This window comes from Electrona antarctica (genome assembly GCF_951216825.1).
Source record: "Electrona antarctica genome assembly, chromosome: 2".
Taxonomy (NCBI): domain Eukaryota; kingdom Metazoa; phylum Chordata; class Actinopteri; order Myctophiformes; family Myctophidae; genus Electrona; species Electrona antarctica.
This window is the reverse complement of record NC_136807.1, coordinates 47,023,308-47,094,463: the sequence shown is the minus strand read 5'-3', so window position 1 is coordinate 47,094,463 and position 71,156 is coordinate 47,023,308. Positions and strand designations below refer to the sequence as shown.

The window sequence follows — 71,156 nt, the reverse complement described above, 5'->3', positions numbered from 1 at the left end:
ATATATAGTCAAAGATTTGCTACACATGTTCACGATTTTTCAAAAATAGCAGATCTACAAGCTCTGCGGCACTGCGCTATGAGCTTGTAGATCTGCTATTTTTCTGCTAAAGTATAACAATGCTAGCATTATGCTAAAAACTCCAAAAGGGGTTCCCGCCCAGAATGGGATGATAATAATAATAATGGATTTTATTTATAACACACTTTACATTTGTAAGAATCTCAAAGTGCTACAGTAGAAACATCACACCATTAAAAACATTAAAAAAAAACGGGAATACATTTAACTAAAACATAAGGGCAAGGCTATAAAAAAGCTTTGTTAAAAAGGAAAGTCTTTAGTCCTCTCGTGAAAGTGTCAACCGACACGGGTGGTGCTCTCAGGTGGGCGGGGAGGGCGTTCCACGGTTCGGGGGCGAGCGAGCAGAAGGCCCGGTCGGGTCACCCATGGTGCGGAAGGTTAGTCTCGACGGGTTTGAGGAGGTTGTACAATTTTCGTTTTATGTGCGAGCATGTACATCAGGGGTGCCCACACATTTATGACGTGAGATCTACTTTCAAAATGACCAGCTCAACAAGATCTACCCACTGAAAGAATAAGTGTACCATTGCTGAAAATAGTTTAAATATATAATGTACCTGGGGGGGCTTTGGAATAGAAAATATGACAGGCAGTTTGCTGTCATATTTCCTCCCCGTATTTAACTTAAACACCCAATGCATTCTCAATGGCAATAGCACAAACTTTGGCATGCTACTAGTCCTACATACTTACACCTAGAAACCCCATTCAAACCTATTTAGGTTCATCTAGTTACGGTGGACATGTTTGCCTGAAAATAAATCTTTGAAATGTTTCATAGTTTTAGAAATATAGTGCTTTCAAATTTGAGAAATTTATAATGGGGCTCAATGGCAGCTCTATGGCACGTAAAAAATCACTTTCACCTAGAAACTCCATTCACACATTTTATAATTCAGCTTACTGTGAAGACAAATGCTGGAAATTTTTACTTTGAAATGATTTGTAGTTTCTGAGTTATTTAACTTAAACGCCCAATGCATTCTCAATGGCAATAGCACAAACTTTGGCATGCTACTAGTCCTACATACTTACACCTATAGAAACTTGGAATGGGAAATAGAGAGGGAGAAATGTTTTTGTTTTTTTTATCGTTTTTTTTCTTCAATATATTTAAATGAAATACTCTTTAGGGGCATATGTCATGTGATCTACCTGCACAGCCTTTGTGATCTACTGGTAGATCGCGATCTACCTTTTGGGCACCCCTGATGTACATGAATGGGGAAAAAACCCATACCTCCGCATTGACCCTGAACCCATGCCATACCATATGATACAGAGACCGGATTCAAATAGTACTGAAGGGTATGTTTTATTTAACACATTTAGTCAGGTATGTGTACAGTCAAATGCCTGTACCCCAGGTAAAATACTCAAATGTAAGATGTGTTTAAAAGTAGCTGCCAAATGTGATGGGCTAATTTGACACACAAAGGCCAATGGGCAAGCTAGGTGTTAATTCATTTGCATGTCATTGTGTGAAATCCAATGCAATTGTACTTTCTTCCAGTTAGTGTATATTTAACTCTCTTCCACACCCTAAAATAATATAATAATGTTCTGAAAGTAGTTTCTAATGCATTTTATTGAAATGTTACTTTTATAGTAGACTAGTTCCTTTCTAACTCTCCAACTCCCCCTGGTCTGGGATATCCAGTAGATATCACAAAGACTGTTTAAGCGTGATATTTTGCTTTGCAGATAATCAAACTCTCCTTGAATGACACTACTTGGAGCCTGTTGTATAACAACCCTTTTTGTCAATCTTGTTTGCGTTTTCCAGTACTCGTTACAAATAAACTTCATTTCATGACATCTGCCCATTTTCTACATGAAGTGTGTGTATATGGGGGGGGGGGGGGGGATTCAGTGGGATTCAGTGGGATTCAGTGTAGAACTAAAGCAGAAAACACTGAATACAAAATAAACAATATAAATGAACAGCCCTTGGGTGAAAACTTATATATAACCTGAGCTTGTACAAGCACTTTAAAATGTTTTAAAAATACAAAAAAGCAACTTTATAAGTTGTACATAAATGGTAAAAAAAAAAAAAAGCTGATCTACAAGAATGTAATGTGAATGTAATGCACAATCTCTGCACTATATAAATGCACCATTTTGTGTGTGAGTATGTGTGTGTGTGTGTGTGTGTGGGGGGGGGGGGGGGTGGTCCAGGGTGGCCCCCAGACGGTCCAGACGATGGCTTCTTTTCAAAGACTCAGAAAGTCCTGCAAGCAGGCTAAAAGGAAAAAAGAAACAAAAAAAGGAAACACAATTAGGATTTATTTAGTTTATCTAAACAAACAAACACAATTCAATGTCTATTCAAAACCGCTCAATACTAAGTCTACGCTTATCACCGGAATGCCTTGATGAATTGAATACACAGCTAGAGCATTAATGGGGAAAAAACAAAAGTCTATATATATTTTCTTACCTGTTATAATGTTTATGTCAGCCGAAGCAATGCATGACGACCTGCTCCTATGCTGTTGAGCAGAAGATAGAAGCATATTCGTTTGATTTCAGGAAACGCATTTCCTGTGAAGGAATACACACAAACATTAGGATTTATTTAGTTGTTTAAACAAACACAATTCAAAAGTCTAATCTTATCACCGGAAATTCCCCTCCCCTCAATGCCTTTATGAATTAAATACACAGGACACTTATGGGGGGAAAAAAGAAACAAAAGTCTATATATTTTCTTACCTGTTATAATATGACACCATCTATGTCGGGGAGAGAGTTGATACTGTTGAGGAGAAGTTAGAAGAGGAGTTAGAAGTAGCATTTCCTGGCATTTGTCTCTTAACTCACAACACATGTGTGTGTGTGTGTGTGTGTGTGTGTGTGTGTGTGTGTGTGTGTGTGTGTTTGTTTTCCTTGTCTGCTAACTTACCTGTTAAAACATATATGTCAAACTCAAGGCCCGGGGGCCAAATCAGGCCCGTGAGTGAATTATCTTTGGCCTGCGGGATGATATTTAATTAGTATTAGAACTGGACCTCTGGTATATTGCACGGACCACCATAATACTACAAGTCCCACAATGCACTGCGAGTGCATTGGCACATATCACATACTATGAAAGCAGTGCTTGGTGAGGATCATAGAACAGGAAACTGAGCTTAATAATAATTCATTTTCAGTTTTAAATGCATTTACTTTTTTTGCTGTTTGCATGGGACGTCCTCATGACCGCGGTGCCCGTGTGTTGAAACACAGTCCGGCCCTCGACCAATTTCTTTATTTTGGCCCACTGTGTATTTGAGTTTGACATCCCTGTGTTAAAACCTCTGGAACCCGTCATAAATGCAAAATGACAAACTGTTGAAGAGAAGAAGCATAGCTGATTTCTAGAAGGGCTTAAATAAACTTAATACATGTACAGAGCTTTTTTTTTTCTTTCAAAAAAACGAATAATCAGACAACTCAGACATGTAATTGATAAATGCAAGTTATATAATCAGTTACTTTGGAAAAACAAACAAACAAAACAAGCACAATATTGTATCCTACTAACAATTTAGAAATACATGATCTAGGCTAGAAGCTTAGCTTACCGTGGCTTCATTCAAGTCAGTCTGAGTCAACTGATTTTCATCCGGCTGGCTGGCACTGCTGGCAGTTAAGATTTAAGTCAAAAGCATGATAACCTGATTGGCCAAACTGAGAAGGAAATTCATTGGCTGTGCATGGCTGTGCATTGCACTGCTTTGTTTACAATGTTTCTATATTTAAATAAACTACATTACATTTGACCGTAGGCTACATTTGACTCTTGTGTTATATTCTTGTGAAATATTCAGTAAAGTATTATTGTGCAATATTCAGTAAAGTATATAAAAGAGCTCAAAGGCTACATATTCAGTCAGACAACTCATCCCGAAAGTGAAGACAACTCACCCCGAAAGTGGCCGAAAGTGAAGTCATCTCACCCCCGAAAGTGAAGACATCTCACCCCTGGTGAGTTGTCCGGACGTTCGGGGTGAGACGTCCGGACAACTCACTTGGAGGGGCAAAAAGGGTGAGTTGTCTTGTTACCGTCGGAATAACGTGTTCCTTCCACATGCTACATCCGGCCAGGGAAATTCCCCCCTGTCAGGTGAAAAGAAGCAGCTTGGACTCCTCATGCATAGAAGGAGGCATGAGGTCAGTCCACTGCCCCCCCCCCCCCCCCCCCCCCCCAGGTTGGCAGAGGAAGTGTAGGAAGCCCAGGATTAAAAAACTGGGTTGTAGTTTGGGGTCACCTCTTATGAATTCAAGAGGTTGCCCAGTGATATCCCTTGAGTATATTTTGTTATTAACCCCTTGATGCCCGAAACACTGAAAATCCACCCAAAAATATAGTTCTATAGTTTTTAATGCAAAATACTTGGTCTAAATGCATCATCACTTTCTACAGTGTTTATGAATGTGGATATGCACAATGAATTAGATTTATGATTAATGCATTATTAATTAATGCATATTAACCCCTTCGGACATGCCAGTGTAGCCCCCGTGTAGCCCCCATCAGGCAAGCGGTAGACGGCAATCCGGACTTCATTTTAGTGGACGGGAGCAGGACAGCATGGCAGCCAGAACCGGCGACGGTAACGGCAGACGACGTCAATGTTAAAATATTTAATCTTTTTACCGTTCCGTGCCATCCAGCAGGTTTTGACGTTTTGCCGTCTACGGTAGACAGCAAACGGCAAAACCTGCTGGGCGGCACGGAACGGTAAAAAGATTACATTTTTAAGCGGTAGACGGTCTACCGCTTGCCTGATTCCATGTGAATGCAGCATATAGAGACAAATTGGTTCACTCATCATCATCTGGCCCTGACGTTCCACCTAGGCTGTCCCTCAGGGGCAACTAAAGATGTGGACGATGTGCACAATGCAACAATACCACCAATTGCAAATTCTTCTCACATCCTTTGACAGGTAAAATACACAAAAGAGACTCATCAAACTGTAATTTCACAAATGTGGTTTACATGCTAAGCTGTCCTTGTGGTAAAAAGCTTACATTGGCCAAACAAAAAGATGCCTAAACAACAAGATTATCTGAACACAAAACTGCTATACGTACAGGCAACATTGAATAATGCCCATGGCTGAACAATATCTTGAGGCTAGTCATGGTTCACCCTCATCTCTGCGCTTTCTAGGGGTTGAACAAGTTACCACCACCAGAGGGGGGTAAACTTCCCAAGTTGTTATCTCAGAGAGAAATGTTCTGGATTTATTAGCTCAGCACTATGCAACCACAGATGACTTTTCCTACAAACCCTTTTTGTAATATGTTTTATTGTTCTTGGAGTTCCTGATGTTTAATCTGCCTAATGTATTTAAGGTTTCTGTGTGTTCTTAGTCCCTGATGTGGTTTTCTGTGCCCCTAGACATTTATATTTGTATAGGCCTATATTGTATTTAATATGCAATGTATAAAAAAGAAAATGTCTGACTTTTACATGATCTGTGATGTTTGTACTGATTATATTGTGAACTTCTAACTGTGATGCTTTGTAATTGATTACAATTGATTGATTAAAATTGATCATTGATAATAAGTAAGGACCTCCCCTCTACACAGGTGGGGATGATCAAAATGTTGGTTTTAAAAGAGGAACCCACATCCCCAGTATCACTTTGTAGTCTGCTCTGAAGAAGGCTCTGCCGAAACGTATCAGTGTTCTTAAATAAACATGAGAAATTGCATCTGAGCCAGTCGTGCATCTTTTTTTTATTTTGGAGTGCCACTTAGTTGGTTTATGAGTTGTTAGACAGACAGACAGACAGAGACAGCTGAAGTCATCAGGCAGGCCAGGACTGTTCCAATGGCCAATCTCTGCCTGGCAGTTGCTGCTGTCATGACTACAATTTGAACATTGTCAGTTGATAATACAACACATGCAGCTTGCATGTTATTTTAAAACATTTTATGATGTTTCTCTCCTTATTCTCCATCCCAGATGATCCTGCCCAACCCAAACATATCTACAGAAGAAATAGACGCCTCAAACATCACCAGGGAATTCATACAGGGTTGAAGCCCTGTATACCACTGTGATCAGTGGTAAACGGTTCAGCCAGAGCAGTCATCCACATAAGTTCTTTCAAAAATCAATATAATCTTTGGTATATTGGACAACAATGGACCTTATCAGCAGACTTAATAATGATTTTATCATTTTTACTAAGTTCTTCTAGAGCTTTGTGCTCCAATGCTGTGATATTTTGGCGTTTAGTAAATGGGGGTTCATAGCCGAATATCAAACCGGAGGTCCTTGCAATGAAAAGGGTTGAGAGTCAACAGGGCTAAAAGAGCTTTTCATCTACGGTGCAAAGAGGACGTGCAGGGTCTTCAACAACCAGTCAGTGCCTAAAGGACGTCTACAGTTACATAATGACAGCCTGACACAAACAGTCTGCCATCAGGCCTTAGGTAGTGTACACACTACGGTCCTTTGAAGAAACAGGCACAACATTCTTTTTCTTTTTTTTAAAACATTTTTCTGGTCAAACTGAGTGCTTATAAAAGATGTATGATAGTATGATAAATTGACTTCTGATAGATGTGGCCTGTGGAATGTACACAAATATACAGAGCTACTCCTCTGAGCTGATGGTCTGGCTGTGCACTGCTATCAGTCACTGAGGGGCTGCCTTCACGAGGACGTCGCGGGCTGTTCCCCGCCTAAGTTTTGTGAACGATATAAAACTTTACTGCGTCTACATTGCGGTTATGTTAATTATGTACGACGTCCACTCGAGACCGGTAAACTGCTTCGTTTTCAAGATAAAGATGCAGTACACATGGCTGGCCTGCAGATGGCCACAAAAAAAAAGAAAAAGCTTATTCTAAAGGATATATGAAAGCGTTGGTATTTCACACAGGTGTTGCCAAATAACTAATTATCTTGATCAGATGCGCATATGCGTCATATCAATTTAATGAGCAGAGCAGTGCTGCTTCTCTCTCTGAGTCTGCACACACTGACTGACCAGCTAAAGTGTATGCCTACTAAACCATAATATATGACAAACCTTGGATTAATTCTTCTGAAAACAGCAGCAAGCACAAAGTAAGTGTGAGAGAGAGAGAGAGAGAGAGAGAGAGAGAGAGTGTGAGAGAGAGAGAGAGAGAGAGAGAGAGAGAGCGAGAGAGAGCGCGCCCCTTCTATTTTTTAACACGCAGCATCTCTCTCTCTCTCTCTCTCTCTCTGTGACTGTGACTGCGACGCGGTCAATAATATATAGCATAAATAATAGGCCAAATATAACACTTTCCCTCTATCTGTGATCAGCTCCTCACACACAACTCCTCTCTCGTGCATGCCTGCTCAATCTCAACAACGGTTTGCATGCGTGCGGGCTGCAGATCGGCTATTTTTGGAGAAGAGATTTATAGACATTATGTGCAAATATAAAATAGCTGTGATACTTATATGTAAGTGGTTATGGTGAAATAAACCATTAACACTGGTTAGTTTGGAGGGGCGAGGGGACTATGACATCACCGTTTCAGCAAATTAGGCGGCATTCGCTGTACACACGGAGACGTGAAAGTCGCGTCTCCAAACTTTCCCACTCTGGAAGGTAGTTTCAAAATTAGCCGTTAAAGTCCCCCAAAACGCCGTCTCCGTGTGACAAAAAGGGTAGATCGGCTAATTACTTGCCCCAGAAACACCGAATACGTCCTCGTCTGTACAGGCCCTGAGACTCCTTTTACACGGCGACCATCTCCAGATAAAACGGCAAACTCTAACTAATATCGCTAGGTGGCGGTAAATAGACCAGTCACCCACGTTATGCACAAGAAGAAGAGCCAGCTCCTCCTTCACGCAAACAGTTTCATTGTTCCCCGTGTCAATCACACTACAACACACACTACAAGTACACACTTCAACCACCACTTTTCAATGACTTACATAGCTTGCTGTGTTAGGTGTTAGACTATGAGACCATTTTCTGCATTGGCCGTGAGTTCAAGCCTCAGAGCAGACAGTTTTTCGCGATTTTTGCGGTCACTTTATTTTCTCACATATTAAAAACGCTACCAGCTTAAAGTTAGGAATAAATAATACTGAGGTAAATGTAATGTTAATTAATAGGTTAATAGTGGAGGGTGATTCCTTTTTGTTTAATCACCTGGGGAGGGGACTGGATTTTTATTTTCATTCACAGGGAGGGTGATGGTGGTGACAGACAGCCCAGAGCATGCAGGCAGAGTGCGCCACGGGAATTGGTTATATATTTTATAATACATTAGGCTACATAAACGCTGCTGCCGCGGCTGCCACCTATCACAATTAAGGCATTTTATTTACATCATGGTTTTACATTCACCATCGCTGATGAGCAGCGCTTTGTAGGCGAGGAGGGAGGCTTGTTCAGGAACTCCATTATATCATAATTATGCATCAATGTAATAATATATGCGCTGCGAGCCAACGTGAGCCATGCTGTCATAAGTTTTGCGGATTCACCGTTTTGCCTGTTTACACGGAGAAGGGATAAAACGGCGTTCTCAAAGATTTCCACTCTGGGAGGTGGTTTCACTTTGATGCGTTTTCACCTCCTGAGAACACCCTTCTCGTCTAAAAGGACCCCAGCAAACGATACTTTACTTTGCCGTTTCTTATGAACACCATCCTCGTCTAAAAGCCACCTGAGACACCTTCACAGCAGCAGCCGTGGCCGGTAGGCACTGCTAGTGCTAGGCAAAGCAGCTGACTGACAGGCTGGGGGGGGACAAACAATTAACACAGAGATCCGGTGCTCATTTCTGGCAGCTTGTCTATAAAAGATCACTACATTTGAGGTGATGAATATGCCATACAGCTGCTCAATGTTGATTACATTCACATGCTGCACCTACAGTTTAATACGATGATTTTTATATTTGGCGAATCGCATGATGGCCAAACAGAAAAAAAGAAATAAAATAAAAACAATAGATTTTTTTTGTTTTATTCATAAAAGATAGGTAGTGTGAACATACCCTTACTGTAGTGTAATTCATTCATTCATTCATTCATTCATTCACTCACTCACTCACTCACTCCTCTCCAGAAATGACAGTTGACTAAATATGATGGGGGTTGTGCATTTTGGTGGTAGATAAAAGTGTGTGTGTGTGTGTGTGTGTGTGTGTGTGTGTGTGTGTGTGTGTGTGTGTGTGTGTGTGTGTGTGTGTGTGTGTGTGTGTGTGTGTGTGTGTGTGTGTGTGTGTGGGAGGGGGGGTTCAGGTGGTGGTGGTGGTCACCACAGAGCAGGCTGTACATCGGTGTGACAACTTCAACCGGACCACAAGCCTGAATCTTGCAAAAAGCACCTGCCTCTCTGCAACGACCATCTCCGCAGATCTCTGCACAAACATTCGCTGAACACGCACAATGTTGTTTTCTATATGTCAAGAATATAATATGCGGAATTAGTGAATGCATATGTAGTGGAATGAGCTTATTTCCCCTCCCTGCGTATCCCTAGTTATGTGACGCGACGCCCCCCTAATCTAACCTGACTCCGCCAGATGGGGCAGCAGAGAGTACACTTGGTTCCCCCCTCCTGCTCCCATCTGGGAACTCTCAGGCAGACTTGATGCCCGGCCACAAAACGGCCTGGCCAATCAGCAGCAGCTAGAGGCGGGATAGCTGCTGCTGATTGGCTGGACACACGTGTGTGTGTGTGTGTGTGTGTGTGTGTGTGTGTGTGTACGACATGTGTACGACTTCAAATTTGACACACGCGTTCCACACCCCCACAGGGAGTGCAGTGCCCGGCCTTGAGTCGGTGGCATGCAGCGTTATCCAGAACCACCACAAAAGGCTCTGCCAGTGGACCTAATGAGCCCAACTCCCCTCACCTGTGCAATTTCCAGCCTCTGCCTCAGCCAATTGATTGCCATGGCAACCCCACACCTGCCAATTGATTACTTAACCAGTCCACCTTTCACAGTCAGTTTGCACTCTTCAGGCACAGGCAGACAGACAAATACAGAGATCTCCATGTGGGACACAGACAGACAGTTAAAATGGGTGCTATGACAATGGGTATTGCATACTACAGAGATCTCCATATACAGTATGGGCACAAAAGGGACACAGACAGATAGTTAAAACGTGTGCACACACACACACACACACACACACACACACACACACACACACACACACACACACACACACACACACACACACACACACACACACACACACACACACTTAATACTTATTGTCTCCACCAGGCCGAAGGCATGGGGAGAGAGTATGTTTTGCACTCCGTCCGTCCGTGTGTCCGTGTGTCCGTGTGTGTGTCCGTCCGTCCGTCCGTCTGTGAACAGCTAATCTCTGGCACCGTTGGCTTGATCGTAGCCATACTCTGCACACACACTCCCTGAATGCCAGAGCTGAACCTCTGCCCCAAAGTTTTCACATTGGCCTGTTATAGCGCCACCAGGAGGCCGCTTTGTGCAAAACAAATGTTTTGACAGTACACCTACAGATTTTGTCCAAACATCACGCAAATTGGTACACAGTCTCTCTAGAGCCATTCAACGAAACGGCTCTTTCACATTTTTCAGACTCCATCCACACACACACATCCATCTGTGGGTGTGTGTGTGTGCGTGTGTGTGCGTGCGACGTGCACGGTGCGTGCGTGTGTGTGCACTTGCTTGCAGACCGTCAGAGTTAACACTCACGAGGAACTTTAGCTTCTTGTCAACAAGAAAGGTGTGAATACATCCAAACCACATGATGATGAACTTAGAGATATGAAGAGCTGACATGTCACTAATCAACACATAGACGACAGCAGCACTAGAGCAGAGGATGTGGTCACAGACAGAGCAGGATGTACATCATGTTGACCAGAAATGACACACGTGAATTCGCGGAACAAGCCTGAGCCTTGCTAAGAACACCTGCTTCTCTGCCGATCTCTGTACAAACATAATGTTGTGTTTTCTACGTCAATTAACTGTAGATGCCGTATATTATGTCACCATGTTGCTACTTATAATCTGGTGAACAAATGCAAAACTTTTCAGATATCTGTTGGGCTTCTCTGCCTTTATTGATGATAGTTATTGTATATTAGTGGATTGAACTTATTTCCCCCCCTGTGTATCCCTAGTTATGTGACACGACGCCCCCCTAATCACCCTCATTCAGTACAGCCGTGCAGACACCTGACTGCTGGCGGATTAATATGGTGCTGTGCAAGTCCATCAGTAGCTGGCTGGCTTGTGTCTGCCTTCTGGTGTGTTTGGTTAGGTTAGGTTTTGGTGCAGGAGAATTGGCATTATTGTAATTGTGTTAACAATTCCCAAATTTTTCACAGATTTTGCCTATATAATGAGGCATATCTTATGGTATTGCTTTTTATATCCCCCCCCCCCCCCCCCCTGATGTTTAAAATGTTTTGTGTTGTGTTTTGTTTATTTTAATTTCTTATGATTGATGTTTTAACATTAAAGAAGAGTACCTCCATTTGCCATGTATTGTTTTAATATTGCTTTAATATATTTTGATGAGAATTCTTTGTATGGACTATTAGGTCAAATATAGGTGTAGTGCCCAAGTCCAATACTTTGGCACTACGTGGTTGCCGACGGCCAGGGAGGATGTTCAGACGTGTGTAGAAGAACTGAAGTCCAAAACGTTCCCATTCAGTTGGTATTAAATCATATTTATTCAAAGTCCAAAGTCCTATACTTCAGTCTAGAAACTAAATACAATAAAATAAACATAAATGGCCAATTAACGCATACAGAGACCACCAGCCTAACAAACACAGTTTAAAACAGTGTGCCTCTGCCTGTCAGCAACACCTGTGCCTAATCAGGGACAGGGCTAAATACCCCCTGTAACCATGGCAACCATGGTCCTGACCACGCCCCATTGTGACATCATCAATTAACATAGTCAAAGTCATAATGGCTCTTACAATAGGTATATATGTTGGTGATGGTGTACAGGCCTGTATGTTTGTTTTAAATATTATCTTTGTTTTATTACAAAGATATCAGTGCCCCTGCAGTTTTTGTCCTATATTTCTTTCTTTGATGAGGTTGTTTTGGGTGTCTGTTTTGTTATTGTGCAAACTAAGTAGTTGAAAATCATTGTGTGTGTGTGTGTGTGTGTGTGTGTGTGTGTGTGTGTGTGTGTGTGTGTGTGTGTGTGTGTGTGTGTGTGTGTGTGTGTGTGTGTGTGTGTGTGTGTGTGTGTGTGTGTGTGTGTGTGTGTGTGTGTGTGCGCGTGTGTACGGTTGTAGTGCACGTAACTCGAGATCCGTTTGCCCCACTGACTTAAAATTTGACACACGCGTTCCACACCCCCACAGGGAGTGCAGTGCCCGGCCTTGAGTCGGTGGCATGCAGCGTTATCCAGAACCACCACAAAAGGATCTGCCAGTGGACCTAATGAGCCCAACTCCCCTCACCTGTGCAATTGCCAGCCAATTAACCCCACACCTGCCAATTGATTACTTAACCAGTCCACTTTTCACAGTCAGTTTGCACTCTTCAGGCACAGGCAGACAGACAAATACAGTGATCTCCATGTGGGACACAGACAGACAGTTAAAACGGGTGCTATGACAACATTCCCAGTAGTAGGCCGATGGGCAGGTACAGCAGTAGCTTTTAATACTGATTGTATGGCTGGTGAACAAATTAAGTGCTCACGCATGCTAAATGGCCCCTCGGCAGAAAGGTTCTCCATTGCTTTTGATAGCAGTTTATTGGTGCAGGTGCTGCCTCTATAGTCACAAATGCCGACATTGATATAGTTCACTTCACTCTTTTAATCTGCATTGTTCAGCCATTTTAGATGTAATTGGACAATTAGACACACACGCACGCACACACACGCACGCACGTACGTACGTACGTACGCACACACACACACACACACACACACACACACACACACACACACATTATCATATCATATTATGTGAAAATAAATACAAAATGAGTATTAAATTGTGTGTGTGTGTGTGTGTGTGTGTGTGTGTGTGTGTGTGTGTGTGTGTGTGTGTGTGTGTGTGTGTGTGTGTGTGTGTGTGTGTGTGTGTGTGTGTGTGTGTGTGTGTGTGTGTGTGTGTGTGTGTGTGTGTGTGTGTGTGCGAGGAACTAACACTCACGAGGAACTTTAGCTTCTTGTCAACAAGAAAGGTGTGAATACATCCAAACCACATGATGATGAACTTAGAGATATGAAGAGCTGACATGTCACTAATCAACACATAGACGACAGCAGCACTAGAGCAGAGGATGTGGTCACAGACAGAGAAACCTTCAAGCCGACCACAAGCCTGAGCCTTGCTAAGAACACCTGCTTCTCTGCCGATCTCTGTACAAACATAATGTTGTGTTTTCTATACGTCAATTAACTGTAGATGCCGTATATTATGTCACCATGTTGCTACTTATAATCTGGTGAACAAATGCAAAACTTTTCAGATATCTGTTGGGCTTCTCTGCCTTTATTGATGATAGTTATTGTATATTAGTGGATTGAGCTTATTTTCCCCCCTGTGTATCCATAGTTATGTGACACGACGCCCCCCTAATCACCCTCATTCAGTACAGCCGTGCAGACACCTGGCTGCTGGTGGATTAATATGGTGCTGTGCAAGGCCATCAGTAGCTGGCTGGCTTGTGTCTGCCTTCTGGTGTGTTACGTCTTTGGTGCAGGAGAATTGGCATTATTGGAATTGTGTTAACAATTCCCAAATTCTTCACAGATTTTGCCTATATAATGAGGCATATCTTATGGTATTGCTTTTTGGGCTAAATTTGGCCATAGCAACTTGCCCAAATGTGATGATGTCAGCACATTTGGGCAAGTTGCTATGGCCACATTTAGCCCAATGAGTGTTTTTGTGCAAAACTAATGCTTGGAATGGATTCAGCATCATGAAAACCCCCTAGTTTGACATGTCACATGCTACTTAAAGCAAAAGGAAATTTAGAAAATATTGCCTTATAATTGGATGTCAATGGTGGCCATACTGTACAGGCCATTTTCAACCCAACAAAAGGGACACAGACAGATAGTTAAAATGGGTGCTATGACAATGGGTATTGCATACTACAGAGATCTCCATATACAGTATGGGCACAAAAGGGACACAGACAGATAGTTAAAACGGGTGCCATTTAGCATGAAGCTCATGCTAAATGGCCCCTCGGCAGAAAGATTCCCCCCTACTTTTGATAGCAGTTCATTGGTGCAGGTGCAGCCTCTGCTCACAAATGCCAACAATCCGACATTGATATAGTTCACTTCACTCTTTTAATCTCCTGTTCAGCCATTTTAGATGTAATTGCTCCTCTATCATCCCGCACTGTTCGCACTTTAAATACTTCTCCATGGCTAAATGAGGACATTCGTCACTTCAGATGCAGAGTGTGGAGCGCATGTGGAAGTCCACAACAGCTTTTAATTGATTTTAACGCTATAGGTTGAAGTGGCGAGAGCGACTTATTTTTCCAACCTCATCCTTTTTGACCAGATTGTCAGTCCACAAACTCTGTGTTAAAGAGTTCCTCCTGTTTTTGAGTGGTGGCTCCGCTCCAATACGGATGTCCGTCCGTATGTATGTCCGTATGTCTGTCTCTGTGTCTGTATGTCCGAGCACGGAAAGCTGCAACAACCAAAGTGGCCAGTACAGTACAGCACAGAATAAAGTGGCACAGAGTACTACAGTACGAGCCCTGGGCCGTTCCTGGGGCTCTGAATGTTCCGGGGACCCCCGGGGACCTCCTTCACAGACCCCCCGGGGACCCCCACATGGTAACTCATTTCTCGACCGTTTCGGACACGGGGCGGCCCGCCGGAACCGGCCCGGCACCCTGGCCGCGTTCCTGGGGGTCTGGATGTTCCGGGGACCCCGCACAGTACACTACATTACAGGGGTTCTCAACCCGTGGGTCGCGACCCCTCGGGGGGTGGACACATTATTTTGGGGGGTCTCCAAATTATTAAAAATAAATATATATATTTTCTTTTTTTCCGCAACTGAATGGCTGGACAATGGAAATTAAGAGTTTACATAGTAGGCCTACACATAGTACATGCATACACCTTCCCTAATGATTATATCTGGTTTCAGTATTTATTTATGGTGTATTGTCTCTATTATAAAGGTTATTGTAGCAGTTGATTTATATTGGGGGTCGGGAGGGGGCGGGGCGGGGGTCCCGAGACATTGCCAAAGCATTTCCGGGGGTCACCGGCCAAAAACGTTGAGAACCCCTGCACTACAATACAGTAGAGTACAGTAACTATAACAATAAATGCACCGCTCAGTTCACACAGGTATGATTTTTTGTAAACAAAGTTGCTAGTGTTATAGGGCCGGCATAATAGCCTCCACCCCACCTGTCCGCCCCAACCACCGCCGGGATTCACACCCATCTCCCTTCATGACCTATAGCAGAGCAGCACCAGAACATCACCCAGTCCATTAGACAGCCCAACCTCTCTTCATGACCTATAGCAGAGCAGCACCAGAACATCACCCAGTCCATTAGACAGCCCAACCTCTCTTCATGACCTATAGCAGAGCAGCACCGGAACATCACCCAGTCCATTAGACAGCCCAACCTCTCTTCATGACCTATAGCAGAGCAGCACCAGAACATCACCCAGTCCATTAGACAGCCCAACCTCTCTTCATGACCTATAGCAGAGCAGCACCAGAACATCACCCAGTCCATTAGACAGCCCAAACTCTCTTCTGAAAGATATTTTTTGCATGTCTCTGGTCAAGTCTCTCTCCAAGTTGCCTTTCATTTCTGTCTGGTTTTCACCAGCAACACTCCATAGAGACAGCTCTTTTAAAGGACCACTTCACCACGTTTCAACTATCTTCGCATAATTGGTCCTCACTAATAATCATGAAAAAATAATGCTTTATTAACTCTTATACCAACTTTTATGCGGACGATTTACTGTACAGTTTTTTCTTTTAACCCTGACAGTCCAGATTACTTTAATTTGAATTGTAATATATTAAAGGAGTGTCCGTCTGCCATTCAGGACGTACTGTGTGGCAAAAAAACATCCTTCAGCTCAACGAGGCCAAAACGGAGGTTCTCATTGTTGCCTCTGACTGTATCGCCCCTAAGTTGGCTGACTGTATTGGGTCCCCCCAAAATGAATGCTAAAATGTTTACATTTTGGGTCAGACTTTAAAGAGCCCTAAGCCAGCTAAAACCAGCTGTGTTTGTTAAACTATTCTTAACCCTTGGTTATCAGTTAACCCGGGGGTGGGTCAAGCTGTTTTGTGATACCCCCCCTGTTGTAATGAGTTTATTACAGGCAGGAGAGGAGAACAGTGAACCACAGCATGTGGCAGGGTTGGCTTGAGATGGACAGAAATTGACCAAAGCTATTAGTTGTAAACAGGGTATTTTTTGGATGAAGGAACATCTGTGTTCCCTATTAAGAATGTAAAGGGTTACTTCCCAAGATAGTTAAATTTTGTAACTGTCATTTGTTATTTGTAATGTTACAATTATGCCAGTTATTGTAAGTATAGGTGGCCACTCCAGATGGTGGTTTATTGACCTGTAGGAGACTGACCTGGTCGAAAGCAATTAGTGAAGTAAAATACCAGGTTTCTCTAGAGTCTCAAGTAAGGCAAAAGTTAGTTTTGTGGTATCATGAGCCAGAGACCTGATCATGTACTGTATGTCTTAAGTGCATGACAAGTGCACATAAAAGATTCTAGAACAGCTCCAACCTCAGGAACCCGCACATGCTTTTTCCAACTCAGGAACATTCCTAAGCTCAGGTCTATTGTCTCACACAACAAATTATAAATCATAATTCATGCTTTTGTATCCTCTCATCTGGACAACTGTGATGCACTTTTCACCTGCCTCAGTAAAGCATCCTTAGACCGCCTCCAATTTATCCCAAATGCTACTCCCGGGCTATTAACCAGGCCCAGCCGAAGGTGTCACATTACCCCAGTTTAGCTAGGGAGCCTCCTTTCATTGGCTCCCTGTCGCTTTCAGGGATAATTTATAAGTCCTAGTGCTCACTTATAGAGCTCTGCATGGTCAAGCACCAGCATATTATGACTGACCTAGCTGCTAAAGCAGTAGGCCTATGTGCCTGGCAGGACCCTTAGGTCAGCTCACCAGGGTCTATTGACCATTTGCAGACCGCGGTCATCTTGCCATCAGAGTTTGGAAGCACTCGTTTTCAGTAAAGCAATGTCCTGCTGCCTCCTGCGTTATGTGCAAATTGACAGGTGGTACGCAGTTGAGTGATATCTAACGAGCACTTCCAAACTGCAACACTTAGAAAAAGAATCACCTGCAAGGACAGAAATTAAGTAACTCATAACATGTCTACAGTGGATTTTTATGAAACAAACACTTTGAGGATAGAAAGAGAATAATTCAAGCTTTTCGTACAGCTGCAATGTTGGTGCGTTTGACGTTGTGTAATACAATCAGATAGGACTTTTCTGGTTGGATGAATGGGCAGTCAATGGGAAGTTGCACCTTGTGAGCACCTTGCCATTAACTTATAATGGTAAGATGGCCGTGGTCTGCATATGGTCCATTAGTCATCCCTCGCACCAATTATATAACCAGAGGTGACAGAGCCTTTCAAGCTGTAGCTCCCAGACTGTGGAATCCCTGCCACAGGTCTCCTGACAGCGTCCGTGGGCATACTGTTCAGACATGCATTAGCAGAATATCCTTGACTTTCTTTCTTGTATATGTCTGAGTTATATTGTGCAGTTTGTGTTTCTGTATATTGTTTAAATGAATGTAGGCCTATTCTAATGTATGTGAAGCATGCAGAGTTCACACTCACTATGTAGGGCAGGAGGAGCTTCAGCAGTAAACAAGAGAGGTGTGAATTTACACCACATGCTGATGAAGAGATATGACGAGCTGACATGTGTCACTAATAAAACACACAGACGACAGAGAGTGTTGACCAGAATCCCAGCCAGGACCAGTCGGTGCAGATCGGTGAAGTTCAGAGAGTGTTGACCAGAATCCCAGCCAGGACCAGTCGGTGCAGATCGGTGAAGTTCAGAGAGTGTTGACCAGAATCCCAGCCAGGACCAGTCGGTGCAGATCGGTGAAGTTCAGAGAGTGTTGACCAGAATCCCAGCCAGGACCAGTCGGTGCAGATCGGTGAAGTTCAGAGAGTGTTGACCAGAATCCCAGCCAGGACCAGTCGGTGCAGATCGGTGAAGTTCAGAGAGTGTTGACCAGAATCCCAGCCAGGACCAGTCGGTGCAGATCGGTGAAGTTCAGAGAGTGTTGACCAGAATCCCAGCCAGGACCAGTCGGTGCAGATCGGTGAAGTTCAGAGAGTGTTGACCAGAATCCCAGCCAGGACCAGTCGGTGCAGATCGGTGAAGTTCAGAGAGTGTTGACCAGAATCCCAGCCAGGACCAGTCGGTGCAGATCGGTGAAGTTCAGAGAGTGTTGACCAGAATCCCAGCGAGGACCAGTCGGTGCAGATCGGTGAAGTTCAGAGAGTGTTGACCAGAATCCCAGCCAGGACCAGTCGGTGCAGATCGGTGAAGTTCCAGTTGAGAATCCAGTGTGAGAGAATCCAGACATGGATGAGACAGTGATAGTGTTCCTCCTGCTTTGGAGCTCAGGTAAACACTCTGTTAGAATGGCACTTGTTGCTTGATGTGGATGTGAAATGACACTGAAATCCATGATGTATTACTATTAGTACAGCTATGAGAACCATGACCTATTAGTACGGCTATAAGAGAACCATGGCGCTTTAACACATTTAGTACTGCTGTTTGCTTTACATGCACTGTGTGTGTGTGTGTGTGTGTGTGTGTGTGTGTGTGTGTGTGTGTGTGTGTGTGTGTGTGTGTGTGTGTGTGTGTGTGTGTGTGTGTGTGTGTGTGTGTGTGTGTGTGACATGGCGTGATGTTGTGCCGTATCCTATTTTGGAGGTTTTTCTGCTTGTATTGATAGTCCACAGTGTAGAGAGAGCACTCAGTCTGGGCCCATTTATGGGTCGCAGACCCGAGTAAATATAATGTTTTGTTTCCTAAATTTAATTTTTTTAAATTATTATTCCAAAACAACTTTCCCACATAATTCACACATTTCCATGAATGAAAAACAAATTCAAAGATGTTTTTCAAAAGTAGTGACAATAGCCGATCTACAAGCTCACAACGTGGCGAGAAGCGATGAGTTGTGAGCTTGTAGATCTGCTATTTTCACTAGTGCGGGTCCCGGGCAAACGCTTAATTTCTCTTTTGGGTCACGAGCTAAAATGTTTGTGGAACCACTGATGCAGAGAGACAGGAAACAGAGTCAGAGTGACATGCAGCAAAGGTTCTCCAGGCTGGGGAATTGAACCGGGGACTCAATGCCAGGCATAGAGCACATGGTACACCAATACTCTTTCTTCATTCTGAGCACATGTATGGCCAATCCAGGTCCACCTGTTTATTGATTATACTGTGCATGTTGTCTTGTTGGGTGATGATGTTGAGGAGGTTATTGTTTGAGATGGTCGTGGGACAGAATATACGCAGGATTTTGCACAGGCATGATGTGTGGAAAGTGCATAATTTATGGATGTTGTTTTCTGTGGTTAATTTCCAGCATTCTGGACCGTATACAGTAGTAGTGTTGATAGTGTATACGCAGCTTTGGTAGATCCGGAGTTTTGTTTTGGTGCTCTATTGATTTGATTTCCAGATTTGCTTAACGGGATACTTCTGATTTTTTTAATGAAATACTTGCCATTAATATAGTGGTTGCAACTGTATTAATTGATTGCCCGGGTCCCATGGTGGGAGTTCTTCTCTGGTTTTGGTGAAATATTAAGTAGTTCCAGTAATTTTGTGGGGGGCACAGGGGGCCACGCATTAAATGTAAATTAATCCACAAAACTCATTTGCATTGTTCTAACATATTAGTGCAACTTTCGCTAATTTTTGGCCCCTCTATCACACGGAACTATGTTTTTTGTGTCCATATACGCCCAAAAAAATAGTTCCATGTGAAAGAGGGGTCAAAGTTGAACGAAAGTTGCGCTAATATTTTAGAAATAGGTCAACAATACAATTGATGCTAGTTTTGTGAATTATTATACTTTTACTGCGTGGCCCCATGCAGTGCCCCCCACAAAATGACCGGAACTACTTAATATTGACCAAAACCAGAGCAGAACTCCCACCACGGGACTCGGGCAATCAATTAATACAGTTGTAACCACTATATTAATGGCAAGTATTTCATACAGCTTAAGTTAAAAAAAAACTATCTCTTCAAGTGTTATGAAGTTTGTGTAGAGGCAAACTGACTGTGAAAAGTGGACTGGTTAAGTAACCAAATGACATGTGTGGGCAATCAATTGGCTGAGGCAGAGGCTGGGAGTTCTACAGCTGAGGGGACTTAGGCTCATTAGGTCCACTGGCAGAGCCCGACCAGCAGTGTGTTTTTGGCAGCAAATTTAGATTTTAGTTTTATAGTCATAGTCTCTCGACTAAATCTACAGTTGATTTAGTCGACTAAAATGTATTTTGGCGGGCCTTGATGCCGTCGTAATGACTCACAACGCGTCACGCTGCGACGTGTTGTGAGCTTGTATAGATCTGCTATTTTCAGCATGCAACCAAGTGTAAAATGACTTATACTGGATCTCCACTATAGTCCCTTCCTAACATTTTAGTCTAGTTTTCATTTGTCAACGAAATTGTCAGTATATTTAGTCTCAGTTTTAGTCATCATAGCTTAGTTTTCATTTAGTTTTCGTCAGTGAAAAAACGGTTGCCGACGAACATTTTTCGTCTTGGCTTTAGTCGACGAAATCAACACTGCCGACCAGAGCCTTTTGTGGCGTTTCTGGACAACAGTGTATCCCACGGAGGAAGTGGCCCCCTGTGGGGGTGTGGAACGTGTGTCAAATTTGAAGTCAGTGGGGCAAACGGTCCTCGCGTTACGTGGATTAGAGACGTACACACATGTACACACGTGCACACACACAGTCACGTAATGTACTGTACGTGCACACGTACAGAGACGTGGTGCATTTATAGTAGGATATTGTTACATATACCATATTGAACATCTTATTTATTGAATCCATCCATTTCTCCATAGTGGTGTGTACGGCTCACGTCACACACGCACACACACACACACACACACACACACACACACACACACACACATGGCTCTGAGGCTTGTGGAGGTCCGTGAAGTTGGCACCCCGTGATTTTCCATATGACGAAAAAAAAAATGGTATCATTCTTCAGTGCTGCATTTGTGCTGAATTGTGCCGTAAATTTCATAATTTGTGCTGGTATCATTTGTGATATAATTGAAGTTATAGGTCGTGAGCTTTGCAGAGTTTGCACCCCCAATTATTTTGCTTCAAAACGCACCAAAATGGTCTCCTTTTTAGTGCTCCATTTGGTCTAATTTGGCTTGTGGTGGAGCGGGTGGAGGGGGGGTATAGTGGGCAGAGGGAGGGGGAGGGTGGGTGGGTTGGTGCAAGCTGCTGATTAGTTTTCTGTGGGTGGCGGTGGGGTTGAGACACAAACAGGTGATTTATATATACTCCATCGTACGACAGCTGTTGTGTTGGGTTCTGAAAATATAAGCTGGCCTCTCAGTCTCAACGGAGGTTCCCTAAACTGACCACAAGTGGTCTGACTACAAGAGAAAGGCCTATAACAACTATTGCTCTGTCTAAGATGTTATAGGCAGTTTGTCTGTGTGGAGGAGAAGGTTCTATAATGTATGGGCATGTCAAGGATATACATTATTATACATTTGTTTCCCTGTAAATTAATATTCATTTGTGGGTTAAAGAATTAACATGTGTGTAAAGACATGAGTTCCTTCCCTTGTAGTAGTATACTAGGCTGACTTCCAAGTATGAGAAAACATTCCAAGGCACTCCGCTCCTAAAATCCTTTATTTGAGTCATGGCGTTTAGCTTGGCAACGCAACAAAAATGATCAACACATTTTGTATTGACCTTATTTATTATGGGGACGCATTTGGAACCTGATGAAGGCTCTTGAGCCTTGTTTGTTTTTTCTTGTTTTTTTTGTTTTTTTTAACTTTGCCAAGTTAAAAGCCATGAATCAAATAAAGGCTTTTAAATACTCAACCTTAGTTGAAATGTTTCTTAAAGGACCACTTCACCACTTTTCAACCTATCTTCATATAATATTGGTCTTCACTAATAATTATGATAAAATGGCACCATTTTTTCCTACTCGGTCTGTGTCTCATTGGAGGGCTGTGGGCAGTTCCGAAACCCGTCCACCAGTGACATCATCAATGGGGAATCCAAATAGAAACTGCAGGCTTTCTAGTCCTGAAAAGTTGCAATGCGAAAATGGAAGCCATCGTTCTCATGATAATACAAATCTGAACATTTTTGTAAAGAAATATTGTTTAAAAAAAATCTGCCTAACGATGATGTCACTGGTGGACGGGTTTCTGAATTGCCTCCTATTGCCTCCCTGAGTGGAATTTTTTTTGCCATTTTATCATGATTATTAGTGAAGACCTATTATATGAAGATAGGTTGAAAAGTGGTGAAGTGGTCCTTTAAGTTCACCTGTTTTCTCATACTTGGATGACAGTGTGCAGGGGAAGGAGCTTAAAGGGTTAGTTCAGATTTTTGGACGTAAAGCTGTATAGGAAATACATGCCATTAATGTAGTGGTTTGCAAAGGTATTCATTGATTGCCTGAGTCCTGTGGTGGGAAGTCTGGCCTGGTTTTGGTGAATATTAAGTAGTTCTGGTCATTTGTTTGTGGTTTGGGCGCCTCGCATTAAAAATAAATGAATCCACAAAACTAGCATAATTTGTATTGTTGATCAATTTCTACCATATAGTGCACATTTCATTCAACTTGGAATCCTCTGTCACGTGGAAATATGTTTTGTGTACATTATCACCACGCCAGCAGCAGCACAAAACCATAGTTCCGTGTATGTGACAGAGAGGTCAATGTTGAACTAAATTGGCGCTATATGGTAGAAATAGATACAACAATACAAATGACGCTAGTTTTGTGGATTAATTTATTTTTGATGCGTGACCGCCAGCTGACTGGAACTACTTATAGGAGAATACCATGCTAGAAGGCTTTCTTACCTTATTTGTAGTTGTCCCCACCAAAGAGGTCCAGGTGTTATTTTGTGCAAAATGTGTACATTATTGGCTATTTCCCCTCAACGGGGCGTTGGGTTTTTGTGCTAATTCGCATTAATTTCCATCAAAATAAGTAGTGTGCCGCTTGGGATACTATTTACGAAGAGAGGATATATTTAAAAAAATGATTTTTGAGCGATGGAAATAAGCGAATTAGCACAACACCCCAATTCAATTCAATTCAATTCAATTCAATTCAATTCAATTCAATTCAATTCAATTCAATTCAATTCAATTCAATTCAATTCAATTCAATTAGGGCATATAAAGGTAAGAAAGCCTTCTAGTATGAAATTATCCTTTAATATTCACCAAAACCAGAGCAGAACTCCGGCCACGGGACTCAGCTCAGGGAATCAATTCATACCTTTGCAACCACTATATTAGTGAGGCAAGTATTTCCTACAGCTTTAAGTCCAGAAATCTGAAGCAACACTTTGAATGTGTTATACCTACAGTATACTGTTGAACCCTCTCCAATGAGCACCTGTTTTCAGTCACGGAGCCATGCAGCGGTTCCTCTTTACTCTGTTCAACATTACAATGTGTGTGTGTGTAGCGTGCGTGCGTGCGTGCGTGCGTGCGTGCGTGCGTGCGTGCGTGCGTGCGTACCAGCAGTCACGTCTTGTGTTGCTGTGTGCAAAGTTCAATGGCCCGTTTTGATGATTGTAACAACTCAATGAATCTGTGTGTCCTTCCGTGACCTGTTGTAACCTTTGAGCTGTGATGATGAAGAAGAAGATACCTTGGCTCTCTGTGATATTATGATCAATGCTGATCACTTTATGATGTTGGTCAGCTCCATTCATTTGGCAAAATGACGCACTATACGCATGCAGCCTGCAGCTCAGGCCTGTGTGTGTGTGTGTGTGTGCGTGCGTGTGCGTGCCCGTGTGCGTGTGGGTGTGTGTGTGCGTGCGTGTGCTTTGAGCTGCATTTCATATCATGAAAGGTGCTATAGGGCAAGCTACAAATATTGTGTGCTATTAGTGCTATTAATTAATTGACATTATTGTATTAATGCATGTGTTTACACATATATAAAACATGAATTTATATAATGTAGTCATTATTTAATTTATTAGGGTTAATATAGTTACATTGAACCATCATGCCCGGCATGGCAGACAGGTGTGTGTGTACGCCATACATGCAATAGTGTATTGAATTATGCTCACTGTGAGAGCTACGTATGTACGGTTCATATTGTCATCATCATGAACACCATGGAAATTGTTTGTTTTGTTGTGATGCTCATGGTTGAAACTATATAGGTCTCAGTGCGTGAATTGAGATTACAGCGCCACATGCCTCTCAAAGGTTTTTTATTTCAGGGACCCCGGCCCATAACTCTGAGAGCGTATACACATGCAACCAAATGGACCGGTTGGGTTCCATTTGTACACTCTCAGAGCTACTGATCCGTAAGGGCCCATTGTGGTTCCAACTATAATGGCTGGGTGTGGCTGTGATCGCTCATCTGTTGAACATCTCCATCCATTGTTGGAACCACATTGTTGGGTTCTGAGAATACCGTATATGTGATCGCTTCTGACCGAGGCTGTCATTGATTTTTATTTTTTATTTTTTTTCATGTCATGTGAAGGCAGGGAATCATATAGCTTCAAATTGACATATTATATTGCTGTTCAGTTTGGCCCACCAGTTTTGGAGATATGGTTTATAGAGTAATGTTTTGCAGAAAACAGGCTTGAAAGGTTCACTTCTGTGGTCTCTAACATTACACCTAGCTACATGTTTAAGCACTTATTTAATATTTACATGTCGATTTAAGCTCTGACATTCATTTCAGACATGCTCTAGTATGTGAAGAGTCTGCCTGTGCTAATAAATCATTTTGCATAATAAGCAGTTTTTCTGCTCTCCTGAACAGTTAGTCTAGCCGCCATGACTGTCTAGGTATCAAAAAGAGTCATATAAGCTCACTCAGTGAGTATGGATGCCACACACACGTTGCATCCATGACGCGTTGTGAGCTTGTAGGTCTGCTATTATCAGCCTGCGACACCCGTTGAACAACAAAGCATATATTACACTTAAGGTAGTGTATGTGATTTTTCTCTGGTTAAAATAAGTGTTAAATAGCTCTATATTCTGATGGTACTCATTGCTACAGAATGGTTATTCACTACCTGGAGTCTCCATGTTGTCTCTCCAGCTGTACCAACTCGCTCATTGCAGTGAATCTATGAAATGGAGTCCTTCTGTGACCCGTTGTACCTCTGAGCTGTGATGAGTAGCCTACAGAAGATGATACAGTTCTCAGTTCAGTTCAGTTTATTTACTTTGGTCATTAAAAACAGATTCATACAGTGCCTGCTTTGTTTTTTGCAAAATAAACATTGACCAAAAAGGTGTAGGCTGAAGCCTAAGCTTATTGTGCCTACCCTTCTTTTCATAGGTGAAATAATACAACAAAGCAAACAAAAAAAACACAACAAAAGAAGAAAAAAAACAAACAAAGAAAGACAGGACGAAACAGTCAACAGGAACAAAGACAGAACAGAAAAGAACAAAAACAAAAAAACAAAACAAAACAACTAAACAAAGAAAACAAAACAAAACATCATATCAATGTTCTATGTATCTACTATATTTGATCTATACAATTTGTATTTATTTATTTATTGTACTACAATTTTTTTGTTCGTCATACCTTGGCTCTCTGTGATATTATGATCACTTTATGCTCTACCTTTCATGTTGGTCTGAAAAAGTCTGTGCCACAACACTATTCACATGCAGCCTACAGCTCAGGCCTGTGTGTGTGTGTGTGCAGCGTGCGCGCGCGTGTGTATGTGTGGCACGCGTGTGTGGGCGTGCGTGCGTGTGTGCGTGCGTGCGTGCGTGTGTGCGCGCACGTGCTTGCGTGTGTGATTGTGGGTTATTATTATCATTATTGTTATTATTAATATTAAGATTCATATTCATATTCATATTCATATTCATATTAGAATGAGTTCAGCTCCTCCTGGTCAGTCCATGAATTCATTGTTGTCTCCACCAGGCCGAAGGCATGGGGAGAGAGTATGTTTTGAACTCCGTGTGTGTGTGTGTCCTTCCGTCCGTCCGTTACCAGCTAATCTCCGGCACCGTTAACCCGGTCGATGCCAAACTTTGCACACACACTCCCTGGATGCCAACGATGAACCTCTGCCCCACATTTTCCAGAACGGCCTGTTATAGCGCCACCATGAGGCAGCTTTTCACATTTTTTACCTAAAACTGCACCGATCTGCGTGAAACGTTGCATGCACACTCCCTAGAGGCCAAGGACAAACCGTTGACCTGCATTTTCCGCATCTGCCTTTTATAGCGCCACCAGGAGGCCAACTTTTGTAAAACACATTTTTTTTATATTACTCTTTCTGTCCAAAAATCTCACAAATCGTTACACACTATCTCTATGGTCATGTGCTCAAGTCGAATCTGTCCCATATTTCATATTCCATCCTAATTGGCTATAATTAGCTTTCACAGTTTGCAAGATTGCCCCGTTTTGAACAAAAGCCTCAAATCATGAACGCAGCATGCAATTTACGTGAAATCTTTCATACATTTTCTTACTAGGCTGAGGAATATATACCACCCTTTTCACATTGACCTGTTATAGCGCCACCAACAGGTTGATTTTTGCAAAACACATTTTTTGAACAAAATGCCTCAAAAACATGTTTATATTAATCCTAAACATTTTGCCAAACATCTCACACAGTCCTATCCTCCTGGTGGAGACCTGTGCCCAGAAGGGCACGTTTTCTAGTTCACAATGTGAACAGTGTGATATATATTTGTTTAATAGACTTTTATTATGTTCTGGTCCGCCTTCTAATGCATTAGAAACAATACTAATGATTGTCTACTGGTCAAACGTACTTGCTGACCCCTGGACTCTGTATTTCTACGGACTGCACTGTGACATGTACTAATTGTATACATTTTTTTCTGACACTGTTTGTGAGATGCGAAAATACCTTTCACTGTACTGTACTGTACTGTACTGTACTGTACTGTACTGTACTGTACTGTACTGTACTGTACTGTACTGTACTGTACTGTACTGTACTGTACTTGTAGCCTACTGTACATTGACAATACTCCTATTTTAGAGCCGAATAAAAGTCGGTTCGGCTCTGTAGAGCTCTGTAGTGTCTGACGAGCCGAAATCATTTCGGCACTACAGCGGTAAAATAGGAGTATGAATCGGCCCTAACACATCCATGTGGACTGGCAGAGTAAAGTTGAGTCTTACACACACACACACAAACACAAACACATGCACACGCACACGCACGTGCACGCACACACATAGTGCCACAGCATATCCATGTGGCAGAGTAAACAGGCACTAATTCTCTTTCAGGAAGTTGCTCTTCCTGGTTTGTGCTCTGAAGCTCTGTACGTGTGACCAAATCACAAAATGCGAGCCAACCTGTTAATTTACAACAAACTATTGCTTGCCAGCCATTTTCATTTCATGTGAGCTCCGATAGAAATCGTAGTTACTCATTCCCATCCTGGTGGGGCAAATAAATTATAAATAGCAGCGAAGAGGAGAACCAAAGGACATCTTTCACGTGTATTTCAACAGATAAACCACAAATACCGTACAACCAACCAGCTGTTGTTACACTGAAGCTCATTTAGTTTGTTGTGTTTCTCCACAGCTCTCCATGCTACACCATCACATGACACCACAGGTAAGAGTGTGTGTGTGTGTGTGTGTGTGTGTGTGTGTGTGTGTGTGTGTGTGTGTGTGTGTGTGTGTGTGTGTGTGTGTGTGTGTGTGTGTGTGTGTGTGTGTGTGTGTGTGTGTGTGTGTGTGTGTGCCCGTGTGTGTGTTTGGTTGGGTGTGGGACTGTGCATGGCTGCGTACGTGCGTGTCTGTCTGTCTGTCTGTCTGTCTGTCTGTCTGTCTGTCTGTCTGTCTGTCTGTCTGTCTGTCTGTCTGTCTGTCTGTCTGTCTGTCTGTCTGTCTGTCTGTTTGTCTTGCTTTAGGGTTTGTGTATTTCTAAAAGTAGACCAACTCAAGTGTAATGTCTCACTTTTTTATCCAGAGGTGGAGCCCTTCCTCATCTTAGCCAACAGAGACAACCTGATGAGGATCAGCTTGAACGGCTCCAGCTCCACAGAGCTCAAACAGGTGAAAACCATTGGACATAATTAACAACACATGTAATCCTATACAATATTCTACACACACTGCTTTTGACATGCTGGAATGTATTCCAGTCTGAGACTAACACAACTGCTGTGGTGTGACAGGACTTGAAGACTGCAGTGTATCTGGACTTTGACTATCAGCAGCAGCAGATCTACTGGATAGAGGTGACACAACGGACCCCCTGGCGCAGCATGATCAGTGTCATGAACATCAACGGGAGTGACGTCCAGGTCAGTGTGACAACGACAACTATGAGGATGAATGAAGGATACTTTGTATGTATTGTATTGTTGTATTTATAGTACTCAGAGTACTTATAATAGCCAGTTGGACAGTAACAAGTTACTTGTTGTATATTACTGTAATATTATTATTTAACCCAGCAATGAGTACTGTAAGGAATTATTTAACCAAAAACATGTAATATGTAAAAAATTGCACATTACATATTACTCAGAGTAAACAGTGTTGTTGGCTGCCTTTTGAAAACATTTAGTTTAAAAGGTCAAGAGAGATTTAACTGCTGTATTTTATCTACTACTTTTATCTACACAATGTGGAATATGCAGCAGAAAAAGATGAAAGACAATCTTTGTTTTATATTATTCAGTTTGACTCAGTTTGATTCAGTTTTAAAGGAGCTGGCTAAACAGATTGTTTTGTTGTACATTTTCTTTGCAGGAGGTCGGGGGTTAATATGTAATATAATATGTAATATATTACTCTTGATTCCAAGTAATACGTAATATAACATTCATGCTTTTTAAAGCAGTAATATGTAATTAGTAATATATATTGGCCAACACTGATAATTGAAAATCTCTAAGCTGTGTGGAACTGAGAACTCAACTGCTACAATTCCAAGTGCTTCTCAGGGTGGGATGTCTCCAGTTCAAATATGATTCATTTTGGGGGTCTCCAGTTCAAATATGATTCATTTTGGGGGTCTCCAGTTCAAATATGATTCATTTTTGGGGTCTCCATATCAAATATAATTCCAACTGAACAGTTTGAGAACCACTGAGTTAGTGACAGTGTACACACACACACGCACACACACATGCACGCAAACACACACACACACGCACACACGCACGCACACACGCACGCACGCACGCACGCACGCACGCACGCACGCACGCACGCACGCACGCACGCACGCACGCACGCACGCACGCACACACGCACACACACACACACACACACACACACACACTAGTGTTGATTTTGACAGCAAATTTTGATTTTAGTTTAGTCATAATCACAATTTCAAAGACTATGACTAAACTAAAATCAAAAATTGCAGAATTTTACATTAATCATTAACATTTGATATTAATTAATTAAATAAGACCTTTCTACAAGTTTCTACAAATGACTTCTAAATCATGCTGAAAAACCTATTTTGCAGTGGTTCTCAAAATGTTTTCAAGTCAAGGACCCACAGAATTATCTGTATTTGGCCGCGGACCCACCATCAGAAAATATGTTGTTCCAGGGACACCCCCAGAAGCAAATATTTGAGTTGAAAACGTTTGCTGTGAAAGCATATACTGTATATTCAAAGATTTGTGCCACATTTTCACAATTAAAAAAAAAATAGCAAGCTCGTATAAGAGTGCCGCGCTACGAGCTTGTAGATCTGCACTATTTTTCAACAACTGGTTTAAAATAATGATATATTTGGCGACACAGATGCAACTTTTTAATAAAACTTAATTTAGTTTAAGTCATATTTTAGTCATCTGAAATGTGTTATTGTTATAGTTTTTGTTGAATAAAGATTTTAGTCAACTAAATGTACAGATTGTTAATGCATTCAGTCTTAGTTTTACACACACACACACACACACACACACACACACACACACACACACACACACACACACACACACACACACACACACACACACACACACACACACACACACACACACACACACACACACACACACACACACACACACACACGTACCCCATGCAGCCCACACTTTGACAAGTTGCTCTAACTATCATAATGTAAGAATGAAGGCGTGGTGAGTATATATTCAGAGTGCATATATGGTTCATTGACAGGTCATTCACAACACGTCGACCATCACACCACGGGGTCTGGCTGTTGATTGGATAGGAGGAAACCTATACTGGACTGACCCTGTTCATAACACCATAGGGGTGTCCAAACTAAACGGGTCGTACCCAACAGTCCTGCTCAACACTGACCTGGCCATGCCAGGGGCCATAGCTGTGGATGTACGCTACGGGTAAGAACACTGTGGTGACATCATGAACCACACACTGAATTTATCAACCATCCTGTGAATAGGGCTGTCACGTTTACACTTTTAAGTTGATGATTAATTGTCACACAAATAATTGCTATTAACGATTTAATTGTGTTTTTGGCATTGAACATTAAAACATATGAATCCAATGTAATTTCAGATTGCCTTGAAGGCTTCGTAATCAAAAATTGCACAGGACAGATTATGACAATAAATAGGCAAAGACATATACTATTTAATAGTATATACTTTCAAAAAGAAAGTTAAATTAATACAGATACATTTAAACACACACACACACACACACACACACACACACACACACACACACACACACACACACACACACACACACACACACACACACACCTGACCCTGACACAGTGTCTCCCTGACAGATACTTGTACTGGTCAGACATAAGTGACAACAACCCCCACATAGGGAGGATGGGGATGGACGGCACCAACAGGACAGTCATCGTGAAGGAGAAGATCTCCAGTCCCATAGGCCTGACGTTAGACTACATCAATGATCACATATACTGGACCAACAATAGGAAATACATTGAGTTTGCCAACCTGGATGGAACCAACAGACAGACAGGTGCACAACACACACACACACGCACACACACACACACACACACACACACACACACACACACACACACACACACACACACACACACACACACACACACACACACACACACACACACACACACATTGTTCACTTTGTTATACTCTAATGTATGTTAAAGCAGTATTTGTAGTACTTTATTCATGCATGCATTTATTACAGTCTGACTCTTTTTATTTGGGGTTCTGTGTGTCTGTAGTTGTGAGTCAGGACAACATCTGGAGATTCTGGACTATTACTGTGTTTGAGGATCACATCTACTGGATAGACTGGAGCTCCATCTACAGAGCCAACAAGACTCATGGTATCAACAGGACCACAATCATCAGCGAGCTGAACGATCCATATGAAATCCACATCTACCACCCCTCTAGACAACCTGAGGGTCTGTACCACCTGCTGTAACACTCTCATTATTACTCTTCATTATGTTTCATGACTTTTATTTCTTCTGTATTGTTGAATTAATTGATATGTTTTGAAAAGTGTTAAACAACCTGGTGTTGAATACAGGTGTTCCTTAATTATTGCTTTACTTACACACATCGGTGTGTCTCTTACAACAGGTTTTATAAAGCACTGTTTTAACATATAGGTGTGTGTTCTCATATTCCTTACATGTGTTGCATGTTTTCTCCACCCTGCAGTGTCTGGTCATCCATGTCAGACCAACAATGGAGGCTGCAGTCACCTGTGTCTGCTCTCACCTGGAGGAGGCTACAATTGTTCCTGTCCCACAGACTCCTACTTGTCAGATGACGACAAGCAGTGCATGTCCAACTGCACTGCCAGCCAGGTGATTCGCCTCAGCTTCACTTGTGTTACTCTGTATGACTTTATCCATTAAAGGAGAATTCCGCATGCTGGAAGGCTTTCTTATACCTTTATTTGTAGTTGTTACGTCCCCACCAAAGAGGTCCAGGTGTTATTTTGTGCAAAAGCGCATTATTGGCTATTTCCCCTAATGAATATGCCCTCAATGAATTGCATTGAATTGCATTGCATTGAATGGGGCTATGGGGTGTTGTGCTAATTCGCTTATTTCCATCATTTCCATCGCTCAAAAATCAACTTGACTACTTATTTCGATGGAAATAAGCGAATTAGCACAAAACCCCAACCCCCATTGAGGGCTTATGGTAGGGGAAATAGCCAATAATGCACTTTTGCACAAAATAACACCTGGACCTCTTTGGTGGGGACGTAACAACTACAAATAAAGGTAAGAAAGCCTTCTAATATGGAAGGACGGGAACCCCTTTTGGTGTTTTAAGCATTATGTTATACTTTAGCTATTGACAAATAGCAGATCTACAAGCTCATAGCGCAGCACTCTGTGCCGCGCTACAAGCTTGTAGATCTGCTATTTGTCAAATATTGTGAAAATGTGGCACAAATCTTTGAATGAATATTCTTTCAGGGCGAACGTTTTTAACTTGTATCTTTGCAGGGATGGTCCCTGGAACAACATATTTTCAGATGGGGGTCGGCGGCCAATTGCATATAATTGTTGGGTTCTTTGACATGAAATAGTTTGAGAATCACTGACATAGAAACATAGGTTTTATAGACAACTGTCATGATTTATAAGACATTCTGTAGAATCTGGTCCTCAGTCCTAAATGGGTTACATGTCTTTGATACATTACTGATTATTATGGACCTGAACCTCTGTCTCCCCCTTCAGTTTGTTTGTCAGAAAGACACGTGCATTCCATTGTCGTGGAGATGTGACTGTGAGGACGAACACGCTGACTGCCGTGAGTAGAGACTGAACCATTACCTCAGTAGTCATGCTTTATTATCACTGTTTATGTATTCTAAAAACACTGATAAATGCTTTATCACAATAATAATAACACAGTATGAATGCATTATAATCTGCTTATAATGCAGTATTATTAAAGCTATAGTAAGCTAAAGCTTACTAAAGCTAAAGTACAAATAACAATAATCACAACATAAATAATTTTATATTGACTCTTAAGGTGAACTTTTATGATGGTGAATGGTGCATTTATATAGCGCCTTTATTGAAAGTGCTTAACAATGTGCGTTACACATTCACCCATCCACACACTGATAGCAGAGGAAACCATGCAACTTGGGAGCAGTTCGGGCGGTATTGCGCTATTCCGACGCAGTAAAGAAATAAGCAATGAATAAAGTATTCAATCAATCAAAGAAGACTACAGTGAGATATCAAGAGCACTTGGCGTCAACACAGTGAATGTTTCAGTGTGATCGTCCTCCTCTTTCTTACACATCCTAATGAAATTAAAGAATACATTTAAAAAGTAGCATAAGTGGGTGTAGCTTTTATTTATTTACCTGACACCTGCAGGATCACTCATGCTGTGTCCATGGTAACGATAGGTCTGCAGTTCCTGACGACAGGGCCCTGAAAATGACACACATATTATCATCACTGATCATTTTAGATGACATTCATCGTGTCTCCCAGGCAGTGTTGATTTCGTCGACTAATACTAAAACTAAAAATGTTCGTCGACTAGCTTTTTCCACTGACGAAAACTACATGGAAACTAAATGAAAACTAAGCTACGATGACTAAATATATTGACAATTTCGTCAACAAATAAAAACTAGACTAAAATGCTAGGAAGGGACTAGTGGACAAGAGATCCACTATAAGTCATTTTAAAATTAGTTGCATGCTGAAAATAGCCGATCTACAAGCTAACAATGCGTCGCGCTGCGACGCGTTGTGGGCTTGTAGATCCGCTATTTTTGTGTTCAGTGTCTTGCTCAAGGACACTTGGACAATAACACAGGGAGAGCCCGGGATCGAACCGGGAACCTTCCTATTCCAAAGCAGCTGCTTTGCCTCCTGGGCCAGTGCTGTCCTGCTAATGACTATACTGAACACACCTGTTTATTTTACTGCTGTCCTGCTAATGACTATACTGAACACACCTGTTTATTTTACTGCTGCCCTGCTAATGACTATACTGAACACACCTGTTCATTTAACTGCTGCTAATGCCCTCACAGTACATACCTGTACTGACAGACAGACAGACAGACACGTTATATCCATCCATCTTCAATAACACTTCCAACAGAGATTTGCAGACTTCATTTCCAGTGTATCGTTAAAGTGAAACTAATTTATTCATTATTTTCCCCCTCAGCTCTCCAACTAAAACCAACTCACAACTCAACAGGTGAACACAATTTAAACTGATTTTTATATTGTATTGTCCAAGGTATTGTAATGAATGTAATCCGTTTTTACTGCTTATTACTCTGTGCAGAGTCCGAAGATGTCAGGTTGGTGGGAGGAACCAGTAGCTGTACTGGTATACTGGAGATTAAACACCAGGGAGAGTGGAGACCGGTGTTGGCTTGGTTTGACTGGAACAGGATGTCATCATCTGTAGTGTGTAGACAGTTGGATTGTGGATCTGCTCTTTCAACAGAATTTGCTTCTAGTTCTACACGTCAACCAGGATGGGTGATTCCATCTTCCTGTGTTGGCTCTGAGTCTTCACTGATGGAGTGTGGACCAGTAAAGTCGTATAATTCCACTCTTACACTGAAGCTCAACTGTTCAGGTAAAAGCAGTAAACAGTATATGCATCAACAATGTAAAAGTTGTGTTATCATCAACATGCTATTTAAAATATGCCTTTCCTCTTCATGTGAAGTCCACAATTAAATAATACAGAGCAATTTACATGTGTGATCGGAATACACTAAGTAAGCATGAATTGTAGTCAACAAATCACACAAGTAGAAACAAGTGAAGAGGAAACCCTGTAGTGCCTAAAAGCTACTAGGATACATTTCACTGCTTGTACTTGTATACGTTAGTTCCAGCGGAACCTTCAAAATAAGGGTTTCACTGAAAAACGCTGGCAGTTAGGGAAGAATTAATGAATACCTGACAAGGGAGAAGTGAACACTCCAATATGGACCAAAGAGTTCCAGTGTGAAGGCACTGAGTCTGCTCTCCTGGACTGTAGAGCCTCAAACTCAACCAGAAACACCTGTTTGCCTGACAAGACCGTTGGACTCACCTGCTCAGGTAAAGACAAGCTACACCCTGCAATCATTTTTGAGGGGTGCTAGCTATAGGATAGTAGTATAGGCTAGTATAGTTCTGTGCCACATAATTGAGGCTAAAAGTGAGGACAGAAAAGTGAGGACGCCAATTGTGCTTGGCCGGAATGTGATGATGTATGATAAGAGCCCCCCTCACTTCACACAAGTGTGATCTTTCATGTTTATTATAAAGTGATACTGTTTAAAACTTTAAATGTTTACTCACCTGTCTCTTTACAGTGGTTGATGATGTCAGGTTGGTGGGAGGAACCAGTACCTGTTCTGGTATACTGGAAATAAAACACCAGGGAGAGTGGAGATCAGTGGACGGTGGGTTTCACTGGAACCTGCAGTCCTCATCTGTAGTGTGCAGACAATTGGACTGCGGCTCTGCCGTTTCAACAGAAAGGACTTCTGGTTTCACACAACAACCGGTATGGAGGATTACACCTTACTGTGTTGGGTCTGAGTCTTCACTGAGCGTCTGTGTCATAATGGAGAATCATGTCACACGGAAAGGTTTGATTACAGGCAAACCCACTGTGAACTGTTCAGGTAACACAATGACAGCAGTCCTTACAGTCTCTCATTTCATCTCTGTGCGTGTATGTATGTGCGCTTGCGTGCGTGTGTGCGTAAGTGACTAGAAAAGGCCTTTAGTCTCATGAGCTACTGGGGAAGATCTCGTGATGATGATGATGATGATGATGATGATTAGTTATTTGTGTTTTGATTTATTGATTATATATTTCCATATGAATTACTTTATTTTAGAATGAAAGAACACTGTTTGTTTAGGGTTTCAGTAAAACAACGTTGACTTTCCTCTGATGTGATTAGATTCAATTTGCATCCATAATGCATTCATACATTCTCTTGTAGATCACTAACATCATTGTATAATCTCTCTCTCTCTCTCTCTCTCTCTCTCTCTCTCTCTCTCTCTCTCTCTCTCTCTCCAGAGTCTGTGAGGTTGGTGGATGGTCCTAGGGTGTGTTCAGGCAGAGTGGAGGTGAAGTCTAATGAGTTGTGGGCCTCAGTGTGTGAAGGTGACTTTGACCAGCAGGATGCAGAGGTGGTCTGTAGGGAGCTTGGTTGCGGAGCTTCTTCGGCCCTCAAGGGGGCGCTCTATGGAGAAGTCAAGGCTCCAATGTGGGCCAAAGAGTTCCAGTGTGAAGGCACTGAGTCAGCTCTCCGGAACTGTGGAGCCTCAAACTCATCCAGAAACACCTGCTCATCGGACAAGTCTGTTGAACTAACCTGCTCAGGTAAAAGACACCTTTTAATTTGGATAATTATTTTATAATGAGAGTAATAACATGTTTTTTCCCCTTGCATGTTAATCCCACCCCCCCCCCCCCCCCCCCCCCCCCCCACTTGATAGTGGGTGCAGCAGATTAACTCAACAACGGCACCGCTCAATTCACACTGGGGTGTGATTTTATTTTTGATGCCCAGCTTTGTGGATCTGTGTGAACACAAACATTGGCTGATGATTGGCTGATCACCCCATAGTGATGATTTGATTGGCGGAGAAAAGTACATATTGAAGATACAAGTGAGGGCATAAAAGTGAAGACGCCAAAAGTGATTGGCCAGAATTACATTTGTGATGATTTGATTGGCTAAGCACAGAATGTGATGTGTGATGGTGCATGATGATAAGAGCGCCCTTTCGTGTGAAGTGAGGACGCCACAAGTGATTAGCCTTGAGGATTAGCCTTGAGGACTTGAGATAAAAAGGACTTGAGGACAGAAAAGTTAAGATAGAAATTGTGAATGGCCAGAATGAGATGATGTATGAAGATAAGAGTGCCCCTCACTTCACATGGTTGTGATTTATTTATTTATTTTATTTTTGTATTTGTTTGTTTGTTTATTTATTGCGTTTACTCTCTTGTCTCTACAGAGTCTGATGATGTCAGGTTGGTGAGAGGAACCAGTAACTGTGCTGGTATACTGGAGATGAAACACCAGAGAGAGTGGAGACCAGTGGACGGTTGGTCTGACTGGAACCTGCAGTCCTCATCTGTAGTGTGTCGACACCTTGGCTGTGGCTCTGCCGTTTCAACAGAGAGGAGTTCTGGTGTTACACATCAACCTGCATGGAGGATAACACCTCACTCTGTTGGGTCTGAGTCTTCTCTGAGTGACTGTGGAAATAAGATGTCTTCCACCTCCTTGTACGTACTGGAGGTGAACTGTTCAGGTAACAAACTACTACTTCAACGACAGTAATGTCTGACAAAGCCACAGGAAACACTGGCCCTGATCAATTATTAAACCATTCGGTGCCATTATTTGCTGTTTGTGAAAATAACATGTGTGGAATGTTCTGATGGGGCATTATGCCTTACTATACTACTATGCTACAGTATGTAACATTCATCTTGCACATAATGTCTCTGGGCTTGTTATTGCTTTCATTTTTCTTGTTTTATTATGCCTTTATCGTCAGTGACTTGAAATCTCTCTCTCTCTCTCTCTCTCTCTCGCTCTCTCTCTGTCTCCAGAGTCTGTGAGGTTGGTGAATGGTCCTAGTGTGTGTTCAGGCAGAGTGGAGGTGAAGTCTAATGAGTCTTGGGTCTCAGTGTGTGAAGGTGACTTTGACCAGCAGGATGCAGAGGTGGTCTGTAGAGAGCTAGGATGTGGGCCTCCTTCAGTCCTCCAGGGGGCGCTCTATGGAGAAGCCAATGTTTCAATGTGGACCAAAGAGTTCCAGTGTAAAGGCAACGAGTCTGTTCTCCTGGACTGTGGAACTTCAGACTCCACTAGAAACACAAGCTCACCTTACAAGTCTGTTGGACTCACCTGCTCAGGTAAAAGACAGGCTAAACATTTGGTTTGGAACTTTGGATTATTATTTCATGAATAAATAAATATGAATCTTTACTGTTTACTCTCTGGTCTCTGTACAGAGTCTGACAATGTCAGGTTGGTGAGGGGAACCAGTAAGTGTATTGGAATACTGGAGATGAAACACCAGGGAGAGTGGAGACCAGTGGATGGTCGGTCTGACTGGAACCTGAAGTCATCATCTGTAGTGTGTCGACAGCTGGAGTGTGGCTCTGCTGTATCAAGAGAAAGGACTTCTGCTTCTACACATGAACCTGTATGGTGGATTTCAGCTTCCTGTGTTGGGTCTGAGTCTTCACTGAGGGAGTGTGGAACAAAGAAGTCTGGCAATTCCACTGCCAGACTGGAGATTATCTGTTCAGGTAAAACAATGACTTCAACAATGACACATTGTCTCATCTATCTGTCAGTACAATATCTTATAATTAAACTGGTCATACAGTCAAATCTACTGTATTACCAATTTCAGCCAATCGCCTCTGTCTTGTTCCAGATCTGCTGTTTAAGCCTATCATCACCTTTGTACGCTCCATTTCTGAAAGCCAGCAGCAGGAGCTGCATGTGATCAGCTGCTCCACCAACACAACATCACTGGATACAACACAAGACACAACACCACTGGATACAACACAACACACACCACTGGATACAACACAACACACATCACTGGATACGACACAACACACATCACTGGCTACAACACAACACACATCACTGGATACGACACAACACACATATCTGGCTACGACACAACATACATCTCTGGCTACGACACAACACACATCACTGGATACGACACAACACACATCACTGGATACAACACAAGACACAACACCACTGGATACAACACAACACACAACACCACTGGATACGACACAACACACATCACTGGATACAGCACAACACACAACATCAGTGCGAACCTTAGTACACTCCATTTCTGAAAGCCAGCAGCAGGTGATTGAGGGTTTCAGTTTCAGTATCAGATGCTCCATCCTGCCACAGTACCCAGGAGGCTTCTTCTACCTCACCTTCACTGGATCCAACACCACACGCAACTACACCCAGTCAGCTGTCAATCACTCTGTATCCAACACAACACACAACATCACTGCATCCAACACAACATCACTGGATACAACACAACACACAACGCCACTGGATACAACACGACACACAACACCACTAGATACAACACCACTGTATTCAACACAACAGACATCTCTGGATACAACACAACACACAACGCCACTAGATACAACACAACACACAACACCACTAGACATAACACAACACACAGCATCACTGGACACAACACAACAAACAACATCTCTGGATGCAACACAACACACAGCGTCACTGAATGCAACACACAACATCTCTGGATGCAGCGGAACTCAGAACCATACCCAGACAGCTGTCAATCACTGCCACATTCCTGTTTCCTGCAGCAAACCACACCCACCAGGGAAGTTACATCTGTGTTTATCACATCCACGTTTTCTCTCACAACTTCTCCTCTAAGAGCGAGGTCCTCTCTATCACTGTCACAGGTAACACGAAATGTGGTCTTTTCAAGTCACAATTTGAAACTCAAGCAAGCAATCTTTACGCTGTTCTTTTGCATGATGTTTGATGTTCTAACATATTCAACATATTTCCCTCACAGCTTCTCATCTGACATCTAACGTTCTCACATGTACAGTCATGGTGCTGCTGCTCTCGATCCTGATAATTACTGTCCTCTATCGTCTCTGGAAGGTAATTATACTTCTTTATTCAACATAACACTGCAATGTAAATGTCAGACGTTTTTAATTAAGAGAGCCGGTTTATTAAAGCCAGGCACTGCTGTGTTTCTCCAGGTCATCAGAAGGCGGCGTGCGGGAGCGCAGGACATTGGCGTGGTTTATTATAATGTAAGACGGGAGAGCGTAGAGATAGTTTATTATAACGAATTTGCTCGTTCCGACGTTGAAGCCGGACTGAGTGAAGAGACAGAATACCGCCAGTATGAAGAGCCAGATCCACAAGGAGGTGCTGAAGCTGCACCCAGTGAGGAGACACAATACCTGTATGATGATGTGGGTGTAGGAGGAGGTACTGAAGAGACAGAATACCACCAATATGATGATGTGGGTGTACGAGGAGGTGCCGAAGCTGCACCCAGTGAGGAGACAGAATACCACCAGTATGATGATGTGGGTGTACGAGGAGGTGCCGAAGCTGCACCCTGTGAGGAGACAGAATACCACCAGTATGATGATGTGGGTGTACCAGGAGGTGCCGAAGCTGCACCCTGTGAGGAGACAGAATACCACCAGTATGATGATGTGGGTGTACAAGGAGGTGCCGAAGCTGCACCCAGTGAGGAGACAGAACACCTCCTGTATGATGATGTGGGTGTACGAGGAGGTGCTGACGCTGCACCCAGTGAGGAGACAGAACACCTCCTGTATGATGATGTGGGTGTATGAGGAGTGTACCCCCCCATAGATTTCATTTTTAGATTCACCCATCTTCCATGATGGAATTTTTTAGATTATAAATATATATTTATAAATATATATATATTTTTTTTGATTTTTGTCATTGTGAGAACGATGGCTTCCATTATATCATGGTAACTTTTAGGGAATAGAAAGCCTGCAGTTTCTATTAGCTTGGATTCCCCATCAATTATGTCACTGGTGGACGGGTTTCTGAACTGCCCACAGCCCTCCTATGAGACACAGACTGGTTTCTGAACTGCCCACAGCCCTCCTATGAGACACAGACTGGTTTCTGAACTCCCCACATCCCTCCTATGAGACACAGACTGGTTTCTGAACTGCCCACAGCCCTCCTATGAGACACAGACTGGTTTCTGAACTGCCCACAGCCCTCCTATGAGACACAGACTGGTTTTTGAACTGCCACAGACTGGTTTCTGAACTGCCCACAGCCCTCCTATGAGACACAGACTGGTTTCTGAACTGCCCACAGCCCTCCTATGAGACACAGACCAAGTAGGGAAAAAATTGACCCCCTCCCTCAAAATAATTATGCAGCTCACCTGCATCTTTTAAAACAGGCCTAAAAATCCACCTTTCAGCAGGCCGGAGGGAGAGGAAAGGATCACTTCTCCCTTAAACACTCCACTCTGTACATATATGTTTTATTTTGTATTATTGTTTCTGATTATATTGAATTTTGTTGTTGTTTTTCATGTCATGTCTATGAATTGATAGGGCCTGAAATCTAAACAAAACCAGACTTTTGTTTTGATGCTATCCCTTTGAGACTGGGCCCTAGTCTTGCGCCACCTATTTACTATTTTAAAATAGTTCAACTAGCCAATCTACATCTACACGTTGTGAGCTTGTAGATCAGCTATTTGAACTATTTTAAAAGGTTTTTTAAAATGGCAAATAAGTTTAGGGATAAGGGTTAAGGGGTGGTACAAGATATAGCCCCACCATGAGTCTTTACGTAAAAGTATGTGAACATCTGAAATGCAGTCCCTGTCCCACCCACCAATCGGCAGCCATGTTTTCTAAAGCACAGCAATGGACCTGAATGCCTCTTAATGAACTGTAAAGTTCACTGTTGACTTGCAGCAGTGTTGAACGCTGTACTCAGTGTACTGTAACTGTATGATTTACATGTTATCAATGAAAGAAAAACCTGCAAGAAAAGTTGCAGGTTTAAAACACAATAAGGCGGGTAACAAGAAAAACCCTTCTCTTGACCCAAGTTGACCGTGTTATTATTTTGTATAATGTTTTATGTTGCTCACTGCTTTTTCAACAGTCTGTTCTAGGTGTGCAAATGTTTTTATGCAACTAAAGCTTCATGTTAAAATTTAAAATGTGTTTTTCTTTTTTTTACATGTTTGATATGTAGGTGTGCGAATGTTTTGAACTATTATGTTAATATTAAAATTCAATAAAGTTGAAACTCCTTGAGTAAAATGAAGTGTTCCAGGTCATCTCGCCCCTTTTCCAACTCGCCCCGGCGAAAAGTGACGGCCCGCCACAGAATTTCGAAAAGTGAAGACGGCTCGCCCGAGCCGTGGAGAGCCCGCCCCCAAAGCGTGGACAGCTCGCCCCAACTCACGGATATCTCTCCCCAACGCACAGTTATCTCGCCCCGTGTTTATTTCATGTTTATTTTACAGCGTGGATATCTCGCCCCAACTCACGGATATCTCGCCCCGCGTTTATTTCATATTTCATGTTTATTTTACCTATTTCTCATATTAGAACATTGTTTGTCAAAGGAGAACATTTAGAACCAGTTAGAACCAGTTTGTGTTGGTCAAATGAAAATTATGCATGGCTTACTCCCCTCCATTGTTCTGGAAATTCCATTCCAAGTACAGTACTTGAAATTCCATTCTGGAAAGGAATTTAACTGGTACAATATATCTTGTATTTTTTTCCTTGTTCACAACAGGGTCCACCATTTTCAATTTCAGAACATTTAGAGACGTACAAATATACACTTCTAGTCTTAAAAAACAGGAAACCATGTAAAGAGGTATAAAAGGAAAGGAAACATATACAGTAATGGGGAAAGGGGGTGGGGGGTTCAGATTTGAAGCGGGGTCTTTGAGAGCGGTTTTTCTCATGCCATTTTGGTGGCATAGGAGCAAAAATAAATTAATCCCTTGTTTGTGCCGAATCTGGCTTGAACATGGTTTGTTGAACTCCCTCTGGTGTTGTCGGTGTGAAATTCGTTGACATTAAGGAAAAATGTAGACAGGTACATGGGTATCTTGGTGGTGTAGCGAATCTTGTGGACCAGACCCATTGCAAGATGCTGTACTCTGTTGTCAACCCTTGCCATTACAGCCTTTCAAAGTGTGCAGGTGTTAGTTGGATTCGGGGGTTGAGGCAAAGTAGTAGCCTGACCAGTTTATTAGCATGTCTAAAGAGACACATGAGGCTGGAGAGCCTAGTGAGTTTGCACCTTCTTACAGAGCAAGAGCAGAGGTTTCCAACAGGAAAAGATTACAAGATGTATTGTGCCAGTTCAATTCTTGTTGGGAGCGTACCTATGTTCCCCAGGTTCTATGTTCCCCACCATGCAAAAAAGGTTCTTTGTTCCCCACTTAGAATAAACCTAAACCAGAAACCTAACCTAGTAATTATAGTAAGACTAAAAGTATTTTAGCAACGTACTCTTACTTTTAGTAGCAAATTCTGATTTAAGCTCAGTCTTTGAACAATCCATTGAACTTTAGGCCTGCCTAGGCTACTTAAACTATCTAGTCTTAGCCAACTAAAAATGAACACTGGCATAAAATAAACTAAAACATAATTGCTCAGACTCAAACATTCTTTGTTCTGTACTTATACATACAATTGTATATACAAAACACTGAAGTCCTTAAACCAGAAACCTAACCTGGGGAACATAGAACCTGGGGAACATAGGGATGACCCCTTCTTGGGACGAGTACAAAAAAGCACAGAAAGTACAGTTGAATAGAAGAGTAGTAGTAGAGCGCTTTGGATAAAAGTGTAAGTGCAGCTATATAAATGCAACATTTACCAAAAGGATTAAACCCAAAAAATCACAATGGCTTGTTTCTGCACAGTTTTATCATGTGCGTCACAGAGTCAAATGAACATGCTTGCACACACTAACTGGAGGAAAGTAAATTTACACAATGACATGCAAATTAATTAACACCTAGCATGCCTTTGATTGTCAACTTAGCCTCACAATGGTTAGCCAGCTACTTTTAGTTTTGAGTTTTATTGGGTTCAAATATTCAGGAAAGCAGTTGATGATTAGATTCCAGCATTAAAACTTTGCATTATGTCTGAAGTAGTTTATACACAACTGACATGTATCAATGTTACAGATTTTACAAAGATATTAAAAACATGAAAATGTTCTTGGCAGTGGTTCTGAACCAGTGCAGGTCATTGAGGGGGTTACAATTTACAATTTAGGCATTTAGCAGACGCTCTTAATCCAGAGCGATTTACATTAAGCAATAACAAAAACAAAAAGCATGGCATACATCAAAAGTAGTTATCATGAAACATGCGTAAGCGAAGAACGTAACAGTGGAGTATCTATGTAAACTATACATACGTTCTAGCTGATCCCCAGCTAAATGATGGAGAGTTGGTAACCAAATGGATCCTTGTAGATTTTTTAAATCTTGAGCGTGTAAAATTATACCATGGTTCCATTTTACACTCTCAACAGTTCAATTATTGTTAAACATCTGCATTACTTAAGTTAATTTACTAACATCAATACAGCATGCAAATGTGTATTGGCCAGAATTCGGATGATATGGCTATGTGGTTTGCTGAATCTTTGTATAACTGTGCTGCCCAGAGCAGACTAGTCAGCCCCCTGGCACACAACCCGCCCAGAAACCAGCAAGCACTCCCACCCCGGTGGCAGCGTATATTGGAGTGTGGTGATGCAAAAATGCTATGGAAAGCTATAGATTGGAAGGGGGAGTTTTCCACATCCCCTCGACAAGAGATGCCTTCTGAAAGTGAATTCCAAGAGCATATGGAGAGGCTGCTGAACCCTCCTGTCGGTGAGGGAGAAAACCTGCAACTGGAGGACTATAATGTCAACATGCCAATTACAGATGACCCTATCACTATGGCAGAAGTTCAATATGTAATTGACCGCCAGCTAAAGGCAGGAAAAGGAGCGGTCCCTGATGGTGTAAGCCCAGGTGTTTTCAAGCTTCTGCCAGTTGAATGGGTCACGTTTCTATGTACACTCATGAATTCCATATTTCTAACTGGCTATCCAATGAACTGGGCCCCTGCTAGACTGATGATGTTATTTAAGAAGGGTAACCGACTTGATTGTGACAATTATCGGGGCATAAGTGTGATCAATAGTGCAGCAAAAGTATATGACTACGTGCTTAATAACAGACTGATGTGCTGGTATAAGCCATTCCGAGAGCAGGCAGGAGCTCAACCTAGAAGAAGCTGCATAGAGCACATTGTGACACTTAGGCTTATAATTGAACATTGTGTCAGAAAGAAGCTGAAACTGTATGTTGCCTTTATAGACTTTTCCAAAGCCTATGACAGGGTGCCAAGAGGAAAACTGTTCAAAGTATTAAAGAGCCTGGGGTGTGGAGTTACTATGATCTTGGCCCTGATGTCAATGTACAGTGTGACAACAAGTATCCTGGGATCCACCACAATAACAGCATCCACTGGAGTGAGGCAAGTATCCCCTACATCCTGCTTCCTGTTTGTAATGTTTGTCGACATGCTCATCAGAAAGTTGAAACAATGTGGGGACGATGGTTTCCTAAAATGGCTCCATGTTTTAATGCTAATGGATGACACTGTTATCCTGGCAACATCAAGGGAAAGGCTGACTGAAAAACTGAAATATCTGGAGGAATATTGTGATGAATATGGCATGCTTGTTAATGAAAGTAAAACCAAGTTTATGGCTATATCGGGATCTGATGAAGACAGGCAACCTATTCAGCTTGCTTCCCTTACAGTGAAGCATTGTGACAGTTATACATATCTTGGAGCCATCTTCACTGCTGATGGAAATGCCCGAAACTCACTTGCCCTACATGTAAAGGAGAAGACAAAGCACCTAAACAAACTGATTATCTTCCTGTCCACCAACTATGATGCTCCATTCTGTGTAAAACGCAAGGTTTTTGAGGCTGCTTTCTCATCAGCTATATTGTATGGGTGTGAGGCTTGGTTGAAAATCCCCTTAAAGTCTGTTGAAACTCTCTACATGTCTGGAGTGAAATCCCTACTTGGGGTAAGGGTTACTACCCCTAACTTAACCTGCCTGTTGGAAGCAGGACTGCCTTCAGTGCAAGCTTTGGTGAGAGAAAAGCAAGCCAGGTTTTTCACCAACATACAGCAGCGAAATGGCATGCTTGATGACCCCTTGTGGTATGTTCTTCAATTGCTGGAGAAGGAGAACCAAGTCATGTATTCTCATTTATCTGAGATAATGGAAAAACAACATATTGAGAGTGACCGAAGGGACATGATTCATAAATTACAATCCAAAGAGGGAACAAGATATAAGACATACCAAGCCATCAATCCAGATCTATTTATTCACCCACTCTATACCAGCACCAGCAGTACACCTTACATTGAGGACTATTTGAGGATAACCTTTACACGGTTTCGGTTGTCCGCTCATAGACTGCGTGTGGAAATGGGAAGATGGAGCCGCATACCACCTGAACAGCGGTTTTGCCAATGTGAGACTGGTATACAAAACGAACAGCACATACTGGTGTGTCCCCTCACACAAGATATCAGAGCGAAATATGGACATGAGGGTATTGATTTGAGCTCACTCTTTGTGGGCACTAACAGAGAGACATTGCGTATGCTACATGCCTGCCTGTCACTAGTGGAGCAATAGAAAGCTCCTGTTGTAAAGGGATTCTTTATTGTGTATTGTATATTTTAATGTATTGTACCTTTTAAAGTTTTTGATTCATGGGATTTTTATTGTTTGGACCCAATGTTTTATACATTTGTCAATAAAGTAACTAACTAACTAACTGGACATATTCTTCTTATATATGTGATGTATTCCCATGCTTTTTTTGTTCTCGCTTAATGTAAATAGCTCTGGATTAAGAGCGTCTGCTAAATGCCTAAATTGTAAATTGTAAATTGTAATTCTTTAGTTTGGGTCTGCCAAGGCTAAATCTCATCAAATGGTGGCCCGTGGCTCAAATGCAGAATAAATATTGATATGAAAAAGGTTGAAAACCACTGAATTAAGGTATATTTAGAATGGATAAAAATATGTGATTCATTTGCGATTAACAATGGACAATCATGCGATTAATCACGATTAAATATTTTAAATTGATTGACAGCCCTAGTATAAAGATATATTTTAGGGGTTAAGGAAACTTAGATTTTAATATATTTAGGCATAAGAACATCACATTGCTTTACATTTTACAAGCTTGTCTCTGCCTCAAAATGACTTGATTTAATTATTGTATCTACTCATTAAGAGACCTGAGTTAGATTCCACAAATAATACAAGTTTTCATTTGTCTAATGCCGTTAAATGGGATAAACACAGTTTTGTTTAAAGAAACAATTGCTTTGAATTCATCCTATGGATTCTGCTTTGTTTTCTATGTTTATAAAACATAAAAATACAAGTAAAAATCACTTGTTGTTGAAATGCATTCACCAATGAATCTAGTAAAAAAAAATCATGGACTCACATGTGCCACACTGTGGCTGATTTGCCACACTACACCTTTAAATTAAGTGTGAATCGTGGTACTAGCCTGGTTAATAAACCAGACCGAATCAGCCGTTGGCAAAAAAAATGTTGCCTGCCAGCGGATTAGGGTCTGGCGAGGCTCAGTAGCACGCCTCTTTCCTACAACCGAGAACAGGTCGGGCCAATCGGGACACGGTATGCAATATGGGCGGGCTTTGGTACAGTGACGTTCAATGCTTGAGACCTTTGACTGACAGTAGCTCTGACCAATTGCGTCAAAGAGAAAATGTTTGAACCCGCCCCCCGGGAAATGAAATCCAAGTGGAGCCAGCCCAGACTAATATACCGCGACAGTGTTGTGTGATATTAGTCTGGCTTATTAGCCAGGCTATCGTGGTACCACCAAAGGGGGTGTGGCACCACATAGGCACCATGGAGGCACTCAAGTGGTATCACTGCCAGTCTCAACTGCTCACCACTGTAGGTGCATTTCATCTTTACATCTGGACCATGTTGCTGCCTAGGGCATGGCCTCACAGAGAGCATTAATTGTTTCATTTGGTAGTTTCCCTTGTGTTTGCATTGATGTACTCATGTTTAGCAGTATATCCCTGCTTTACTGTTTTCACTTTTGTTATCATTATTATATTTTGAGGGGCAGTAGCCCCATGCAGCTAACACAAACTTTGGTCTAAAGTTTAGACCAGTGAAACAATGGTTTAGACTCCTAACGGACACTTACACGTCTTTAACTCTGTGAGACCTGTGCCCTCTCGGGGCACAGGTCTCCACCAGGCCAGGTCAGGTTGTGGCCTCCTGGTGGCGCTATAATAGGCCAATGTGAAAAGGGTGCCATTTCTTCTTATGCATGGAAATTGAATGATTTGAGGCATTTTGTTCCAAAAATGTGTTTTGCAAAAATCCACCTGTTGGTGGCGCCATAACAGGCCAATGTGAAAAGGGTGGGATATTCCTCAGCCCAGTAGGAAAGTCTGTGAAAGATTCCACCTAAATTGCACGGTGCGTTCATGATTTGAGGGTTTTTGTTCAAATGGGCCAAACCTGCAAACTTTGAAAGCCAATGTTAGCAAATTCGGATGGAATATGAAATATCGGACAAATCCGTCTTGAGTATAGAGATACTGTGAAAAGATTAGCGGGATTTTTGGACAGAATCTGGAGGAGTAATATCCAAAAATCACACCCATGTGAAGTGAGGGGCGCTAATATATTAAAGTCTAACTCGGACGGACGGACGAACGGACACACATAGTGCAAAACATACTCTCTCCCCATGCCTTCGGCCTGGTGGAGACAAAAGGTGGGGGGAGAGTAGTCTGAATTGGGTTCTGGAGCAGTGCCCCACCTCATACATCGGACTCAACTGCCAGCCGTGAACGATTCCAAGTCGGTGGGACCACATCCACTAGAGATGCTGTGAAAGTGCACCATCTAGCTTCTCCTGTGAGAATTATCCCACATTGACCAGTAATTTCTGTGCTTACACTCGCCCATATCAGGTGACACCCTGCTAGGGTGGCGATTGGCTCTTGTCTCAGACCTTCCCCGAGGTGATTGGTGGAGTGACGAGCACTCAGCATGTGACCTCTACAATGAGCTTCCCCCCACTGAAGGAAATGCCACGATCAGCCGATATATAACTCCCCTCAACTGTAAAGACATTATCAGTCATGGTGTCTGTAGATTATTACATATATTTATCTTAAAATATTAATAACAATGCATAGTAAAATTCTACTGCCACTGAAACTATATAGAATTTTTTGTTTAAACCCTGTTGAATGTTGCAGACAGTGCTGTTTGGAGGGTGGAGTCGGAGCGGAGGTGATCAGGGGAAGGGGAGACACCTGGCCACTGTCTCCCCACAGACTATATAAAAGACCTGCCCTGGCCATAGGTGCATTTCATCTTTACATCTGGACCATGTTGCTGCCTGGGGCATGGCCTCGCAGAGAGCATTAATTGTTTCATTTTGTAGTTTCACTTGTGTTTGCATTGATGTAGTCATGTTTAGCAGTATATCCCTGCTTTACTGTTTTCACTTTTGTTATCATTATATTTTTGAGGGGCAGTAGCCCCAGCTAACACAAACTTTGGTCTAAAGTTTAGACCAGTGAAACAATGGTTTAGACTCTAAACCATTGTTTCTCAAACTCCTAACGGACACTTGCACGTCTTTAACTCTTTGAGACAGGGCACAGGTCTCCACCAGGCCAGGTCAGGTTGCGGCCTTCTGGTGGCGCTATAATAGGCCAATGTGAAAAGGGTGCCATTTCTTCTTACGCATGGCAATTGAATGATTTGAGGCATTTTGTTCCAAAAATATGTTTTGCAAAAATCCACCTGTTGGTGGCACTATAACAGGCCAATGTGAAAAGGGTGGGATATATTCCTCAGCCCAGTAGGAAAGACTGTGAAAGATTCCTCGTAAATTGCACGCTGTGTTCATGCTTTGAGGGTTTTTGTGCAAATGGGCCAATCCTGCAAACTTTGAAAGCCAATGTTAGCCAATTCGGATGGAATTTGAAATATCGGACAGATCCGTCTTGAACACATGACTATACTGTGTAACGATGTGCGGGATTTTTGGACAGAATCTGGAGGAGTAATATCCAAAAATCACACCTGTGTGAAGTGAGGGGCGCTAATATATTAAAGTCTAACTCGGACGTACGGACGGATGAACGGACACAGTGCAAAACATACTCTCTCCCCATGCCTTCGGCCTGGTGGAGACAAAAAGTGGGGGGAGAGTAGTCTGAATTGGGTTCTGGAGCAGTGCCCCACCTCATACATCGGACTCAACTGCCAGCCGTGAACGATTCCAAGTCAGTGGGACCACATCCACTAGAGATGCTGTGAAAGTGCACCTTCTAGCTTCTCCTGTGAGAATTATCCCACATTGACCAGTCATTTCTGTGCTTACACTCGCCCTTATCAGGTGACACCCTGCTAGGGTGGCGATTGGCTCTTGTCTCAGACCTTCCCCGAGGTGATTGGTGGAGTGACGAGCACTCAGCATGTGACCTCTACAATGAGCTTCCTCCCACTGAAGGAAATGCCACGATCAGCCGATATATAACTCCCCACAACTGTAAAGACATTATCAGTCATGGTGTCTGTAGATTATTACATATTTTATCTCAAAATAATAATAACAATGCATAATACAATTCTACTGCCGCTGAAACTATATAGAATTCTTTGTTTAAATCCTGTTGAATATTGTGACGGCCCCCTGGGGCTGTTCTGTGTTGCAGACAGTGCTGGTTGGAGGGTGGAGTCGGAGGTGATCAGGGGAAGGCGAGACACCTGGCCACTGTCTCCCCACAGACTATATAAAAGACCTGCCCTGGCCATAGGTGCATTTCATCTTTGCATCTGGACCATGGCCTCACAAAGAGCATTAATTGTTTCATTTTGTAGTTTCACTTGTGTTTGCATTGATGTAGTCATGTTTAGCAGTATATCCCTGCTTTACTGTTTGCACTTTTGTTATCATTATTATATTTTTGAGGGGCAGTAGCCCCAGCTAACACAAACTGTGATCTAAATTTTAGACCAGTGAAACAATGGTTTAGACTCTAAACCATTGTTTCTCAAACTCCTAATGGACACTTGCACGTCTTTAACTCCACCAGGCCAGGTCAGGTTGCGGCCTTCTGGTGGTGCTATTGTGGTGTAATTTGGAACCACAATTCACATTAATATAGCTTATATAATGTTAAACTAGTTCATATACTTCACTATAATAGGCCAATGTGAAAAGGGTGCCATTTCTTCTTACGCATGGCAATTGAATGATTTGAGGCATTTTGTTCCAAAATATGTTTTGCAAAAATCCACCTGTTGGTGGCACTATAACAGGCCAATGTGAAAAGGGTGGGATATATTCCTCAGCCCAGTAGGAAAGACCGTGAAAGATTCCACGTAAATTGCACGCTGTGTTCATGCTTTGAGGGTTTTTGTGCAAATGGGCCAATCCTGCAAACTTTGAAAGCCAATGTTAGCCAATTCAGATGGAATTTGAAATATCGGACAGATCCGTCTTGAACACATGACTATACTGTGTAACGATGTGCAGGATTTTTGGACAGAATCTGGAGGAGTAATATCCAAAAATCACACCTATGTGAAGTGAGGGGCGCTAATATTAAAGTCTAACTCGGACGTACGGACGGATGGACGGACACAGTGCAAAACATACTCTCTCCCCATGCCTTCGGCCTGGTGGAGACAAAAGGTGGGGGGAGAGTAGTCTGAATTGGGTTCTGGAGCAGTGCCCCACCTCATACATCGGACTCAACTGCCAGCCATGAACGATTCCAAGTCGGTGGGACCACATCCACTAGAGATGCTGTGAAAGTGCACCATCTAGCTTCTCCTGTGAGAATTATCCCGCATTGACCAATAATTTCTGTGCTTACACTCGCCCTGATCAGGTGACACCCTGCTAGGGTGGCGATTGGCTCTTGTCTCAGACCTTCCCCGAGGTGATTGGTGGAGTGACGAGCACTCAGCATGTGACCTCTACAATGAGCTTCCTCCCACTGAAGATAATGCCACGATCAGCCGATATATAACTCCCCACAACTGTAAAGACATTATCAGTCATGGTGTCTGTAGATTATTACATATATTTATCTCAAAATAATAATAACAATGCATAGTAAAATTCTACTGCCACTGAAACTATATAGAATTTTTTTGTTTAAACCCTGTTGAATGTTGCAGACAGTGCTGTTTGGAGGGTGGAGTCGGAGGTGATCAGGGGAATGGGAGACACCTGGCCACTGTCTCCCCACAGACTATAAAAGACCTGCCCTGGCCATAGGTGCATTTCATCTTTACATCTGGACCATGTTGCTGCCTGGGGCATTTGGTAGATTCCCTTGTGTTTGCATTGATGTAGTCATGTTTAGCAGTATATCCCTGCTTTACTGTTTTCACTTTTGTTATCATTATATTTTTGAGGGGCAGTAGCCCCAGCTAACACAAACTTTGGTCTAAAGTTTAGACCAGTGAAACAATGGTTTAGACTCTAAACCATTGTTTCTCAAACTCCTAACGGACACTTGCACGTCTTTAACTCTGTGAGACCTGTGCCCTCTTGGGGCACAGGTCTCCACCAGGCCAGGTCAGGTTGTGGCCTCCTGGTGGCGCTATAATAGGCCAATGTGAAAAGGGTGCCATTTCTTCTTACGCATGGCAATTGAATGATTTGAGGCATTTTGTTCCGAAAATGTGTTTTGCAAAACTCCACCTGTTGGTGGCGCTATAACAGGCCTGTGAAAAGGGTGGGATATATTCCTCAGCCCAGTAGGAAAGTCCGTGAAAGATTCCACGTAAATTGCAAGCTGCGTTCATGATGTTAGGATTTTTGTTCAAATGTTAGCCAATTCGGATGGAATATGAAATATCGGACAGATCCGTCTTGAACACATGACTATAGAGATACTGTGTAAAGATTTGGGGGATTTTTGGACAGAATCTGGAGGAGTAATATCCAAAAATCACACCTGTGTGAAGTGAGGGGCGCTAATATATTAAAGTCTAACTTAGTTAGACTTAGTTTCTTCCACCACGATATAGTTACTTAAACTTTCCACCAGTGATTTTAAGTGAGCTGTAAGTGAGCAGGATTTAGTTTAGTTAGTTACTTAGGATTCTTATAGGGATTTTAGGCTTAGGGCGTTTTTAATATAACTGTATTTTTCTGTGGCCTTTTTAGAGTGTCCCGCCCCCTGTATTAGTTCAATAAAGTTCCCTATCCTTCTTTTGTAACCCCCCCAACATCCTGTTTCTGTTTCAGTCCTTCCCTGTGTTTTTAGCTATTTATGCTCTTTTTACCTGGTTGTCTCCACCAGGCCGAAGGCATGGGGAGAGAGTATGTTTTGCACTCCGTCCGTCCGTCCGTGTGTCCGTCTGTCCGTCCGTCCGTCCGTCCGTCCGTCCGTCCGTGTGTCCGTCTGTGAACAGCTAATCTCTGGCACCATTAACCCGGTCGCTGCCACATTTCTCACACACACTCCCTGGATGCCAACGATGAACCTCTGCCCCCAAATTTCCAGACCGGCCTGTTATAGCGCCACCAGGAGGCCGCTTTGTGCAAAACAAGTTTTTGGACAGTACACCTACAGATTTTGTCCAAACATCACGCAAATTGGTACACAGTCTCTCTAGAGCCATTCAACGAAACAGGTCTTTCAGATTTCTCAGACTCCATCCTGATTGGCTAAGATTGGCTTCCAAAGTTTGCAGGAGTGCTCAGTTTCAAACAAAATGCTGCAAATCATGAACACATCGTGTGATTTCCGTTAAATTGCGCACGCACATTCCCACCAGGCCGAGGAAGAAATGCCATGTGAACATTTTCAATTCTCAGCCTCATGGTGGCGCTAGAACTGGCCGAAAAGGGTTTTTACCAACAACTGCACGGATTTGTGGATAACTTTGTATGCCAACTCCCTAGAGGCCAAGGAAAAACCTTTGCCTGGAATTTTTCACATCTGCTCTTTATAGCGCCACCAGGAGGCCGACATAATGTAAAACACATTTTCTAATATTACTCCTTCAGATGTTATCCAAATTTCACGCAAATCGGTACACATGCTCTCCATAGTCATGTGATCAAGACGGGTTTGTTTGATTTCTCAAAATCCACCTTCATTGCCTACGATTGGCTTCTAAACTTTTCAGGAGTAGCCCGCTTTGTATCTGTTTTGTACAAAACTACTCAACGCAGCGTCCGATTGCGGTGAAACTGTGCATGCATATTCCCACTATAGGCTGAGGAAGAAATGCCACTTGACAGTTTTCAAATCAGCCTCATGGTGGCGCTACAACAGGCCAAGCCGTGTCACACACACACACACACACACACACACACACACACACACACACACACACACACACACGATTATATTACTCCTAAACATTTTGCCAAACATCACACGCTCCTATCCTCCTGGTGGAGACCTGTGCCCAGAAGGGCACTTTTTCTAGTTTTAGACTTGAACCTGTGTTGACCTGGCAAGACCTAAGTGTCAGAGTTCCCTTTTCTCTACTTTTAATCAAAGGGTGGTGTAGTTGGGTACAAACTTTTTATTTTTAATACTTTATGGAGTATCACAGTTAACTTTTAAAACAGTGCACTTTAAATAATGTTTCTATGTTCTCTTAAAGAGTTGTTTTTATAATTAATAGTTTCTTGTGACTGAGTCGGCCACAAGTCCTCCCTCTTCACAGAGCTCCCAACCCACCCCGTCACACGTGGATAAAGTCCTCCCTCTTCACAGAGCTCCCAACCCACCCCGTCACACTTGGATAAAGTCCTCCCTCTTCACAGAGCTCCCAACCCACCCCGTCACACTTGGATAAAGTCCTCCCTCTTCACAGAGCTCCCAACCCACCCCGTCACACTTGGATAAAGTCCTCCCTCTTCACAGAGCTCCCAACCCACCCCGTCACACGTGGATAAAGTCCTCCCTCTTCACAGAGCTCCCAACCCACCCCGTCACACTTGGATAAAGTCCTCCCTCTTCACAGAGCTCCCAACCCACCCCGTCACACTTGGATAAAGTCCTCCCTCTTCACAGAGCTCCCAACCCACCCCGTCACACTTGGATAAAGTCCTCCCTCTTCACAGAGCTCCCAACCCACCCCGTCACACTTGGATAAAGTCCTCCCTCTTCACAGAGCTCCCAACCCACCCCGTCACACTTGGATAAAGTCCTCCCTCTTCACAGAGCTCCCAACCCACCCCGTCACACGTGGATAAAGTCCTCCCTCTTCACAGAGCTCCCAACCCACCCCGTCACACGTGGATAAAGTCCTCCCTCTTCACAGAGCTCCCAACCCACCCCGTCACACTTGGATAAAGTCCTCCCTCTTCACAGAGCTCCCAACCCACCCCGTCACACGTGGATAAAGTCCTCCCTCTTCACAGAGCTCCCAACCCACCCCGTCACACTTGGATAAAGTCCTCCCTCTTCACAGAGCTCCCAACCCACCCCGTCACACGTGGATAAAGTCCTCCCTCTTCACAGAGCTCCCAACCCACCCCGTCACACTTGGATAAAGTCCTCCCTCTTCACAGAGCTCCCAACCCACCCCGTCACACGTGGATAAAGTCCTCCCTCTTCACAGAGCTCCCAACCCACCCGTAGGTCACGTGATTTCAGGGAATCAAGACATTTATTCTACAACGGTTATCGGCTGGATTCTTCGGAGTCGTAAACAGAGTAAATGCGTGACAGCTGAGCATGTTTTAAAGATAACGGACTATTTATGTCCACGTTATCAGTATATGGCCAAAGCCAGGCTAATACAACCCTGTTATCTGGTCAGGAGTGTGCAAAGAGTAGCCTGACCCAGAACAAACCAATTAAGGTTACAAACCTAAACTTTCACTTTCAGCTTTTATTGCATTTGATCCATTTCTGAGAAATGGGCTGACTGTTGTGAAGTTGTGTGTGTGTGTGTGTGTGTGTGTGTGTGTGTGTGTGTGTGTGTGTGTGTGTGTGTGTGTGTGTGTGTGTGTGTGTGTGTGTGTGTGTGTGTGTGTGTGTGTGTGTGTGTGAGTTGAGTTTATTTCGAACATTATTTGAAATCAAATACATTAAAACAAAACTGAAACAAAAAAGAAAATACTCCAACAATGTCCGAAAAGGAGTAGGGTGAAGTATAAAACGTATTAAACCCCTACCCCCCCTTTAGCTTTTACCCATATAACTTAAAAATATATATACATGTATACACACATATGATGAAATATATATACATGTATACAATTTACAATTTACAATTTACAATTTAGGCATTTAGCAGACGCTCTTAATCCAGAGCGACTTACATTAAGCAATAACAAAAAGCATGGCATACATCACATGTATAAAAAGTAGTTATCATGAATCATGCGTAAACTAAGAACGTAACAGTGGAGTATCTATGTAAACTATACATACTATACTATATAATATATTATACATGTGTACTATAAAGTGCTATGACTACATAAAGTGCAATTCTAGAGCTGTCTACATAACAAGCTATAAGTCTGTTTAAAATACTATCTAAGTCTACATAATGTGCTATCTAAGGGGCTAGGCTAGGGCAAGTGCTACGGGCCATGGTGGAGTCTGAAGAGGTGGGTTTTCAGACTACGGCGGAAGATTGGGAGTGAGGCTGCAGTTCTGACTGCAATGGGAAGTGCATTCCATAGTTTTGGAATGCACTCCAACAATGTCCGAAAAGGAGTAGGGTGAAGTATAAAACGTATTAAACCCCTACCCCCCCTTTAGCTTTTACCCATATAACTTAAAAATATATATACATGTATACACACATATGATGAAATATATATACATGTATACACACATATGATGAAATATATATACATGTATACACACATATGTTTACAACAACCCAATTTACTGTTGACATGAAAATAGAGCAAATAAAAACAATCTTGGCAATAACAGAAATAAAACTGGTAAAACCGGTACTTTTATTTACACAAAAAAAAAAACATCCAAAGGCCCACGACGGGCTGGATTGCCACAAAGGTGCAGGACAGACAGCCAGAGTTATGTTGACTCAATGCGTCAACACCGTACCTCCTAAATATAATCATTTTGTATGAGCTCCTAAAGTGGTTAATTTTTGGACTGAGTTGCACCTCCTTACTCAGTCCGTTCCACAGTTGAACTCCACAAACTGAGATGCACATACTCTTCGATTTTAACTTAACACAGTTTACTTTGAAATTAAGTTCTCGTCTTCAATTATAACCCCCCTCTCTATCACTGAACATTTTTTGTACATTACCTGGTAAAAGGTTTTTTCTTGCTCTTGTCGTATCTGATAGACACGAGACACTCTAAAAAACTCTAGTTCCACTTAACCAAAATACTGGGAGAGCATTGAGAGAATTGTGAGACGGCACAGACAGAGTGAGATGTTCCTTGATGTTTATTCGGAGTACACAGCACAGCATAGCAGGTTAAATGCACACGCCAGCCAGAGTGGCCTGACGTGCTCCACACATGGGCTGATGCCCCGAACTGACAAAGAGTCACATTTTGATTCACCTTTTAAGCAGTTTACACTTTACAGAGTGTTGGGTGTCAACAGAAATATGCATACATTTTAGTGACAAGTCCTTTGATCAATCAGTCTGTTCCTTCATGTCAACAAACTCCTTTTGTCATACAAATAGCTACAGGAAGGCACATAGCAAATGGCAAGGCCCTCACCACATGGGACCGGGTGTGGGAAAGACAGTCACAGACACCTCCGTTCTTGAATATCAAAGACAGCAGACAGACGAATTGACTAGTGCAATTAAGCCAGCCAGCTAGTCTGACCTAATGAATAACAGATCACCATATGCTATGCCCAAGAACATGAGATATTGTAAGAATTATGGATTCCAATATTCCACACTCTAAACATGATTAGTGCAGTCTTGTATTCAACAAGGTCCATTAACTTCATGATATGTGATTGTAAAAATAGTCTATTAGTGTGATCCAGATATCCTGCCTTGTTAACTATTCTGATTCTGCTTTTTTTTGCAGGATGCATAGTGGTTTTAGATTACTTTTATAGGTGTTTCCCCAAATTTATACACAGTAATTGAGATATGGTAGGACAAGCGAGCAATATAACATATGTAGTGATTTATGATCCAAAATGTGTTTGGTTTTCCCTAGAACTGCAATGCTCCGTGCAAGCTTTGTTCTTACAGAGCTTATATGGGGTTTCCAGCAGATTTTGTGGTTCAGTAATACACCCAGAAATGTATTTTCATATACTCTTTCAATGTTAACATTTTCTATAGTCAACTGTACTTGCATGTGTATCTATTGTACGGTTTCCAAATAACATAAGCTTAGTGTGTGTCCATGCGTACATGTGAGTGAGCGAGAGAGGGAGAGACAGATACTAAAAGAGGGTGTGTGTGTGTGTGTGTGTGTGTGTGTGTGTGTGTGTGTGTGTGTGTGTGTGTGTGTGTGTGTGTGTGTGTGTGTGTGTGTGTGTGTGTGTGTGTGTGTGTGTGTGTGTGTGTGTGTGTGTGTGTGTGTGTGTGTGTGTGGAAAGGCTGGCAAAGTGTGCCACCCTATATCTATATCACATGACCTGCAGTACAAAGGTTGGATTGTTTGTGAAGAGGGAGGACATCCTATATATACCTCTAGAAACCTCACCATAACACCACTCTCCTGCCGAAGGACACTCTCCATCTCCTGTAGAAACCTCACCATAACACCACTCTCCTGCTGAAGGACACTCACCATCTCCTGTAGAAACCTCACCATAACACCACTCTGCTTCTGAAGGACACTCACTCACCATCTCTGGAACTCAGGTATGTTGCATACACACTGTCTACTGTCAGTCGACTATTTATCTAACTAACAACTTATTTAGCAGAATGTTTAACTTGAGATGGGTCTAATTGGTGTCTGCCTCCAGGAATGCTATTACAAGTGTGTGCACTGTTCACATGTGCACACATGTATCTCTGATCAAGTGTGAGTCTAGTAACCACACATTGTATCTTGTCTCTGTCTCACAACAGGCCGGTTTGGAGGTGCTTGACTCGATAGCTCTGACTGCAACACTGACATACGTCACCTTTGTAACAGGTATGCAGCTTTGTGAACTGAGCCTCTCCACGTGGTACACATTCGACACTAAATAACACTCTGTGGTTAATCGGGTGTATTATGGGGTATATTAAAATACGCTTCTAAAGGCTTTGGGGATATGCTAATTATTGATTAATTAATGATGAATTGATTATTGATAACATCATTGATGGAATAAACGGTTATAGTTGATGAGCGGCTTTTTTATTTATTTATCTGGGAATCTTAAAATCCCTCCGTAATGTCTAACATAAAAGAAATCTACATTTTGCCTTATATACAGAAAGAATACAAAATGCATACATTATATTCCTTAATCCAATATGTATTTGACCATTTGAGATGCAGGGCCAGGCGATGGCAAACAGAGTAACTTCCTACTTCCATCACAGGTGTTACAGATGATACTAATTAAGGCTCTGTCTGACTATTCCATTTAGTGTGCAGTATGTGTGGTTCTATTCCGTTTAGTGTGCAGTATGTGTGGTTCTATTCCATTTAGTGTGCAGTATGTGTGGTTCTATTCCATTTAGTGTGCAGTATGTGTGGTTCTATTCCATTTAGTGTGCAGTATGTGTGGTTCTATTCCATTTAGTGTGCAGTATGTGTGGTTCTATTCCATTTAGTGTGGTGCAGTATGTGTGGTTCTCAAACCTTTTAATTTAAGGACCCCCATAAATCTGAGAGTGTACAAGATAAATGGATAAAGGATAAACTAAATAAATGGATAAAGGATAAACTAAAGGGTCCATTTGGTCCCATTTGTACTCTCAGAGTTACACACCCGTACCCGGGTCCATTTGGAACCCACTCAAGGACACTTTGAGTCCCACTGAGTGTTTCCAGTGAGCCAACATGCACAGTATCATCGGTAACACCTGTGAAGGTGTTAAATGTAGCACTATGAGATTTGAAAGAATGGAAAGTGCTTTTATAAATAAAAATGCATTATTATAATTAGCAGTATATAGTCACACATCATCCCCATCATCTTCATCTGTGCTTTGCAGACCAGAAGGTGGAGACATCATGTCGTGGTCACTTATACAAGCCGGCATAGGCGCGTTTAAAGACCTTACCGGAGATCACGAAGGGGCAAAATCAGACTACCACGCCGCCGATACAACCAGGAAGGAAGTGGCTGCTGTGGCTCCCGCGTTGGGGGGAATAGCAGGTGCTTGGGTGGGGAAAATAGCAGATAACATATCTGCTATTTGTGGGGGGGGGGGGGGGGGGGGGGCAGATGGACTATCAGGTGAAGCAACAGGAGTGTTGGTAGGAGTGGAGGTAGGCATTGCTGTACGTGAAGGCCTCAATGAGCTTAAGGGAAAATGAAAAATGAAAAAAAGATAAATGTCCAAGCATTTAATGTGTTGGTCAATGTTTTATACAAATGCTTTAACATTATGGAAATGAACCTGAACATTGGATGGTGTGAAAATAAGTCATGAGGGACATAAAGTCACAAGTTGGATTTGGGGGAATAATGAATAATATGGGAGTGATTTAAAATGTATACATAACACTGTATTGGTGGAAACAGGCTAGTGTTATTATTATTATTATTATTATACATAACACTGTATTGGTGGAGTCAGACATTATAGCATGCATTACAGCTATGCATTGTCTTGGGTTAGAGTTAGGGCTAACCCCAACCCTAACCCATGCATTACAGCTATGCATTGTCTTGGGTTAACCCTAACCCAAGACAATGCATAGCTGTAATTCATGGGTTAGGGTTTTACAGCTATGCATTGTCTTGTCATGTCCTGTATTTGTTGTTACTGACAGAGCTGTGTAACATTTATTTGCCTCTTCTCTTGGCCAGTGCACACTTGTAAAAGAGACTATGGTCTCAATGTGATTTTACTGGTTAAATAAAGGTTAAATAAATAAAAATAAATAGCCAGAATGTTTGCTCTGGTTCCATCCACATTATGGTAATTACATGTATTTTACTGCATTTGTTCTCATATACTTTGTTTATTTACTGCATTTTGTTTGAGTCATATTTTACTATATGGTCAATGTACTTGTTATGCTAAACTGTCTGCAATTAAAGCACGATAACAATTACAAATGATTGACTTTGTCACTATTCTTCACGTCAAGGTATTCCATTTCTCTGGTGAATAAATTATGTTACTCGTGGACCGTGGTCAGCTGTAAACTGTCTGGGATTCTGAAAGATCGGTTGGAGAGATATAAATCAGCATCCTTTATATACAATTATACTTACTGTTTTCACTGCCAATATGGAACATTCCGTGATTTCAAATTCAACCAGTGGATGTAACATATTAACATAATATTTATTTCTTGGCAACTGCAACAACAGATATCTAAATCTACAGTTGATGTAGGCCTGTCGAACCCATTTTGGGGTGAGGGCCGCATTGGTCAAAAGGTCACTTGATGTGGGCCAGAACCAGTTGCGGACCCGCGCTCACACGTATTCACTCATACAGCATTGTTTTTCAGTCTGTTTTCTCAGTCATATATATATATATATATATATATATATATATATGGAAGACTACTATTAACAAACAATGCAATAAGGGGCCCCAATAAAACATTTGAAAGAACAATTCAATTTGAAGTGAGGATATTACCTGTCTAGTAACATTATGCAGACCTACTTTCAGCATCAAACTCAGACAATTGAATTAACTCAGTTTAGTCTTTTTATTGAATTTCACAGAATAATGAAATATTCAGAAAATGTCAATAAAAACACTCAATGGAAAAAAAATAATCCACGTTAGTCAACTATTAGCCGCAATTTCCAACACCTAGATTTTTGTTAATTAATAATGGGATGAATCTAGAGTTGCAAAACCCTAGAGTGACATCCCTAGATTCAAGAGTCATTACTGTATTTTTTTGGACCCACATTAATGAATGAAATAAAAAAGAACACCCCCGTAGTAGGCTACAATAAGTACCACAGACGAAAAACAGTCTAAGTCCAAATTTCATTCTGACCCCTCCACGAAGGACTCGTTGTCCTGAACCCTTATCTATCATTTATACATTATGGATCAATAGTGTGGACTTAGACTGTTATTCGTCTGTGGCTTTATTGCACAAATTAACCTCAGCTGCGTGGATCTCAGCTGATTTCATTCCACAGTGGCAAGGCGCACAAAGTGATGCCTTTCATCATATTAACATTTAAATATTAAAACGGCGGAAGTAAACACATATGTTTAGCTGTACATTAGCTATCCAACTTCATTTAAATTTGCCATTGTTTAATATGTTGATAAGATCATGGGATGGTAACAAGACAACTCACCCCTTTTGCCACTTTTGGTGAGTTGTCAGGACAACTGTCAGGACAACTTGTCAGGACAACTCACCAGGGGTGAGATGTCTTCACTTTCGGGGGTGAGATGTCTTCACTTTCGGGCCACTTTCGGGGTGAGTTGTCTTCACTTTCGGGGTGAGTTGTCTGACTGAATATAGTCTATTTTCAGAACTTTACAACAACAACAATTTCTACAATAATATATTAAATTAAAGTAAAATTAAAGGACAACTTTAGTTTTTTTCAACCAAGGTTCATGTTTTAGGTTGTTATTAGACAAAGTAAAAGATTAGTGTTATTTTTTTTTCATTTGCTGTTTTCTTTCGTTTTAGGGATTTTAGCTGTTTTTGACAGGGGGGGGCATTCGAGCATGGGGATAAATATGTATTTTTTTACAACATTTTATAGCGATTTTTTTATTTTTATTTACTATAGTCCTAATAAACCCCAGGAAATTACATCTGGCCACAAAAGATCACGAGATCTACTGAATGTGTCAAACTGACATAATGAGCCTATGACACACAGTGTGGCTTCCCCCCAGTAGGCTACCTTCATATTCAGTAGATCCTGTGATCTTTTGTGGCCAGATGTAATTTCTTGGGGTCTAGTAGGACTAAAGTAAATTATAAAAAAAGAAATCGCTATAAAATGTTGTAAAACAATACATATTTAGCCCCATGCTCGAATGCCCCCGCCCCCCTGTCAAAAACAGCTAAAATCCCTAAAACGAAAGAAAGCAGCAAATGAAAACAAATTAACACTCATCTTTTACTTTCTCTAATAACAACCTAAAACATGAACCGTACTTGAGTTGTCCAGTATTCCATGGGATTGTCTGTGAGCCTGTACTCATGTTTAGCAGTATATCCCTGCTTTACTGTTTTATCTTTTGTTATCATTATTATATTTTGAGGGGCAGTAGCCCCATGCAGCTAACACAAACTTTGGTCTAAAGTTTAGACCAGTGAAACAATGGTTTAGACTCCTAACGGACACTTGCACGTCTTTAACTCTGTGAGACCTGTGCCCTCTCGGGGCACAGGTCTCCACCAGGCCAGGTCAGGTTGTGGCCTCCTGGTGGCGCTATAATAGGCCAATGTGAAAAGGGTGCCATTTCTTCTTACGCATGGCAATTGAATGATTTGAGGCATTTTGTTCCAAAAATGTGTTTTGCAAAAATCCACCTGTTGGTGGCGCCATAACAGGCCAATGTGAAAAGGGTGGGATATTCCTCAGCCCAGTAGGAAAGTCTGTGAAAGATTCCACCTAAATTGCACGCTGCGTTCATGATTTGAGGGTTTTTGTTCAAATGGGCCAATCCTGCAAATTTTGAAAGCCAATGTTAGCCAATTCGGATGGAATTTGAAATATCGGACAGATCCGTCTTGAACACATGACTATAGAGATACTGTGTAACGATTTGTAGGATTTTTGGACAGAATCTGGAGGAGTAATATCCAAAAATCACACCTGTGTGAAGTGAGGGGCGCTAATATATTAAAGTCTAAACTCGGACGTACGGACGGATACAGTGCAAAACATACTCTCTCCCCATGCCTTCGGCCTGGTGGAGACAAAAGGTGGGGGGAGAGTAGTCTGAATTGGGTTCTGGAGCAGTGCCCCACCTCATACATCGGACTCAACTGCCAGCCGTGAACGATTCCAAGTCGGTGGGACCACATCCACTAGAGATGCTGTGAAAGTGCACCATCTAGCTTCTCCTGTGAGAATTATCCCACATTGACCAGTAATTTCTGTGCTTACACTCGCCCGTATCAGGTGACACCCTGCTAGGGTGGCGATTGGCTCTTGTCTCAGACCTTCCCCGAGGTGATTGGTGGAGTGACGAGCACTCAGCATGTGACCTCTACAATGAGCTTCCTCCCACTGAAGGAAATGCCACGATCAGCCGATATATAACTCCCCACAACTGTAAAGACATTATCAGTCATGGTGTCTGTAGATTATTACATATTTTATCTCAAAATAATAATAACAATGCATAGTAAAATTCTACTTCCGCTGAAACTATATAGAATTCTTTGTTTAAATCCTGTTGAATGTTGCAGACAGTGCTGGTTGGAGGGTGGAGTCGGAGGTGATCAGGGGAATGGGAGACACCTGGCCACTGTCTCCCCACAGACTATATAAAAGACCTGCCCTGGGCATAGGTGCATTTCATCTTTACATCTGGACCATGTTGCTGCCTGCGGCATGGCCCCACAGAGAGCATTAATTGTTTCGTTTTGTAGTTTCACTTGTGTTTGCATTGATGTAGTCATGTTTAGCAGTATATCCCTGCTTTACTGTTTGCACTTTTGTTATCATTATATTTTTGAGGGGCAGTAGCCCCAGCTAACACAAACTTTGGTCTAAAGTTTAGACCAGTGAAACAATGGTTTAGACTCTAAATGGGCCAATCCTGCAAACTTTGAAAGCCAATGTTAGCCAATTCGGATGGAATTTGAAATATCGGACAGATCCGTCTTGAACACATGACTATATAGAGATACTGTGTAACGATTTGCGGGAATTTTGGACAGAATCTGGAGGAGTAATATCCAAAAATCACACCTGTGTGAAGTGAGGGGCGCTAATATATTAAAGTCTAACACGGACGGACGGATACAGTGCAAAACATACTCTCTCCCCATGCCTTCGGCCTGGTGGAGACAAAAGGTGGGGGGAGAGTAGTCTGAATTGGGTTCTGGAGCAGTACCCCACCTCATACATCGGACTCAACTGCCAGCCGTGAACGATTCCAAGTCGGTGGGACCACATCCACTAGAGATGCTGTGAAAGTGCACCTTCTAGCTTCTCCTGTGAGAATTATCCCACATTGACCAGTCATTTCTGTGCTTACACTCGCCCTTATCAGGTGACACCCTGCTAGGGTGGGGATTGGCTCTTGTCTCAGACCTTCCCCGAGGTGATTGGTGGAGTGACGAGCACTCAGCATGTGACCTCTACAATGAGCTTCCTCCCACTGAAGGAAATGCCCTGATCAGCCGATATATAACTCCCCACAACTGTAAAGACATTATCAGTCATGGTGTCTGTAGATTATTACATATATTTATCTCAAAATAATAATAACAATGCATAGTAAAATTCTACTGCCACTGAAACTATATAGAATTTTTTGTTTAAACCCTGTTGAATGTTGCAGACAGTGCTGGTTGGAGGGTGGAGTCGGAGGTGATCAGGGGAATGGGAGACACCTGGCCACTGTCTCCCCACAGACTATATAAAAGACCTGCCCTGGCCATAGGTGCATTTCATCTTTACATCTGGACCATGTTGCTGCCTGGGGCATGCAGGCCCCACAGAGAGCATTAATTGTTTCATTTGGTAGATTCCCTTGTGTTTGCATTGATGTACTAATGTTTAGCAGTATATCCCTGCTTTACTGTTTTCACTTTTGTTATCATTATATTTTTGAGGGGCAGTAGCCCCAGCTAACACAAACTTTGGTCTAAAGTTTAGACCAGTGAAACAATTGTTTAGACTCTAAACCATTGTTTCTCAAACTCCTAACGGACACTTGCACGTCTTTAACTCTGTGAGACCTGTGCCCTCTTGGGGCAAAGGTCTCCACCAGGCCAGGTCAGGTTGTGGCCTCCTGGTGGCGCTATAATAGGCCAATGTGAAAAGGGTGCCATTTCTTCTTACGCATGGCAATTGAATGATTTGAGGCATTTTGTTCCGAAAATGTGTTTTGCAAAACTCCACCTGTTGGTGGCGCTATAACAGGCCAATGTGAAAAGGGTGGGATATATTCCTCAGCCCAGTAGGAAAGTCTGTGAAAGATTCCACGTAAATTGCAAGCTGCGTTCATGATGTTAGGATTTTTGTTCAAATGTTAGCCAATTCAGATGGAATATGAAATATCGGACAGATCCGTCTTGAACACATGACTATAGAGATACTGTGTAAAGATTTGGGGGATTTTTGGACAGAATCTGGAGGAGTAATATCCAAAAATCACACCTGTGTGAAGTGAGGGGCGCTAATATATTAAAGTCTAACTCGGACGTACGGACGGATGGACGGACACAGAGCAAAACATACTCTCTCCTCATGCCTTCGGCCTGGTGGAGACAAAAGGTGGGGGGAGAGTAGTCTGAATTGGGTTCTGGAGCAGTGCCCCACCTCATGACATTATCAGTCATGGTGTCTGTAGATTATTACATATATTTATCTCAAAATAATAATAACAATGCATAGTAAAATTCTACTGCCGCTGAAACTATATAGAATTTTTTGTTTAAATCCTGTTGAATGTTGCAGACAGTGCTGGTTGGAGGGTGGAGTCGGAGGTGTTCAGGGGAATGGGAGACACCTGGCCACTGTCTCCCCACAGACTATATAAAAGACCTGCCCTGGCCATACAGTGGTGAGCACTCCAAAGTGTCACTGGTGGTGCCTCCCTGGCACCTCCCTGGCACCACGTCTTTGGTGGTACCACTTTGTTCCATGCTGTCACCAGGAGATGGCAGATGAGAGCTAATGTTCTAACTAATGGTCACACAAAGGCATTTTGTGTGGGGGCAGAAAGAGAGAGAGAGAGAGAGAGAGAGAGAGAGAGAGAGAGAGAGAGAGAGATCCACCATGGCCCATAGCACTTACCCTACCCCCTTAGACAGCACTTTTTAGACTTAGATAGCATTTGATACAGACTTATAGCATGTTATGTAGACAGCACAATAATTGCATTGTATGTAGTCATAGCACTTCATAGTATATATGTACAACATAGTATAGTATATATGTATAGTTTATATGTACAGTGTCATTATATAGATATGTTCTAGCTACGTTCTTAGCTTACGCATGTTTCTTGATAAATGCTTTTTATATATGTGATGTATTCCCATGCTTTTGTTCTTGCTAAATGTAAGTCGCTCTGGACTAAGAGCGTCTGCTAAATGCCTAAATTGTAAATTGTAATTGTAATCCACTGATCTGGTGTGTGGTATACTGGAAGTATGCTCACAGTATGGTCTTGATTTTAATATAAAATACAATGCTAAGAAAAGTAAAATAATGATAATCCGAAGTAGGGAAGACAGACATTCAGCCTTTCCTTACTTCCATTTGGCTGGCACTGCTCTTAGTGTGTGCAGCGAGTACACTTATTTGGGCCATATCATCTCTGATGATCTCTCAGATGAAAGGACATCTATAGACAGCGACGAAAGCTGTATGCCCAAGCAAACATGCTGTGTCGCAAATTTAGCATGTGCTCGGTTCCTGTGAATATATCTCTCTTTAGATCCTTCTGTACACCGCTGTATACTGCACACCTATGGTGCCGCTATAGACAAAGCAGCATCAGAAGACTCACAGTGGCCTATAATGATTGTATGAGGCTGCTGTTGAGAGTGCCAAGAAGCTCCAGTGCTAGCCAGATGTTTGTTAGTGTCGGAGTACCTACCTGCTCTGCTGTACTACGTAACCTTATGTACAGATTCATGTGTAGGGCATCTGAGTCAATAAACGACATCATTGCTGTAATAACGGACCCTAAACGCAGTTCACTCAGGTTCTCATCGAGACTGTGGAACCACTGGCACACATGTCTGTATGTCAGAAACTGAACAGTGTGGGATATGTGCATATATGTACCTTTTTACTTATTTTTATTTTTGTATTTACTGTTATATTGTATTGTTTGTGATATGGATCCTCCTGGGTCTGAAATAAAGATTGATTGATTGATTGATAATCAGTGATCATGATTTTTTTTCAGCTTTCTTATTTTTTTGAGCTCTTTGGATGCTAGAGAATATAGAGTATTTTAATTCATATTTATAAAAACGAATATAGCCTAATAAAAAAAAGCTATACAAAACTGTGTTTATCACATTTAACAGCATTAGACAAATGAAAACAATGTATTATTGGTGGAATCTAACTCGGGTATCCTAATGAGTAGATGTGTTTATAATGCTTTAAATAAAACATAGTATATTACATATATAAGCCAAATCTTTGAATAAAAACGTAAAGTGAAATATACCACGAAATTAGCCAATATACCAGTTCACATCTTGTATATTGGCGCATTGTGAGCTTGTAGATATGCCATTTTCATTATTTTTATACAGGGTCTAAAGCTTTTTGAAACAAATGTTGGGACAAATAGCATCAATTTCCCTCAAAACTATGAAAATACTGGGGTAGAGTGGCTGATATAGCGGCCGGATGGGAACCGCCAAGGTCCCCAGTTCGATCCCTGTGGGCTCCCCCAGAGTTGGTGTCGAGGTGTCCTCGAGCAAGACTCTGAACCCCTAATTCACCCTTTGTCAAGTCCCGCCCATGGTTGTGCCCCTCTTTGCACCCATTGGTTGCCGTTTCATGGTTGGACAAAAATCCTCTCTCTCCATCCACTACCATTTCAGTTGCTTCATATGGATATTCTGTGCACTCAATTCTTATTTTAAACTTGTGTCAGTAAAAAGGAACATTACAGGTGCATGGTGACTGGGCATATCATGTTTGTTTTTAGTTTTTTTCCAAAAAAGATGTTTTAGCAAATTCAACATTAACAAGGTGGAACCAGGGCAGGACAAGGCAGAAAGAGCCTGCTGGTTTAGTCAGTCAGGGACCAATCAGAAGGCTGACAAATGGTGAATTGCTCCCGATGTGCATGTTTGTTGGTGCCTTGCATGGTTACCTCCGCCATCAATGTACGAATGTGTGAATGTTATGCACAATCTATGTAAATGCAACATTTACCATTTATTTTCCAAACTCTGACATGCTATTAACATGGTGTGAGCAGTTAGAAATTTCAGGACTTGGAGCTAGACATACACCTTCTCAATCTATGGCAGGGGTATTCAACTAGATTAGGCCGGGGGCCACAACTGTAGAATGATTGTGTGTAGGGGGGCTACACAGCCTGCACGCTGTGTGGGCATGCGGAAAATGTTTGGGTTCTCAAAATGGATTTTGTGCTCAAACACGAAGATGTATCTACATTTGTTCACAGTAATGAGCTATACATGTATATATGCTACCCTGGAATAGATGTAGACCTATTTGACATTAACGACCGTCAACGAGCACCAGCTGGACACACACACACAAGCTGTTTTTCTTCTTCTTTTCTTTTCTTTTTTTTCAAAAATTCTTCCAGGGATGCGGCCACGGGCCGCCAGTTGAATACACCTGATCTATGGCTTCTTAATTGTTATATATTAATGTAAAGCTCTTTATAAACTACTACTACTAAACACTAAACAAGTGCTTTGTAAGTAAATAATTAGAATCCCTTTACTAGCAAAGCAGACTAACACGTACATACTATTTGGCTTGTTGTTCATACAATTATACACACGTTTTCTTGAAGTTTTAAGTATTTGTAATTGTTGTTGATCAATGACATTCTTCTCCAGTACTCCCCGTAGCAGGTGGAGGGATGAGTCTCTCCCCTGTGATTGGCACAGAGGTGCCGGAAGCAGCCAATGGGGTCTTGACAGATATTTCTCCAGAACCCTGTAGTGAGAACGGCCCGCCGCCACACGCCCACGTTGTTGTCCCAGGCTCATTTAAATGTGGAGGGAGCAGACTAGTGCCCTGTCCTGGACAGGGATCAGAGGACGGACCCCTGGGAGACACCGAGAACCACGTGGATCATGTGGAGAAGGGAGTTTGTGACGGGGAGGGACGCTTAGATGCAGAACTAGACAGTTCCGTGACTCACGATTTGGACGCTCGGCCACACACAACGTCGCTGCCTTCGCCGCATGCACTTGGCCCCTCCGCTCCCACAGCCACGTGCACCGGCACAGAAATAGGCCCCAAAGACACAGAGATTCCCCCGGAGGTCTCTCCTCGTTCCGGTGAGTCCCCGGGCGCATCTCCACGAGGGGACTCACCGCAGCACACGGAATCCAAAGACTCGCCTCAACGAGCAGACCCCGTCGGTGCTGCAGACAGACAGCAGGCAGACACCGTAGAGACCGTAGAGGTTAGCGCCAGGGAAGAGATGGATGGAGACGGAGAGAAGGAGAAACAAGATGAGGAGGATGACGAGAAGAGAGAGAAACAGAGATGGAAGCAACATGATGCAGGAAGCCCAGAGGATGATGAGGTGACTCAGGTGAGACCATTTTCGCTTGATTTAAAACAATTATATCTGTAAATATGTTTTCCGATTGACAACAGCATTGTCCTTTTTCAATCCAATCCACTTCCTTGACTGAGAAATAAGGAAGGAAGTTCATGTTGAACCCTGATGCACTTGACACGGTCTATTAGTGTGTTTTGATGTAGGCCTTATGCCTTTTATTTGTTTGGGGTAGAGGTGCTCCGATTGATCGATTTTCACTGGAGAAACACATCTTTTATACCATTTAAGTGGTATAAAACACACCTAAACCTTCTCCCCTTCCTCCCCACACACACAGTTTTGACATGGGTTTTGACATAATAATTTTGGTTATCGGTATCGGCCGATCGAGTACAAAACAATCGGTAAATGGTAAATTTATATATAGCACCTTTATCCAAGGAGGAAACCATGCAAGGCACCAACCAGCACATTCATTAGGGGTTCAGTGTCTTGCTCAAGGACACTTCGACACTAACTCTGGG

The 71,156-nt window shown here is 42.3% G+C and overlaps 2 protein-coding genes across 2 annotated transcripts in view; both read left to right on the top strand.

The window, feature by feature from the left end:
- Positions 1-18,645: 18,645 nt before the first annotated feature.
- LOC306933576 (uncharacterized protein) lies at positions 18,646-44,761 on the top strand (the record flags this gene model as incomplete). The annotated part of the gene is made up of 13 exons (XM_079515852.1): positions 18,646-18,740; positions 27,985-28,017; positions 28,375-28,460; positions 28,583-28,711; positions 30,558-30,745; positions 31,165-31,281; positions 36,480-36,594; positions 37,551-37,683; positions 37,988-38,122; positions 39,782-39,883; positions 40,036-40,091; positions 40,196-40,385; positions 44,673-44,761. Exons 1-13 carry the CDS (start codon positions 18,698-18,700, stop codon positions 44,759-44,761), a joined length of 1,416 nt encoding a protein of 471 aa, XP_079371978.1. The 5' UTR covers positions 18,646-18,697.
- A 25,217-nt stretch (positions 44,762-69,978) lies between these two features.
- The window catches only part of LOC306933570 (uncharacterized protein), a gene marked incomplete at its 5' end in the record, with an annotated part of 7,753 nt that continues 6,575 nt past the window's right edge, over positions 69,979-71,156 (top strand). Inside the window, one exon of the mRNA XM_079515840.1 lies at positions 69,979-70,662. Within this exon, the coding sequence (XP_079371966.1) occupies positions 69,979-70,662 (684 nt within the window). The remainder of the gene's footprint in view (positions 70,663-71,156) is intronic.